Source organism: Galendromus occidentalis, unplaced genomic scaffold (genome assembly GCF_000255335.2).
Source record: "Galendromus occidentalis unplaced genomic scaffold, Mocc_1.1 scf7180000077442, whole genome shotgun sequence".
Taxonomy (NCBI): Eukaryota; Metazoa; Arthropoda; class Arachnida; order Mesostigmata; family Phytoseiidae; genus Galendromus; species Galendromus occidentalis.
The window spans coordinates 1618077-1688995 of NW_003805430.1; the positions used below are offsets into that span (position 1 = coordinate 1618077).

General features: G+C 53.4%; 2 protein-coding genes across 2 annotated transcripts in view; one reads left to right on the plus strand and one right to left on the minus strand.

The window, feature by feature from the left end:
• The first annotated feature begins 10100 nt into the window (after positions 1 to 10100).
• On the plus strand, positions 10101 to 59312 carry LOC100903702 (irregular chiasm C-roughest protein). The gene is given in 13 exon segments (XM_003743372.2): positions 10101 to 10208; positions 50229 to 50370; positions 50511 to 50840; positions 51064 to 51210; positions 51575 to 51742; positions 52169 to 52477; positions 53267 to 53439; positions 53921 to 54359; positions 54726 to 54908; positions 54911 to 54996; positions 55673 to 56058; positions 58519 to 58722; positions 59240 to 59312. Coding segments are annotated over 12 exon segments (2568 nt in total). The 5' UTR covers positions 10101 to 10208; positions 50229 to 50300.
• Positions 59313 to 65729: 6417 nt separating this feature from the next.
• Positions 65730 to 70919, minus strand: part of LOC100905094 (xenotropic and polytropic retrovirus receptor 1) — a 7516-nt gene continuing 2326 nt past the window's right edge. Inside the window, exons 5-12 of the mRNA XM_029111460.1 lie at positions 70694 to 70887; positions 70275 to 70598; positions 68556 to 68854; positions 68258 to 68441; positions 67365 to 67565; positions 66894 to 67197; positions 66575 to 66790; positions 65730 to 66479 (exon numbers count right to left, since the gene is read on the minus strand). Coding sequence (XP_028967293.1) covers positions 66410 to 66479; positions 66575 to 66790; positions 66894 to 67197; positions 67365 to 67565; positions 68258 to 68441; positions 68556 to 68854; positions 70275 to 70598; positions 70694 to 70887 — 1792 coding nt within the window. The 3' untranslated portion in view covers positions 65730 to 66409. The remainder of the gene's footprint in view (positions 66480 to 66574; positions 66791 to 66893; positions 67198 to 67364; positions 67566 to 68257; positions 68442 to 68555; positions 68855 to 70274; positions 70599 to 70693; positions 70888 to 70919) is intronic.

The following is a 70919-nucleotide window of genomic DNA, read 5'->3' on the forward strand; positions in this document are numbered from 1 at the left end:
ATCGTCCCAGCGAGCCTTGCTTTCGACTTTTATTCCACCTCTGCGTTCGTCCCAGCGTCTATTCACTCGTTGATTGCTCGCCCGCCCGCTCCCTCCATCCATACCATCAACCAGGTAGGGAGTCAAGGCGGGATCCCAGGTCTGCAAAGTACCGCGTCGACTTAATTGTCCCCGTGAAACCACACCCGACTACGGGTGTCTCTACCCGACGTTTAGTCGCCGTATCTGATTATATGTCGCCCGTCAGTACCTCGAGCACGCAAGCTTGAGCAGCGGCTGCGTCACCGTCGGCAAGAACGAGCAGATTTTCCCTCATACCCGAGATCGACATGGGAGCTTCCGAGTTCATTCGGTTCCAGTCGATTCTGATCCCTTCATGCTCCGGATCTCACCCCCGCCGAAATCCGTGTTTGACGTCGCGTCTGTATGAGTGAATTCGCTCGATGAGCGTGGCCGCGACACGGAGGGGCAGCTCCGAGCGGGAGAAAATCAAGCGAGCTCCGTGCCTTCAGACCCGAGCCCTTGAAGTTCTCTCCACTTGAGCCGGGGACAGCTCCTGCCACCTGCACCCGGGCCTAGCGTGCATGGCTTCTCGCCGAAATGCTCGGCGGATCGCATGAGCACGAGCGGACAACCGAGCGAGCGACTGACTGAGAGAAAAAGGTGATAGAGAGAGTTATGGTGGACATAAATCCCGTCCCTGCTATAACACCACCACTACCAGATCCCAACAGTGGAGACCGGAACGTGGACTCCGCTTCTCTCAAGGAGCGCCTTGCTGCGAGCGTGAGCCGGAGGGAGCGCTCAGAGGACGAGACGAAAACGGCGGTGGAGGGAGAAAGTCTTAAGAGTCACCCACTTTGTTACGTCGATTCGGCACCAGTTCGCTCGCGGGGTCGAGCCGAACTCCACGAACAGCTCCCGGGCGAGCGGAGTGTTGGGGAAGCGACGATTCCACTCAAGCGCCGACCTAGTTGCTCCCCGTAGGTCGTTAGACAAAAGGCCGAGACAAAGAAATGGTGGAACAATTTGCTGCCACCACCTTGCCTCGATTTCTATTCCGTCGAGCTCGGAAGCTGGCGAGCCCGGCCTGGCGGGCCGTGGGCCTCAGCTCGGCTGCAGGTAGAGTAATTCTGCAGGGAGCCCGCTACCGAGCTCAATAGACCTCTCAACGGCGACGTCGTTGTAGCGCAAGAGATCACACGCACTTAATCTCACTTGACGTTCGGTAATCGACGGCGCCGTGTGCCCAAATCTCTTCCCCGCCGTCGCCGGGCGTCCGCCAAGGAGCGTTCGATCATGGAAATATTCAAAACCCGATCCGAGCGAATTGTCCTACGTCTAGTGGCTCGCTCCTGTAACTCGCCCTATCCTGCAGCCATTCCCGGGTGCCGCTGTTCTTACTCCGAAAGGTGAGGGATTCGAAATCTGAATGAGCACGCATTCCTGAGAATCCTCGCCTTCGGCGTCGACGTCTTCTCGCAGTCGTTGTTGTCGTCGACGACGTCGGCGGCCGTGCTTTTCACAAAAGGTCGTCGTTCGCCTCGAGTTCCTCTCCCCGTTGACGGTGTAAAGCTCGGCTTCCAGACAGTCGTACGGTCGGCGAGCGCGGCGTAGAAGAACGACTGTGCTCGATTCCCGATATTAATGCTGACCCAGGCTCCATTGACTTCCGCGGCGAGGGCGCGCTCGAAAGACGGCGCGTATTGCCCCGTGCCTTCTTGTTTCATTCCCACCGTCGCGTTGCTCGCTCAGCCGGGCATCGGGAGCTCCCGAAGCCTTTGCCCGGCCGCGTTCCCCAAAGGAGGAATATCGGCTGTGCATCAGAACTCGAAGCTCGTCAGTTCCCTTTGGAATTCGCTGCCTTTCTGAATACTAGGATTTCACGACACATTCGTTTTGAGCACGAGCGAACCCTCCTGACATTCCAGAACTCTCGGAGTCCCCTGTAATACTCGAATGGAATACCCTCCATTCCGGGTATCTGCTGCTAGCTGATGCTTCTTTTCACCGAGCCGTCTCAATCGACGCACCATCAACGCCGGTAGACCTGTATTTCCGCGAGTATGTCCTGGCCGAATGAGACCGGTAGAGATCCAGCTAACTGTCTTCGTTCCGCCCACGTGAGCCAGTCCGCGTATGTAGTGAATTATACATTGAGCTGCTATCAGCTGCAGATCCTAAGCCCTTGTGATTATCTGTGTGTTTCTTCCCCCGTACTCATGAGACTCGACTGACTGAGCCGAGGACAATGACAACGACGACGCGACGTCGACGACGACTAGGAAGACTGACTGGTAGCGATACTATACGGATGGATCGGATAGATCACATCCGATTTGCTAACTGTTATTAAGGGACAGAATTTCTATTGACTGATCACTCGGCTCGTAATCCATCACAGTAGCCCTGTATAACATAACCTGCTTATCGTTGTCATCGGGGGCGGCGAAACGGAAAGGAGGGAGTTCTGTGGAGGAAAGATGGCTGATTACTGATCACATGTATTGGAGATTGGGGTAGCTCTGAGGGAAAGTAGAGGGCAAGCTCTCCAAAGTTCTCTGGTCGAAGTTCGACCGACCGACTGAGTGGTGGACAGCCTGCAGAATAAAGTCTTCGCTTGCCGGTGGATAACGAACAAATCGAATTGAGTGGAATTGGGACCTTGGCATCCGATGGCCGAGTGGAAGGCTCACCGATGCTCGTTGGGGAACTACTGCACTCGGTCGATGTTGTGGCAGCGCCCGACCAGATATATGTAGCGGTAGCGACGGCAAGAGCGATGGTCACAACAACAGAGGAGGAGAAGTACTACGATTTAATGAATGAAACAACCACGTAGAAAATAATGTTCCAGCCCTACAGAGCTGGATGGAACCCACAGGCATTCGTCGGTCTCTAGAGACACTGTTCTCCGAGTACACATGGACTAGAGCAATGCGTTTTCTGCCATTGCTCTCTCAGTCAGTCATTCGAGGGCAAGGGTATGGGGGAGACGAACGCAAGCAAGCAGCAAGCAACCCTGCCAGCCAGCCACCCAGCCGTTCAGACGGAAGAACAGACGGCCGTATCATACCATGGAGTTCACGGAAGCCGGTCTGGTCGGCTGAGAAACGCTCCGAGGCTCGATCAGAGAAAACTTCGTAAGCGAGTTGAGCTGATCGTTCGTGAGGGCTTTCGACTCGCCCGAGGAAGGCACGACGAGTCTAAAATTCCATAAAGGATCAAAAAGTGGCAGGCGGAGGCCAGCAGGGGGGAAATCGAGTCAAGGTCTTCCGAATTTAAGCTCTGTTTACGGTCTCGAAATTCGCAAACGCCCGTTGGACCGGTGACGCCGACCGACGGACGTGAACGAGATTCCAGGGCAGTTTGAATCCTCTATTGGGTTGCTCCTAATCTCGGAATTCCGGACCCGTTCATTCTTTTCCCTCGTGAACGTCACGGCGACTCGATCGCCTCATAGCGGTAGGGTCTCAGGAATTCTTCGGAGTAGCTCTCGTCCCGAAGAGCGAGGGAGAAACTGCTCGAACAATCCCGGCACGACAAGCGGGTACGTCGGATAGTTGACTCGGATCGTCAACGCCGCCGCTGGGAAGATAACGCATGGTGACACCGCTCCGAAGTGGAGGCTAATCTCGTCTACGCGGCGAAAAGAATCCAAGACGAAAGAAGAAACTTGCGGCACGACAACGCTGCCGCGGTGACATCGGTTAGCTATCGGGGGGAATGGAGGAAAATTATTTTGTTATCGCTGACTGCGAATCAGATAATTGACAAGTGGAACAAGCCGAAGAGAAATGGCGGGCGAGCGCTAGCGGCGGCGTCGCTGAAGTTCAGCGCACGCGAAATTCCCCATGGAAAAAGAATCGACGTCGGAGAAACGGAACTGCGGGAGCAGAAAAGAAGTCAAACGGACGCTCAGTGTCGCGAACAAATCATTCATAATGGGCCGATGCTCCGAACGACATATCGGATCTCGGTGCCGCGCGCGACCGTAACCGCATAAAATCGCCTTGTCGTGAAACAGTTTCGCAGCAGCGCCATTTCTCGCCACGGAGCCATGAAAAATCAGAATGTCGTTCTCGGAGACCTAGATGATCACGGCAAACGGCTCCGAGTCAATGTTTTCAGAGATTCGACAGACTGAGGTCGTTCACGTAACCGATTTTTTATCTACCGAGTTACGTCACGAAGGTCCTCGCCTGACTATCCAGAGAGTATTTTCTGAATCGTACGGTCATGCCACCAATAAACGGAAACGAAGCTTCTCGTTACTGCCGATTTCACGAGCAATAGCTTCTAATCACCCCGTGCTACACTGCTCAGGAAGACAGGGTCATTCCAAAGACGGGAATGTTGCTCACAACTTTTCATTTGAAATAGTTTCAAAGTGTAGCGGGACTTGACGGATTCTCCGACATAGGCTTACCCCAAGAAGACGGCGACGTTTCGGGCCTTTCCCGAAAACGAATTCGGAGCAGCAAGAAGCAATGGGAGAGTAATCAGAATCATAATCCCGAGCGTCTGTTGTATAATTTTATGAGAGTAATTTACTAACGGCAGACCCGTCGAAGAGAAGGGAAGTCTGGAAATTTTCCGAGTAGCCATTTGTTCCTCAGTCGACGTGCGCTTTCTACTTTCGGCCAACAGTCAAGTTCCATCAGACAGACCGCAGCCGCTGAAATGACCGGCGTGCGGTCGCTTCTCCGTTCGAAAATCGCCGAGACTCCTTTTCGGTGCTTGCTCCAGCATCTTATCTTAACGGAAACCGGAAACTCAGGCGATCAGAAAATCAGTCGTTGGAGTGGTGCGTAATAATCTTCATCAAGGAACCGCGTGGGGCGTGATATCGGAGGAAAGATATACTACATACATACAACCCGCTCCGGTAGCAGATGGTGACATAAGTTCTGAGTGAGCCCGAGCCACTCTCGTCGATGGAAGACGAGCCTTCCGACATCGCCGAGAGAGCGGTGCGCGCAAAAACTGGATCTTCGCTTGCACGACACACTCTTCTTGTATCACAACCTCTTCCGTGGAATCGGGAGGAAAGCTCGCACATCCCGTACACAGAGAAACGTTTATACGGCGCTCCGACTTACGCAGTCAGTCAATCACCGGGTCGATATTCGTACGCAATACCTACGCACACTCAGCACGGCTGGAACCTCGCATCCTATCGGTATCAGCTTTGGCTCCGAGGGGTCCGGAGGGTCTGCCGAATATTCAGGATCCGAGCGCCGCTCGGAGTTCGCTCATCGGTTCAATCTACGACCATGTAGGACGTAGAGTGTATGTGTTGTTGATCGTTGTTTTTTTCCCCTTCCGAGATATCCGAGGCCAGCCGTTATTCCGGGCGGTGAAATGAATGGCTCGTCTCTGAACGGCCAGTAATTCCAGCGCAGGCGCTTAGCCAAAAATATACTCACAGAACGGCAGTAGCGAGAAATTCCCCACCCGGACATGAAACAAAAGAATCAGCTTCGCCTTGCCGAGACGACAGAAGAGAGATGCGACGGCGGAAACGAAGCTTGGAAAAAAGAAATGTAATCCAGGCGGGTGGGTCGCGGATGGGCGACGGGTTGGCAAGTAGCCCTTAGTCTGAGGATCGTCGCCTTCCCGCCCAATAGCCGTGTCCCTTCGGCTCCGTTCTTTTTCCTCCTCTTCTGAGTTGCTTCTTCTCCCGGCCTGGATTGTCGGCTGGGGAAATGGAATGTGCTCTCAGCGACTTCGGCATCGTTGTCGCCGGCATTCGGCCCCGGAATCCCTCCCGTCCCTATTCCTTACTGGCAGCAGCGGACAACGACGACGTCTCTCTATCTCGCTTCCCTACAAGACCTTGAGTCCGGGTTCGGTCCTCCATCAAGCTAGAGACGCTAATAGCAGCGATGAGCCCCTCGTCAATTCCTCCCTGGATATCCTTCTCTCTCGAGTCCGTGCCCGGCAGAAGGACACTACTTGGATCCGGAGCGAAGGTCTTTAGCTCCGCGCGAGTCCGCGAGTTGGCAAGTCGACTGGTCGGAGTTCCCAAGCCTGTATCCGCCCCCGACTGACAATGCGTCCAGCCAGTCGTACTCGCGTCTACCGAGGGAGAGCGGGTCCGCTTGGATCGGATTGCTCAGATTAGTTCCCATTTTTCCTCGCTAGTCCTCGATATCTCGTGTCGTACCAACTTCATCCGGAGCGTCCCGACTGAATAGTAGTCGGTCAGCTACTCCGTCGTGGGGACGAAGCGCGGTCGTTTGTCGAGTACACGGACGAGGCAGATTCGCAGTGGAAAATCTCACTGGGACACGGGAATAGGCGAATCCACCAAAAAATTAATCAGCGATCGGGGGACCCGATCGAATAATACACCTACCCGATCAAAGCAACAACTCGTCCCAGGACGAACGATCGAATTTCTAACAGACGACAGATGGACTCGTGACGAAGAAAGAAGTCGGACGTCATCGATAGCGGGCTCGTCCTCCGACGATTCTAAGCTCGGCCGTAATCTCGTATCATCTACAAGCGATATTTGCGTATCCTTTCCGAATGATTACCGAGGAATCGCATCGAATTCCGGAGCTCTTCATCCGGCCGACATCCGATCTCCTGCACGGTGTGTCCGCTCATTCATTCATACATATATCCACCCCCGCGACCGTCGGCGTCGTCGGTCTATGCGTTCGTTCGTTCGTTCGTTCGTCCGTCGGCTGCTCGTCTGAGCAATGATTGTGAGCCTATGATGGATCAGGCCTAAGCTCGACAGGCTTGCTTGTTCGCTCGCTCGCCTCACGAGCCGACCGTCGGCTAGTCGAACGGCTGACTGACTGCCTCCTTCGCCCACCCGCCGTCGGCTCACTCACCCGCTTTTCTGCCGGTCGGCCGGCTCGCGAGCCTGTTTGCCTGTTGAGCTTAGCTGTCGTCCTCTTTCTGACGGAGCATCGTCTGCCGTTGGCCTTTGCCGAACTGACCTTTTCTATCAACAGTGCGGGAACCGCCGGCGAGTTGAGCGGCTAGCCAGCATTCTGCGCAGCTGGCCGGGAGCCTGATGGGAGAGATGGGAGCAGAAATCAAGATACGGAGATCGATGTGAGCCCCCTCCCCCTACCACCACTACCGAAATCGTTCCCTTGGAGAAGTCCGCCTCGAACGGTTCTGGTAATGCGGAAATGATCGACTCGTTCTCCCATTTGACTCGAACGATACGAAAGCTGGTCGAGGGAAGGGTTGAGGGATGCACGGATTGCGTGATTGATTGTCGGATGAGCCACGCGAGAAAAAACTTCAAATTTTTTCGGGTGCATTCCTGTGTCGGTACGAAAGTATCGGGGTCCATATCTCGCCGGGAGTCCTCTGATTTGGAGAAGCCGCCATCGGGCCATCCATGGGAGCCTTCGGATGAAATAAAAATAGCTAATAAGGAGCAACACGTGTTTCTCGAACGCAGGAATTGCTGGATTTCGAAAGATTACGTAATCGCTGCCCCCGAACAGCGGGATCCGAGGTCGCAACCGATGTTCTCGACGCCTGGTGGAACTCGGCTGGTGAGGATACGCCCGGAGCCGCGCGAGCAGCTGGCTAAGAGGAAAGGAGCGCAGAGTTTTTGTTGCTCCGCACTTGAGCGGGGGCGACGCCACCGTTGCATAAAAACTCGAAGAGCCAATTGAATTACGCTGTTGTCGTCGTCGACGACTTGGGCTCCGCCGTTCCCAACCACCGACGTCATTTAGCGCCGGGGCTTCGCGATGGAAAAACCAAAGGATGACTTAAGGAAAACCAGAGTCGTTTTTCCTTCTCGAGCCAGAAGAGGGAACAGCCTCACGAGTCAAGGCTAACTTTTGGTGTCGACAGCGACGTAGACTCTGTTGACGTTCATCTAATTTCGCTGAGGGAGACGCTCACTCGTGAACGCTCACTGCCCGCACGACAGATAGACCGACGACGAGAAAGGAGACATAAGAGGGAGGGACCGTCGTCGTTCAGTGTCGTTCGTAGTAAAAGTGCCACTAAACGAGATTACTCAGCACTCAGCACCCCACCAACTTTTTTTTCTCTTCCGAAAAGAGAGAGTACATCGAGGGCGAGTGACGATGAGAGAGCTTCCGAGTCGGGGCAGGGGAGGCGGGGGCGCCAAGTTTGTCGCTCGAACTCGACGTCGTCGACTCGCTTGTTCTCACGAAAGCTGTTTTTGTCTACTATTTTCTCCGATTTCGCTCACAGCTTCCCCTCCGGTCTATCGGGTTACCAGCAGAGGCGAACGAAAAGAGAAAAGCGCGATTTTGAGAGAACTGATGCAAGTGGCTCAGACGCAATCGCGGGGAAGACTCGGCACTTGAATTCCAACCCTGGAGACCCGTGGGCGGTGGAACATCCACCTCAGGAAACTATTCGATGGTGATCGATCACACGTGGGACCCTCTCCATTTCTCATTATCTACATCACTCGATCATGGAATCGTTCAATTAAAAAAGAGAGAGGATCGCTATGAGAAATTCGATGCGCATCTCGGGTACCGCCCGTCTCTTAACTTTCCGATTGGCAGCGGGGACCGAGGCATTTTAATGGCTTCCAGTGCGGCTACTGCTCACACCGAAGCAGCTGAAGAGGAAGCGAATTGAAGCAAGTGTCAAAAATGGTCGTAGGTAAGGCGCATAGTCCGCGAGTCAATTGACCCCCGGCGAAGACCACCGCTGATGTCGCAGAAGTCATTTCGGCTGCGCCCCATGAGGGCAACTTACGAAAACTAGTAGCGACTCAACAAGAAGGCAAGCGAATGACTAAATGGATAGACAGAACGAGAGAAGTCGAATGAGAGAGAGAGGGAAAAAAGAGGAAGCACGCGGCTGCGTCGGAGGCCACACCGACTGCGGATGATGTTGACGTTGCCGATGATGACGCCGATGCTCGAGCTGATGATGCCGCCAGGGCTCTAATTGCAGCTGTACACGTTCGTTTCTCTCATGAGGAGCAGCAACATTCGTTTCGTTCTTTCGTGTCGTTGGCGGTGTAGACATTATTAGTTGCTGTTGTGATTAGCTCCATACACGCCGGCTCCGAGAGAGCAGCTCCCGAGTCAGCCGGCGGCAGAAACGGCAGACAGCGATCTCCGTTAGCCTGGGCCGAAAGCTCCGTCCTCATTTGGCGGAATAAGGATTTTCCCGTTCGGTCCTCCAGTGGTTCGTCCGTCTTGATGTTCGAAGCTTCGTCCCGCGGCTTACTTTGCTTATCCGCTCGAGCTTGTTGGGCACTCCCGGCCGCGCCCGCAGATTGACCGGCTAAGGCGGAAGATGTAACGACTTTCAAAAAATGTCATCGACTACTTGTCCCTCCGTTGTCACTGCTGTCGTTTTCCCTCTCTGGCCACTGCACGCTGGAAGGGGCCCTGAGTCGACGGTGGGTGAAGCCGACGCGAATCTTCGGGCTAGGGGAGGCTAGACTCGACTCAGGTGTGAAGTCGATTTGCTTCCACGATGAGTGAGATAAATGAGGGTCCTCATCGCATGAGGAATGCGTTAAAGCCCAGCTCAGTCGATGGGCCGGTCCCGTTGCCCGTCAGGGCGGCCTTTATTTTTGTCAAATTAAACACACGCCTCATTAATGCTGAAGGAGTGTTGAGTTTGATGAGCAGAAAAAACGCGTGGGCTCGATCGCATGTTCGAAGAGAAAACGGCAAACTTCGATGTGAATGATTTATACTGGTGTCAAATTATTGTCAAAGTTTGTCAGTCAATTCACTGCGAGTGGAGATGCGGAGTTTTCGATCGTCGACTTCGATTCTCAGCGCTTTCACAGAAGCCCTCGACATCCGAGAGAGAATCGCGTGGGAATTTTTGGAACATCTGGGGTGTGGTTCTCATTTGTTGCTTTTCGCTTCTTCGTGTGGCATCATCATCTCCTAAAAATCTTAAAGCAAGCTCTTCGGCGATTATCAGAATCGGCAGCTGACAATTGTGTCTGCGCTTATGTTATGAACTTTTGAAATTTCCTCTCACCGCCTCTTAGCTCGAAAAGTCGGAGCTGCAATGGCTCCGAAAGCATACATCCTGAGCGTTTCTCTCATTCTTCCGCTGTCGAGCTAATGACTTTCACGTAGTGTTTCTCTATCTTTTGCAGAGCTCCATCTTCGAAGGACAAATTGAGAGGTTCCGCAATCGCGAGAAATCGGCAGGCAGGGAAATTTCCACGCTGCTGGTTCCGGCTCGACATCTTGCTTCCTGAGGTACGTGGGAAATCACTCATTGACGAAATTCAGCTCAGGAATCAGCGCTGTAGTGGAGGAATCCCATCGCAGGGGGAGCGACAAACCCGCGTGCATCCATTAGCCCGCAACTTATTTGTCGAGATAGACAATGAAATTCTTATCGCCCAATAGGTCGTTCGGAGCAATCCGCAGTAGGAAGCCGATCGATCGGACACGTATCACAGCTGTCGATCTGCGTTCTTCGTGTACTTCTTTAATTTCTTCTCTCATATGGGAGCTCGAGGTTCGATCGAGACCGGAATGAATGAGACAACAAAGAATAAGTCAGCGAAGCCGTGTCCGATCGAGCTGGTGGCGGCGTCGCGTTCTTAGCGTCCGAGAATGATTCGTATGTGCGTACTCATTTTTCTCAAGGTCCAGTCTCCTTCGGGACTCTGGCGTCCGACGGAACGGGCAGATGAGATTCTACGAGCTCAGGACCGGAATCAGGGACCCGCTGTCCGGTCTCCCGCCGACGCGCGATAGCACAGAAGTGCGTGATCAACGAACGGCATCTGTCCCACCATTCGTTTTCCAACTCCGTAGCGGGAAATCCGAAATTCAAATGTATCGTCTGAAGATGATTCAATCGGTGTCTATTGTTCGTCGACGCATTGAATTGTTGCCTGGGAGCTCATGCATTCTACCCCGCTCGACCGCAGAAGGATGAGAACGGATTCCTGAAAGGCGCCAACCAAATCTATGCAAGGTCACAATCGTAGCGAACAATTCTTTGGCGGAGCCTCGGTCGGGGAGCCGAGCGAGCGAGGTCTCATTGATGATCGGCCGGTCCATTTCGCCCCCCCTAACCCACCGACCCGATCCATGAATCTTAGGATGCGCTCGCCCGATCGCTGACTCGGCTCTCCGATCCTCTCGAGCGGCACTGCGTAGTTTGAGCGCGCGACGCGCTTGTTGCTCACGATTGTTCTCAGAGGACGAACACAAAACGAACTTCCACAATGAAAGCTCTGAAGCTTGCAGAGCGGCTCCGTCATTTCAATTTAACAGGCTACCTAGGGAGCCGTCGGACAGGCGGCTTGTCCGGATGCTTCGCGAAGTAGAGGAACGAAGTCGAGCAGCAACGATACCAAGTAGCATGGCAACTCGTCGAGCAGGAAGCCAGACGGCGGGCAGGAAGATTTCGCTCTAAAGATTCGTCAGAGTCAAGCAAGGAGAGCACAAGAATCATTCCAAACGGACGCTATGGCTGCTCTCCGGGTAACGATGCATTCCGCCTGAATCGGTCGGGATAAAGAGTTGCCTCGGCCGATGAACTCGGCCGTAGCGCTAACTAGAGCGGGCAAGCTATACATACGGATGTCCTGGCCGACCCTGAGGTATCGTTGTTCGCTATTGCTCGGGCTGAATAGGAACCCATTACTATCTGGGGATACAGCGAAGACAGCCGGGCCAGAAACTCGACCGAGACCGAGTCGGAGGACCTTTCAGTAGAAATGCTCGAAATGCATCATAATGGTTGAAATCCCCTCCTACGGAGCTGAGCTCCGGCCCCGTAGGAGCTTCCGGAAGGGATTACGCAAGACCCAGTGAGATGTTTTGGGCTCTTGGAAAACTCATTGTACCCTTCGCGTGTAGGGAACGTATCAGATGAAGAAGTTCGCGTTATCCATGGTACTAGCCTCGAGCATGTTGAAGTTAAGGGAATTATTTGCCGTCCCGACCCGGCGAGCCCCCAATGAAACCTCCGATGCTAGAGTAGCGAGACGGGTTTCGCAATCAATGTGTCGGATATCCGATGAATCGATAGGGGCATTCTATTGAAAGTTAACAGAACGTCCCCATCGTTTCTCTCCGAGGATTTCTATCCGGTCGAGAGTCCCCTCCTTTTATGAAACTTTGAGCGAATTCATTCCAGAGTGGCGCTCAAAGTTCTTCATGAACAAAGTTCTCTCTGACGTGGGCTCATCGGTCGTCCTCTGTGCTGATTGCTCTTGAAAAGTGTCTGCGAGTTACTCGGCAACTCATGAACAAGCTGGAATTCCCGGTCGACTTGCGCGTCGGCAAGTTCTGCTCCACGTCACTACCATCAATTATTATCCTCCGATCGATCAGCATCAAGCAGCTCAGAGACGATGACAACGACCGGAACTTCATGTATGCGTCAAGGATTCGATCCAGACGCGGAGCCCATGGAGGAATTGCGAAAAAAACAATTCACGACCTCAAGGCATCGAATTCCGATCTCAAGGTTACTCGGAAAATCGATTTCAACTAGGAACATTCGTTTTTAGAGATGAAAATCGCCGTTCGTCCGACCGATGAATTGATCGATTGAGCGACTGTCTGGCCGGTTGGTCGGTCGGTCGGTCAGCAGACGAAATAGCCCGAGGTGGATGAAGTCAGGAGTGAATCGAAGCTCAGAAAACTCTCTGGCTGCCAAAGATCAACAGCGTTACTCTGTTGTCATGGGGCGCGGAAGCAGGCGGTCGAGTCACTGGGCTTCTTCACGACTTGCTTGCATTAGCCTGATTGAAGCGTAACTTTACCAACTAGCCGAACGAGGGAGCGAGGAGCCACCCGCGGAGTCCTCCACTTCTCACCCGCCTTTCAGTCTATACATACCCGAGCATTCCGAACACTACGCCGCGCATCATTACTCGTTATCAGCTCAGTCGGATTAGACTTTTAGCCGAGACAATCTGAGAAAAATCCGAAAATTCTGATTGCTCAAGAGCTCTGCCGGAGGTAGTCGAAGATCCATTACGTGGCGTAGAGATAGCCGCAAATCATCGAGCGTGGGAACGATTTGATTACAACATTCACTAGACTCCCCGAAACGTCGTATTCGATATAATTCCATTTCGAATCGGGAGCGAAGTCGAGCCTGGAAGCGGAATCCGCTCCTCAACTTCTGAGGAATTCGCGACCGCCCCTTTATCCCAAACTTCTCCCGATCAGATAGGACGACCCTTGTTCCCGAGCAACTCTCAGCCAGACACCGTTCCATCTCGGGGCGCCCACGCGTTATGCCGAAAGCGTTTTAATACGGGCGCCGAAGCGTGAGAATGAAAAGTTCGAAATTCGCGGGAAAGTAAGGGTAGCGTCACCTCTGCGAGCAGGTTGCTTCTCGGGTAACGATGCGCGCGGCAATCATAGGCTTCGGGGGAATCTCGGCTAGCTATTTTCCAGATACGGCGCCGGCGACAGAGCTCTGCGGAAGAGGGAAACCTCTTACCGATTTTTTCCACGGAAACGTTGCGAGGCAGCGGTGGCTGCAGAAAGTCGAAGGGGAACGCCGCAGAGCATGGCGCGGCTTACCAGAGGGTCAGGGGATGAATATCTTTGTCTCATCTCGTGGGGTACTCCGCGCTCGGTCGGTAGCGTAAGGCGATAATTATTCTCGCGCTTAGGGCATCTCTTCCTCGCTGCTTCCTTCCTGAGTTCCGTCCTGTCGTCTCAGTCAGTCTTCCGTTTTCCCTCGGAGCGTGTAACTCAATCAGGTTGCCATCGCAGTCTGCGCGTCCGCTTTCCGCCCGCGTGCATGTCTGCTCGGTTGGCTTGCGAGGATGCGGCGTGGATCGAGCGAACCCTCTTTCGGCATCTCCCTCCCTTCCGCGTACCTTCATCTTCACACTTTTCGGTCCGCATCTCCGTCCGCTGCCTCTCTGATAACGGGAGATAGAGTACGAGGAATAAAAGATAAATAGGGCGGGAGAATCGCACGCCACCATCGCTTCCGACGAGCGGGCGAGAGCGTAGACTCGATCGACGCGGAAAATTCCATCTCCAACGGAGGAAGTTATCAAACGTTGCAAAGTGCATACTATCCATCTGTCTGAGCGGAACGAAGAAGTGAGAGCAGAACGCGACATCATCCTTCGTGACTTGAACTCACCGAAAATCCCAGATCGCGGTGCTTCCGGAATTTCCAGCATACGTGCGAACACATGATGGCTCTGTCGGTTTGCCCACACTGGAGAATTGGCGAGTTGCTCCCCATCTCCTCCAGCCCCCTTCCCCCCGCCGCAGTTTCTCTCTTTGTGTTAATCCGCTTCTTCGAGAGAAAGCTTATCCGCTCTCTAACGAGCTGTAATCCATGGGATGTAATCAGCATCAGTACAGACGAACGAGGAAGATCACCAGAGAGAAGAAACTAAGTCTCCACACAGGATTCTGGACATGAAGGGAACGAGGAGCTGAAGGATTTGCGGAACAAACTGCGGTGGGATACTGCGCGCAACGGCGGAGCAAGGACCGCGACTTGCGTGTTCCTCTCGGACGTTTCTGGGCCCGGTGCAGTGGACCCGTGAACCGTGGCCGTGAATCTGCTCGTTTCGTGGATGTTTCAGTAAATTCGAAGACGCTCCGAAGGCTGACGTCGCGTCCTCCTGCCGAGAGGTCCGTCGTAAAGCGTATCGATTCGACGAATTCGGCGACGTTGTCTACGTACAACTGCTCTGAGGGAAATCCACGGAGACGTCGTTCCATGATTCAGGAGCAGAAATGGCTCTATAGAGCGACACGAGCTCCCGCCTGTTGTCGCCGAGATCTGCATGAATTCAAAGCGAATCGTGCGGAATGCATTGCGACAAATGCACGTTCCGGACGAGCCTGTCCGACACACAGCCTTCGCACCAGGTTGTCTACCGGGTGATCGGGCTCGATCTCGCAGTCAGACGTAAACTTTCCGGTTGAGCACCGGCAAGTCACTGTCGAAGCGACAAACGTTGATATTCAACAGAGTACGAAACAGACAGGAGAGGGGAAAATATAGGTGGAGAAACGCCGCTTGAGGGCCATTGTGGCCTCGTCGTTCGCGCATCGCGGCTGTGGGGGCCGAGATGAAAAGGCCACAGCGGCGGTAGCGGTGACGCCTCGCGCATCAGACAATGAAATATCTAGAGCGAGAGTGAAACAGATATGAACTCAGAAGAAAGCTGCGTCGGCGGAAGGAATGAACTATATAGATAGAATCCACTATGAATGCCGAGGCATGCCTACGCTCGCTCGGAGGAAGAGCACACGAACCTCCAAGATTGTACGAGGTGACGAGAGGGGGAAGAGGACGACTCACCTTAAGATTGATGGAACCAAGCAGCGCTTTCGCGAACCCGGATAGCGAAGCCTTCCTCCCTGATTCGGAGCCTCTCCATGTATCATTCCGCGCGATAAGTGCCATTCATACAACATGCAGGAAAACCTCTGGAAGAAAACCGTGTTGAGAGAAGCTTTGAGATTGTTTGCCCGCTCAAAAAATCCTCAGAGCCCCCGGAGTCCAAACGAGCGAGCGTAGGGACGTAGCATTGAACGATGGAAATTATTACGAGGCGACGGACACCGGAGCGCCGATGGAGAATCGAATCACGTTCTACTTGTACAGTACCAGGAATGCGATTTCGTCGAGTTCCTTGAGGCGATACTCGGCAAGGCAGCGTTTAAGGTTAGTTTCGGCAAAATCTTGTTAGAAACGCCTCGCGAGAAATGAGTTAGTTGCGTTCTCGACGCGAACAGACCTCGAATCGCTATACAGGGCAGGGAGGGACTCGACTCATAATGTAAAGTGAACGCTGTCCGGCGGTGCAGTTGAGGCCCAGAGAACAGTTCAGCAACTAATTAGCGGAGCAACGGCCATTTTCGCAAGTGATGTGATGAAACACGTGACCGACGTCTCGCAGACTCTTGCGCAACTCCCATACCCTTTGATGTGCGCGAGATTTCGAATATGCTCCAACCGTTCGACAGATATACCTATTCTGGACTGTGAATCAATGCTTCTGAACCTTTTTCTGTCCCTGCGCTTCTTGGCGCTCGCGAAAAACTTCTTGCACCCCCAGGCCCGATAGCCGCCGAAATACAAGCCGCGCAATGGGCACTGATCATCGGCGAAAAATTGAAATTTATCCGGTGAAGCTCCACGGAAAATATGGGTGCAGTTTGATGCTGAGCATCTCAGAGATTCGAGCTCGAGAAGATGACTGCGCTCGGATTCGATTTTATTTCGTCATCAACGACGCCGACGTCCGTATCGGTTCCCAGCATGTCCCAGCTCTTTCTTGTCCCCACGATCATTCTCGCGGATCCGGACAGCGGGAGAACCAACACTCCGAGAGTTTCCTGTGCCCCCCTGAAATTTCCCATGCATCGTCGGGGGTGCTCCTGTTCCCCGATTGAGGAGCACTGCTCTCATCTAGACCTCAAGAATTTATCCTCAGCCGGTCGGATGGTAGCTTCGAGGGGCGAGAGGGACCTACCTATTTTTCCGGTCACATTCGAGAAACTTCATTCCGGCAGTGGACGAGTGTGTATGTGCTCTTGCGTTCGTGTAGACGCGTTTGAGGTCTGTAGAGAAGTCGACATATCGCATGCATGGGTATTTTTCTCCGACTTCCGTCTGAATGGAAGCTCTAAAGAATGGCGTTATAGGCCGAGTGGAAGAACAACGCTTGCAGGAAGCCGGAGAAAAATAAAAGGGGAGCTCCAGCGGCGGCTTGCTGACTCTGTCCTATGCAGAGGCTATGTTCCTCCAAGGAGCTGTTACTGTTTTATTCGTATTCACTCAGTCAGTTCACTTACCTCCGTATGAGCCGGTCGGTCAGCGGGTCGGTTGGCCGGCCGTCCGCTGGTATGGCATCCAGTTTATTTACTCCTCGTTTGCCAGTTCGCGAAAAAGCTCGCATCCCGCCGCTGTTTGGCTGGATTTTCGGCAGAACTGAACAACCCTCTACGGTCAGCAAGGCTGCTCCTCAAAGCCTATTTCGCTCGGCTCCTCTACCAGCCACAGAAACCGTCGGAGAACGGCCGGTCTTATGACGGGAAGAGAATACCAACAAAACATCTCTCACGGCTCGCTTGAGGCTTTCCCGGGGCGGCATCGGCGCGGCGCCGGCAGTAGCGGTGAGGCCGACCCTGAGGAGCAACAAAACACACGCGTGTCGAGCGGGAAACGGGGGAAGAGGGAAAAGAACAAAGTCGAACGGAGCGTGTCGCGACGGCAGAAAAAGGAGCACCACTCTCGGGAAGTTGTCTCTCAAGCTTCCAGGCAATCTCTCATTGCTGAGTGGCCAGATTCGCCAGAATCGGCTCTTCGAGATTTGTTTGAAGCCTAATGTGGGGTTCACCCTCAGGTTCCCCCTCCGCATTGATTCCCTGAATCGATGGAGTTCTCCCACATTTTCCCTCTCCGGCGAAATAATTCGCTCACGAGGTGGCTAACTCGTTGACCGACTCGGTTGTCGGTCGGATATCGACTACCATCATCGGAGAGATGATGAACCAAAACGAGAACCAAATGGACAGACACGGTAGTATTGGAACGATGTGTAGACGAAGGAAAAATAGAGGGAGACGCGGAAAAAAAAAGCCCGGCACGGAAGAAGAAAGGCAGGCAGGCAAGAAACGACTCTGTGGTCAGTCATAGTCTAGATGGTCCGGGAAACTCGGGCCAGGCCTGGATGAAAAAAGAAGGCGGACGAAAACGATACGGGGAAGAACAGCCAGGGATAGACGGACGCGCGCGGCTACTCCTTCGCGACAAATGAGCCGACGCAGAGGGAGAAAGGAAATACTGGAAAAAGAAACATGGAATAAGACCAGGAAAGGAAAGTGTAGAGAACTCCAGCGTGTTCCGATCGCCTTCCGGTGAATAGCATCGGCTTCTCGATCGCTTCGCGCTTGGCTAGCTGGCTGGCCGGGTGGCCGGCCGGCCGTTCGCCTCGCAATCGCTGGCTTGTTGGTTCGGATTGTTATGATCGATCCCTCACTCAGAGGCGCTGTACGGCGGTCTTCCGGACAGTCAGTCGATAGGAGGGTCCTCTCGATGCGTCCGCTTGAACCTCTATATCGCCGGTCGTTCCTCTCCCGCGGGAGAACATAAAGCACTTCGAGCTCCGAATCATGGGGGGAAAATGTCTTGCAGCAGTTCGAAGTTCGTTTCATTCTTGGCGTTTTTCCCCGTGGACCTTTTTCGTTATGGGAGCTCAGTATTACCTTCATCCTTTCGACTGTAGTTTGCATTCAAATCCACAACCCGTAATGGGGAACGCTTTAACTCCCCGTGGACGAATCAGAGAATAGTTCGTCTCCGATCTGGGACTAATCTCCCGCCGCGACTGGAGACCGTATTCGTCTGCGGTCAATCGCGGTGCGTGTGAGGGAACGTCGCGGAACTTTCCTCAACGGTAGGATTCGTGCAAAGCAGTCGACCGGTTTGATGCCTGACTGACTGGCTGTTTCGCTCGCTCACAGCCTGACCGGGTAGATGGGGCGAGGATCACAGATAGGAGGAATTCGAAAAAAAACGCGGAAGGAAAACCAGGGCAAGGCGAGTCGACGCGAAAGCATAGCAGTCGATCATTGCATTACGATCCTGAGAGCTTCTCGAGGGATTCCTCGACATCTCGAGGCAGCTTAAATTATTCAAAAGTCTCCCTCTCCCTCCATGATCCCCAAACTTCGCCGCTTCCCGCCGTTACTGCCAATGCCGGCGGTATCCGTTTTCGTTCCGAGCTAACTGCATGTCCTCTCTGCTTCGTCACTCCTTCACAAGTCCGAGTGACTTGTAAACGATCCATCGATGCATCAATCCATCCATCCGTTCATCTATCTATCCGCTCATACGTCCATCTATCTTCTTATTTATTATGAGAATGTTTGATGCGATTCCTGGGCTCAAACATTCGCCGAGAGCGAGCTTGGAACCCGTGCCAGCTGGCTCAGCTCAGTCGCGGTTTTAGCTTTGAAGCCTCACCGAGCGCTCCGGGAATGCTGTCGCAACGACGATGCTTGCAAACACCTTCATTTGTGCGACTTTCTCTGATCAGCCGAGGAGGGGAGGAAGGATGGGCTTAAAGGGGGCTATAATCGAGCTCTCGGGGAAGCGATTGCAGTTGAGCAAGAAGGGATCTTGGTGTTCCTTTTTCATCTGTCACATCGTTTGTCGAGGGAAGACTGTGCGGAGCTCCCGGAGAGCTATAGCTGCACTGGAAATGACGCAAATCGAACAATGGGACGCCGCCGTAGCTGTTGTCGTTCGCGTCCAGGTGCTGACTGGTTGGTTGTTCGTCGGGTTGGCAAACAGACTTTTCTTTGGGTGGCGTCGAGCAAGCAGGCGAACGGACAAAGATTGTGAAGAGTAAATGGTCGGAATGTACCATCCATCATTGAAGCAAACGCAGCATCGAACGTCCGAAGGCCCAAGCCACCTGATTCAGAGCAGAGCCCCCAGGATTCCGATCGCTAGAAGCTTCCGCCATCCGAACAGCTGATTGACCAAGCTGTCGATTGCAGCGTTCATATATTATTCCTACCTCGCCTTTTGAGCTTAGGCTTCCGAGAAATCGAAAGAGGCACCTCTTGCAGACGCAGCAGCGGTAGACATCTATTTTGACTTCCCTGTAGAGTCTCTGCGGTTGTCCCGCTCGACCGTGGCATCAGTTCCATCGCAGACTCCGTGGATCGTCTTCAATCCAGCTCACCGACATTCCCTGGACATACATTCGTCGACTGTTGCCTCTCTATCGCACATACATTTATATATCGTATACCGCGCATGTCCCACCACCCGTTTTCGACATCCTTCACCGTTCACGCGAGTGGGTGCACCGACATGCTGTCATTCCTCGAGACCAGTACCTTGACCGGTGCCACATCAAGTGGGTACCTTGACCTCCCTCAGCTGTCTGGCTGGTTCCTGATCGATGTATCGCTATTTCTCAAGTGAGCACTTCTCGTGCTTCTGCCATGCTTGACAAAACCTCCAGCAGATCTTCGCGTTCCTCGGCGGTGTCCTCTGCGCTCCCCATGGGCCCTCGTCCATCGTTTTTCAAGCTCCGCTCCCTCGCATCTTTCGCGACGTCCTTTGCGAGCTCTCTGCGAAAGCATCCCTGTGTGGCTGCTCCTTCCATGCTTACCATATTTCGCAATCCGCCTCAGCGAGCCTTCCGTTCCGTCCAAGGACCAGCTGAGCTAGATCTGTGCCGGGCTTGGTGGGGGCAGTCGCACGCCTTTTTTGATAGCTCATTCATCTTACTTGTGTTCTGACGCCGCCTGAATAGCTTCAAACCTGCGCTCGGGCTGAGGGAGGTCGCCACTTAATTACCCGGAGCAGCTCCCGCCTCAAACTCACAATCGAGGGTATCTTTCCCGTCCGCACTCGGAATCGTTCCCGGAATTTCTGGGCGTGTTAAATCCTAATCGACATGGGAGCTCCCGAGTGCAGCCGAGATCCGAACCTCCCCCTCTTCTACGACGCGAATTTCCTCTGTGTGGAGTCGTGAAATATTGTGTCTCTCGCTGATGTGAACGTGTCGCGTCCTATGGCCACTCTCAAAGGACCGGTGGGCTCAAGTTCTCGAGTCATTTTTTTTATCTCTCATCGGCGCTCTTCGAGTTGAGAGCACTCTCGGGAACAATTTTAAGCATATTAGCCATCCACGACGCGCATCGAGCCGAGCTTTTTCCGTCGCTCTTCCGGGAGTTTTTGAGCTAGTATTCCAGCTCATGCTCGTCGCCGTACGCCTCAGACAGGAGGTGTCGATTGGAGCGACGCATCATGCACGTGAGAGAGTCGCTTTCGAGCAGCTTCCGCTCGGAAGGACAACGAGGATGCACCGCGGGAAAACGAAGTCATTTCCATATCGATTGGACGGTCGTCCTCTTGCCAGCTTGTCGGCCGTGGATACGATCCAACGACGCCGACGTTCCGCTCTTTGCATACCAGCCTGCGAGTCACGGCTTCTCTCGCATCTCGAGCGGGAGCACTTCTCCTGATCTCGGTTTTTTCCTCCGTTCGTGAGGTCGTTCGTTCGTTCGTTGGAGCCTTCCTACATCGTTCCCTTCCGAGAGCGCCTGCTCCACGGTCAGGGACGTCAAAGATGTCGCTAATGAGCCCGCTACCGTCACCGAACACCGATAACGGCTTTGAAAAAAGGAGAAAAGTTCCTTTTACTCTTTTTTGCACATTCCCTCCCGAGGACTTCCCTCCAAGCACCACTAGCAACAGAAGCAGCGGCTGCTGCGAGCCATGCTCTGTCCGGATGTGCGGTGCTACCGATGGATCCAACAAGAGAACTATACGCTCCGGATTGCGTAATAATCTCTAGGAAGAAAGGTCGCTCCTTAAAAATCTACCTTTCTCCATAGAACGTTCTGAACAAGTGGAAGTAGAACGCTTCGGACATCTGAACAAGTCGTTGCTGGAGGGACTCTCAGTAAAATACAAAGCGTTGCGTCTCCTCTTTCAAATGGAGGGAAACGCAAAGAAATCCCTGACCTCGGAAGATTTTCCTGCATTCCATCGCTTGCTGCGCCAACACCGAAGGTCTTCATGTCTCTTCTCTCCCCCCCCCCAGCGTCTGACGTTGTGTCGACCCTGAACACGACTACAATGATTTTCCGAGGACTTAACGCAGAATTTACTTCTAGACCTGTTGTCTTTGTTCGCCGCCTGTCGCTCCTGAGTTCGATAATCGGCTGGTGGGTGGCTTCTTTCGGACGAGGATTTTCGCAGATTGATGGAGGAGGGGAAAAATCGCAAGAAATTTCCCCATTCTAATCCAGGTAAGGCCAATCGGGGGAAATTTCGCCAGTTTCTGGATTTCTCTTCGGAGCTCTTGACGTTCATCTCGTCGCCCCCTGATGGCTCTCCCAGACCGAGTAATTGATGCCCGGAGCACATCTCCAGAAACGTTGCTCTGTTCAAAGGTTCCAGAATCCTCTGGGGAACATCTGATCTTTGAGCGTGACCGGTGCCGGTGAGAGCGGCTATTGCTGCTGGGAGATTTTCCGACGCACTCTTCAAAAATTGTGTCTATCACCAGGAATTATTTTGTTGTGTTCCCGCTTCCTCCAATGCTGAGAAAAAGCGTTTGGGATCTGGAGTTCTCCCCCTTGGGAAGCGGAGCCCGAGGCGGACCGCCCCTTTTCTGAGCTATGCCGTTGTTTTTACCAGTCTGGCAGCTGAATTGCCGCCTTCAATGGCGAACGTCAGAAAGAGGATGAAGGACCCGAAAGAACAGTTCTCCGCCGTCGGGCTTCGTCTCCGTAGAGCTTTTGCGAACGAAACACAGAAGACGTCTAGAAGGATAGACTTTCGAGTCTCTTGACGCAGAAGCTGCTTTCTGTTGCTCATCGTTTTCCCGTCGCAAAACGTGGAAACATGAGTCGGTGCACGCAAAGTCTTTGAGAGCTGGATAATTAGAGGGAGATTCCAAAGATCCGATTCACACCCCGAAGGCGAAGAACGGAAGCACCTTTCGAAATCACAATGCCACATGGAGCATCGACGCCGCCTGCATGAACAAGTCAAAGATGACTAATTATTATCGGCGTTGTGCGGCGCGAACGCATTCACAGCGAACCCTCTGACCACGTCCCCCATTCGCAGATCGCCGAGCACCCGTCGCACATGCGATAGCGGACGGAAAGGACGTAGCGCAATCGAGTGAAGTTGTTTCCAGCCATTGCTCTGCCACCTGTCCTGCAGACACAATCGTAAACTTCGCTGCTGCGATTCTGACTGAGAGGCTCCATGTTGTTCCATACCATTCAGAGGAGCATCGGAAGAAATGAAACGCCGCCGCCGAATGGTCTTCCCGTCACAGGGCTGTTGCCGTTGTTTGCCCCTACATTTTACGGTGGTTGCAACGACTGTTGGATGGACGGAACACGCGCGCAGGCGAGAAGTGAACACGGAATCAGCCGAGACTACAAGAGATTTGGCAGGGAACTGCAAACAACTGAGTGCGCGGAACCCAGGAGCGAGGGAAATATGCGCTGCCCGTTCCGTGAAAGGCTTCAGACGACTTCCAGAACGAGTTCACCGCCATACCAGTGGGTCGTCACATCAGCAAGCTCGAATGACATTTTGGTCGCAGTGGTCATGTGACGAATCAACGGTGTTCTCCGCCGGTCGCACAGCTTGGAGAGCTCGATAGAAAGAATGGGTACATGATGCTCGGAAGACGGTTTGAAAATACGCCCTCTCGCCATTCTAGCTTCTCTCAGGAACAGAATCTCGAAATAGAACAGCGAAGACTTAATTGTTCGCTAGATGCTGTTGTCGTCGCTGCACCCGCTGTCAAGGAAGCTCCGACGGGGACCGTCGACCGAGCTCCGGGTCACGCGTTTCGAATATGGGCCGTAGCGGGTAAGGTCAAGCTCGTTCTTGGTAACAACGCCGCCGCTGTAAAAGCACGAACGCTACGGGGCGGTGAGCACAACATCGCACGGAGTCCGAACCCCTTCTGCCGTCGTCTGATGGACGCTCGAAGGAACAAGTATACGGAGCGAGCAAACGGACGAAGGTCCTTGTTTCGGAGACGACGTCCGCACATTCTCTTGAAATACCCCCGAGGCTGCTTAGCTGTGAGCAGGTTTTTGTTAAGACGACGTCCGGGAATCAAAGAGCGAGAAAAGTACGAAGAGATAAACATGGGCGGTCAGGGGTGTGAGGAACGAGGCCAGCGAGGAGCAGTGAACACGTCGACGATGAGGAACAAGTTGCTGGGGACAGGAAGGATTTCGCGAAGCAGAACAACAAGGAGGAACTTGAGGGTCGAGAGGAACGCGAAAAAACAAAACAAAAAATGAAGACAAAAAAGAGAGGAGGGGTAGAGAATGGCGACTCTTCACTCGCTTCGTTGCTCTGGCAGTGTCGAGAGTTCGTCCGTAGCAGACGATAGTCGTCGCAACCGACGACGGGAGCATCCTCCCAAGAGGAATCTAGCGTTGTATCCTTCCGACACAGAGAAGCTGAGGTTGAGAGAAAGGAAAACGAGCAAGGAAATCACATTCAACGAAGACATGTATCGCGACGCCGCGTCTCCGGTGGCGGGTCGTGGGGAAAAGCTACAACGTCAACGACAGCGACGCAACGCCGCGAACCGTTTTTTCCTTGCGGGCATTCTAGAGCTAGCTGTCGCCCCCGCTCGACGCTCAAATATTCCTGGTGCCTCAACGAGCGAACGCCGATTTCGTTCAGAGGATTCGTTGACGGTCCGACAGACTGCTCCGAAGAATACTGAACGACGGACCGAAGGCCGCATCGGAGATTCAGCGATCACTGGATTCTCCTGACCTTGCAGCTCATTATAGTCGTCCAGTGTAGCCGAACATTCGAGACGTCCCTATCTTCGCCGGGGCACATCCATCGGAGATTCCGAGTTTCGATTAGCGAGGTAAGGTTTTCCGTCTCAGAGCTCCTCACAGAGGTATGCAGAGCAAAGCGAGAGTTCGCGGAAAGACTTTCGCAACGTCGTCGTGTTTACACAGTGTTTTCTGCCGATGGTCTTCTATCGGAAGCTCGGATGATCGGAGCTACGTCGGCGTCGCGTCATTGTTACGCCATCAGAGAGATCCACAGTTTCGAATTTTTATTTGGTCGAGGACTCCGGATCGGGGTTGATTCCTGAGCGATGGGTTCGGATAGCTCCTACTTTCCCGAGGGAGAAAAACGTACGGCGACGCACCTGTCCACTCACGGTGTAGAGTGCGATTGTATAAAGAGGATAGTTCGACGCCGGAACGAGGAAACTCCGACTAAAGAGCTTTTGATGAACATGCTGCGACTGATGACGTAGCGGACGTCAGTTAGCGAACGCTTCGCCAGTCGTCAGCAGCACCAACCAGCCAGCCAACAGCTGCCTCCGATTCCTGTCATAATCACTGCCCGCTCGGTCATCTCAGCTCGGGCCTTGGGCAGTTTCCATCTTGCATATATTAGCCGGTGCCTGTGCTTCCTCCGGTCGTTCTCTCCACGCCACATGTCTCCCTCCGTTCAATGATTGCGGATCCCTCAACGTGCATGGGAGACGTTGCTCAGAATTTTGCGCTTGTCTCATCTGGAGGCTGTCCGCGAACTCTGGTTCCGTCAGCGACGCGCGCGATCTTCCCGTCGGATGCCGTCCCGACTTCTCGATAATATATTCCCGGTGTTTGTCATGTTGTCACGGTCCTGCTCCATGGCCGGACTCCACGATGCCGGTGTCAATCGAACTGTGAAAATTGCTCCTAGCGAGCAGAGACCAGCCGTAATTACCGATTGGAATTTTTTGAGTCGAAGAGTCCACCGGACTCGCCTCAGAATTTTGTCCCGACTGCAAGAACAGATACTCCATCGAGGAATTCCGTTGCTCAGAGGTCTCTTCTGGTCCGGCCGGAGCCGATTTCTCATTAGAGAAGGCGATACCGTAAGCGTAGGCTGGCAGGGTAGACGTTGGCCGAGACCGGGTCGGTCACCTAGGGCTCGGACTCAGGATTATCGGAGAGTCCCCCGCGGAAACCGCCACGCCGGTCGGCCCTTGTCGTCGCTGTGTCACTCATTCAGAGTCGCTGAGTGTTTGTGTTTTCGTGATTAGCTCGGCAACAATGCGGTCTTTGTTCATGCAATGGCAATACATACTGTTCTAGTGAACGCCCCACCGGAAACGTTCGTCCGATAGCCCTATTTTGTCAACTGATAAGATAGCCGGTGCCGTCGCCCTACGAGGGCTGTTGCCAGAGGCACAATTATTATAGGACTGGCGGACCCAGTCTCCTTGCCAGGAATGACGCGAAATGACATCGAAGGTCACGGCGAATCTCTCCCTAAATCGGCGTCTGGACAAGATATGTGTTTGTTTCCTCAACCCGATCCCTCGCGCCCTCTCCACCAACACGCAGATGTATAGAATGCCGCACCGACGCGGCTTACGTTGCTCACGCTGCGCATGGCAAACACGGTCCCCCGGCTTCAGCGGGAAGCGTAGCAGCGAACTCGACTAGACGCATTCGTGTCCCGTGATTTATTCATGTTTCCGGGACGGCGCGGATTCTGCCGCTCTGACGCTGCTTCTGAGTGAGTGCTGCCGGCTGCTCGCGGCAGCTCACGCAGATCCGGTTCCGGGGGGATTTCGCAGGGATACGACTGAATTCAGTGGCGCACTTATCTTCGCAGATAAGATCGAATTTTCTCCTCCTCTTCCCTCGAGCGAACTTCTAGAGCGAGTGCAACCGTGTTGCAGGCCCCGAGCGGTCTCGGATTCCGAGGAGGACAAGATCCAGCTGATGAATAGCTCGTACCGACCGATCATCGGAGTCAGAGGGAATCGTGTTGGCGAACCGATGGTCACTCGATCGAAACCGCCCCCCCCCCTCTCCCCTCCTGGCTATCCGACCCCGGAATTCGAGGCGGGAATGAACCGTCCACAGATTCGGCGGAGGACGAGCTCATCGAATTTCCCCTCGCACCGGAGAACTCACACATCCGACTGATGTGAGAGACCTCGCAAGACTTGACGAAATTCGTCTGGTCCACAAACGATGCTCCGAAGTTGCCGGTCAGGCTGCAGTCGGGATCTAACTGCTGCGACCTTAATGACGGGGTCGTTCTGTTGCTGCCGTCGGAGTTGAAGGAATCAAAGTTATTTTTTCGCCTGCCATTTTATTATCTGTTTCCGGCGGTTCCCACTTGTTCGGCCGCTGTCGATCGACATTTCTCCATGAAGGACGCACGCAGACAGACCGACGGATTGGCGGAATGTGGCGAAGGCGGTCGAATGAGCGAAAGCATTCCGGAGGGAATAAGAGGGCGATCGAGCTCGGGAAAACTCATCGTTTTTTTCTTATTTCCTCCACCCCGCTCAGGAGAAGTCATCGTTTTTTCCTTATTTCCTCTACCCCTCTTTTCTTCAAAGATGTCTCCGCTCTGAGATCCAGCGCTCAGACAGCGTTCCATCAAGCAGTCCAAACTGCAATCATCATCCAAAAAGTTCAACACTCCATCAGACTACATACAGCGAGCCGAACTCTGCGCAAACTTTTCAGAAGCTCTGACTACAAAAATCCTCCCGTGTTCCTCTTCCATTCAGAACCCCTCTCGATTTTGAGGCGACTGATGGGGAGCCACGAGAAACCAACGGTCCGATTCTCGCAAGACGTAGGTCTCGGGAAGAACTAGTTTTCAGATGAGGTCGGGTCGGGAACGAAGTGCGGGACCCGAGGAAGATCGATGTTCGTTAGAGCAGGCGTCGGTGAGCTAGAAACTGCGATGACGCAACCGTTCTCGATTCATGGGGCGGCCTAGACGGGAATGAGAAGCGGCGCTCTTCTATCATCTGTTGAGGAAATCGTATTGTGATTGTGAGGTCTCCTTATCTATCGACGGGATCCGATCCCTTCCCGGCAACCGCCTTCCAAGCATCGGACGGGAGGGAGAGACTTCATCGGACGTGTTGTGTTCTTATCGAGTGCATCGAGTGAAATTATACAACCCGTCGAGAATCAACCCGACTGTGAGCGCCGGCTCGCTTCCCCAGTGGCCTGCCTGCCCGCCCGCCAACTTTCAGCATCAACAACTTTTGAGACTGCGCGAGTGACGGCTCTCCGATGCTCTTCGGCTGGAACGTCGATTTCGGGTACGGAGTATTCGGCTTGGAGCAGTTCCGCATCTCCTCGGCTGATCTGCTGCGATCGCTTCCTGGGGCATCGTCTATTCGAATAGCTCGCTGAGCTTAGCCGCCAGCCCGAGCTGCATCGATCGATGGAGGAAACGAGGGAATATTGAAGCCGTAGAGCTCAGATAAAATAACGTCGTCTAGAAGAAGGATGCAGCGAGTCTGGTTAAATGTGATCGGCCAACTTTCTGTTCTCTTGTCTATGCCCGCTACTTTTGGGCCAGAGGCCGGCTCGCAAGAAATCCGGTGCCGAGCCCGTCGACCGAGCGTAGCCGGCTTAACGAGCCGCCATGGGATGAATGAGATAAGAGTGGAAGCTCTCGACACTGTTTTCTCCGTCCGGAACCACTGCTCCCTGTCGTTGAGTCGCTTGACCTGAGCAGACCGAGGGCCAGAAAGCGAAGAATTTTCCCGTCGCCAGCCTCGGGAAGGCAGTTCCAATAGGTCGGTCGACGCACAGATGGGCCGACTCTTTTTTCTGCGCGAATGGTCGGGACATTTTCCTCGAATCCCTATCCAGATCCACCTCGATATTTTCCTCGGAACTTTGCTCCGAGTCTAAGCCTGCCAAGCTGAACAATCGGAATAATGAGAACGTACGTAAGCGATATTCGAGCGCCAGAGCGCCTACTCTGGTCTTCCGTCACCGCAGCCATCCTCGTCCCTTCATTCACCTATCTAGATATATGATCACTTCATTCTATCCATAAGAGGGAAGCCGAGATTCCTCTGCGTAAATCTACTGTTTCATTCCCGGGGTGGCTCGACCCATCGCTCACGTAGAGGCTGCGGCGAGCATGCGCCCGCTCATGAAGAGACGAGAAACTTCTGCTCCGAGAATTCTCAGCTAATTCAGAAGGACTTCGATGAGAGCGGGCGGGAAAATAGAGAAGGAGCCCTCTTTCGCCAGTAAAAGGAATTTCAAAAGCTCTGGCTGAAAGAGAGCTGACTGCCGAAGTCCGTCCCTGTTCGGAGTATTGGGAGACGTCGAAACGACTTCGGAATAATCTGCGACTCCTTTTGTGACCGTTGTCAAAAAGCCTCAGCCGAAGATTCCATTCGGTGTCCCGTCGACTCGACTCGTCGTCCGACTCGTTGGCCGTTGGGTCAGATCGACCGATCAACGAACCAAACAAACCAGCTTTTGAGCGCAGCTTGCCGCGGTCGAAACAAGATGATAGCTCGATTAAAAAGAAGAGATTCGCTCCCAGGATTCCGGCCAGTTCCGATGATGATATCTCCCTCCCAGCCTCGACGAGCCTGCTGCAGTAGAAATGACAGCAGTCGTCCAAGGCAGACCCCATCTGATGAAAAGCGCTTCAGCGAGGAGAAATGGATAAACTGGAGGGAGAAGGACGTAGGCGTTCCCCTCTCCCAGTCGAGTCGGAAGAGCCATCCTCTGCAGCTCTTCCAATATTCACGAGATCGGCGACGACGACGAAGGAAAAAAATGAGCGACGCCAGGGGCCGGCGACGACGCGGAGGCGAGAAAAAGAGAAACCGGAGCGCGCGATTCGAGAGCCCTGGAGTCAAAAACAGCGGCGGAATATTGACCGGCCCACGGGAAAGATAGATATGTCGTCGAACGGATGAATAAAGAAATGAATAGATCACTTCATTGAACTCCGAGATCGAGTCTGAGAACGGTCGTCTCGAGAAAACAGAGGGAGACCTCTGTGCAATTCGATGTAATCGGGAATCGCGAGGATGGGAATATCGATCCGGTTCGCAGACGATTCCGTAGAAATTCCGGGACCGAGAGCTCATCGCCGGTGAACATCCCCGCGAGGGCTCTCCTGTCCATCGCGTCGCGCGACCTCGGAGCATTGTATTTTTTCGCCATGGGAGAGATACCTCGTGGAGAGGAACGTATCAACGAGAGGCTATTTCCTGCTCGACATCGGAGTGGAGTGAGGCGGCGGTATTGTATGCACAGGGGCTCCGGTCGTGAGCTCCAGGTCAATTAGATAAGAAGAGGAAACGGAAAAAGAACGAGCGAGCAATCTCTGTGGCTTCTTCTCACAGGGCACGAGTCAGAGTGTGTCACAATGAGCGTGCATATTTACCTCGAAGGCAACAGGCCGGCCTTTGTACATTCATTATATGCCTGTCAGTCGCCTTTTGGTGCGAATGTCCGTAAGTGAGCGGCCAGATATGTATGTATGCATTTATGTACATACAATGTAGTACATGCGTGCTCCAGCCGTGCGTGTGGAGGGCGAGTCTGCTGGGGGAGTCGGAATTCTGACGCTGAAGCCGAGTCGAGGCAGCAAATTTAGAATCGAGAGGGACAACAGGGAGCCGGTTCAGCCTAGAGAGGCTGCCCTTGCTCTTACGAAGCTTATCGCTCACTCTCGCCTCGGATGGGTCCCAGTGAGTTCCCTAGCGGTGGTTGAAGATTCCATAAATAGTAGACATCATTTCAGATCATATCCTTCCTCGTCGTTCCTTCTGAACCCCACCGGTCGGTCGGTCAGTCAGTCAGGAGCCCGAGGGACCGCCTCGGAATGCTTGACGCAGAGCAAATCTGACAATGTGACAAACAGCAGGAGCGCACTTTTCGTCTGAGAGCTTGAAGGCCAAGCGGATACCTCACCTGTCCCGCTTTCCATTGACGTCTCGCTCCACACAATAGGGCTCCCGATCTGAATCGAATTTCATTGACGAGACAAACGCGAGAGAGACTGTCCCGTGGCAAACGGAAATGAGGCGGAGGGGGAAACCGAAAGAGTGAAGGTGTCGCGAGGAAGTTCCGGAGAAAACGCTCCACCGGTACGAGGAGACACTGCGGAGATCATTAAGGGAGCGGCACGAGAGTACGAATCCTCAAAGTTCTCAGTAGAGATCGCACCCTCAAATGTTTGACTGTTCCCATAGCCCCGAGTCTGTTGAACGCAATCTTAAGATCCTTCCACTCTTTTTTCCCGCTTCCTCAGCAAGACCATCGGCGGCGAGAGGACGAAGCGTACGGGAGGCTGATGAAACGGGCGTGTTCATTCAAAGCTGGGACGAGGGGGAATAGCGCCGGGGATGCAAGTCGAGAATCGGGACTCGGAACCGACGCCAGTTCGGGAACGAGAGGGAAAGCAGCAACGAAAAGCACAGCTGCAGCAGCAGACGCGTCTTCTTTCGCTGCAATTTGGCGATTGCTTCTTCTCTACTCTGGGCTTTTCCGTGGCTGCCGGATCCTTGGCTTTCGACTTCACTCGGACGCGGGGAGACGGAAGTGGTAGTCGTAGCGGCAGCACCACGACCAGGGGCGGTGGCAAGCAGCACCAACATCCGAAGATTTATCTAAACTCACAAAGTCTGCCGAGAACGAATTCGAGGGAGCAAGCCTTTTATTTTTCAAACGCCACTTTGGAGGCGAGACTTTTGCTTACACTCGACGAACGAACGACGCCCTGGGACCGGCGACCGTCACGAGAGCGGGCGGAATCGGCACGCGCTCATCGGTCCCGCACAGCAGCGCGCTTGTTCAGACCCTCGATGGCGGGAACAGGGAAGCGAGGAATATTGATTCGTCCTCGGTGAATGGGGGAAAAAGAGAATCAAAACCGGCTCGATAGAGGGCTCTCTCCGGTCGGTATTTGTCCGTGGCCCGGCTCACTTTGTTTTGATTGTCCATTTTCCTCTTTCCCGAGCAGAGATAAGCTGCTCTCGCTCCTGTTTTTTTCCACATCCATGTCAGAATTCTGGCGTTAAGCATTCATGATGATGCATCGCGAGAGCCTCCGATATGAGGAGCATTTACAGGGAACTGCGGAGATTCCAGCAAACTCTGCCGGTTCAAGCGTTCCCTGGAAATTCTACGGGAGGCGGCTCCTATATCGGGCAGGGAGAAGATGCAGCCTCTTCCAGAGCGTGTTTCGGTGGGCGTCGGTGGTTGTTACCGGTGGTTGCTTCTGCAGCGACGCCCCGAGATGGAGGGAAAATCAAATCTGGCGTGCGGCCGTTCTTCTGGACGGATTCATAGAGACTCACGTAGAGAAGCACACGAGAGACTACGAATAGACAGCGACGTAGTTCGAGCCGACTGGCGAGAGACGAAACCTCGAAGAGCATCGGCGAGCAGGTCTGAAGACAGAAAACCATCTACACCAGAATAGGCCCTTACTGCAGCCCCTCTGGGCTCTTACAATGATTGCGTTTTTGAGTTTTGAACAGATTGGATCGGAACGCGAGCCACAGGAAAGGAACAGAGGAAAAGGCGGGCGAGCAAATAACATGCAGAAGGGCCAGACCCTCGCTCGCTTCGCACCCCTTCCGTGCTCACAACCGGCATGCGTTTTTGTATGTATGCTGTTTCGGAAATTCGTCTCTAATTTCGTCCGAGTCGTAGTAATGATAACAAGAATTCGCGTCCCCTCCGCTCCCTCGGTCTTTCCCGCCGCCATCTATTTCTTCTCGGCTCCTCCTACCCGAACCTCTTCCTGCGCGTGGAATCCGCCGTCTCCAGATTTCCTAACGTCCTGCTTTCTTCTTTCATTGGAGCCCATGTCCCCCCTCCAATCCGGTCCTTTTGTCTTTCTCTCCTCTGGGAACAAATCCCTCCCCCCCCACAATCTTTCTTCTCCCAAACAATGTTCGTTCCACTTCTCGCGAACTGCGTGCAGGGATCCGCTGGAAGGTCAGACATTGATCCGTTCGACTATCGATCGACCTGAGGCTGACTAGCTGATTGCTTAATGGGCACGGCTTCCATGGATAGGCTTGACTCAGGCGGGTTTGAATGGCAAAGAGTTGAATAGATGTTCGCGTCCTTCTGGCTTGTTCATTGCTTCTACGTGCCCCGGGAAGAGACTTTAACACGCTGGCAAAATCAAAGGAGAGGTGGATAAGTTTTTATTCTCGCTCTGAGAGGACAGCCAGGAGAGTTCGTCCTCCATCGACAACGACACACACCTCCTCAATGAGGGACCTTCACTCCACACCCTTGAATGATCGAAATTCGAGCCCTTCTGTGTCTGTCTTTCTGTCCTTCCGTCCGTCCGTCCGACCCCCTTTCCTCCGCCGCGTCGCCATCGTGTCGCACGCATCGCTGAATTTCGAGATTGATTTCCAAACGACTTTGTTTAACAATACAACGTCTAGTTTTTTGAGCAACAATCGTTTATCACAAGCGCAATTGCTGTCTCTCGCGGGACCGAGAGGGGGGCCACGATGTTCGCGAGGAGAATGAAGCGAAACTCAGCTGGAAACGACGAAATGAAACTTCTCGTTGAACGATCAGCCGGGGTCTCTCTGGTTGTTCGCCGCGATAATAATGTCTCGGTAAGGGCCTCGTCGGAACGAAATCTCGGAAATTCGGGTCGTCGACGAGATATTCCCTGAAAGAAAACGGAACGGAGTTGTTCTTGCTCATCTGGATTTCGCCGTACTCTGTGTGGTGGGAATTATACGTACGGACCCACCCACCCGTATGTACAGTGAGGCGCTGGTACTCGTTGACTGCGACGATTTGTTTTATTTACTGCTCCTTGTCTCCGACACGATCGTACGATTCGGCCATGTCCACCAGCGTGACCGGGTGGCTTGCCTCCCTCCAGTCGTCGATGAGCTTCGCTAACTCAGGAAGTCGGATCGGTGTACGGTGTTCGACACTCTCTGCGGCTCGTCGTCGGGTGTGACTTGGGTTTTCGAGTACGTGTTCCTCTCCCACGCATCTGTTTGTTTTCCGCCGTCTGCTAAGCCACAGTGTTAAGACGGCCGACGCGAGCAAACTTTTCGTCACTGTTGTGCATTCACACAGGCTTAGCAGTTGATGCCTGCCTGTCTGCCTGCCTGCCCGCCTGCCCGCGCGTCCGCCTTCCTTTCCGCCTGCGAGCTTCCTGGCCTGCAAGGGTTACAGACTTCGGCGCTCGCGATTCAAGACAGGAGTGAAGGCCTGTGAAGAATAAAAGGACCGGAGCGATAGGAAGAGAATCGGTTTGCTCCTCACGTAAAGAGAAAAACGGATTTGTTCAGGACTACAACAGACCGAACTCGACCAGAACCGAAGCGGGGGCATTCTCGCCACACGGCCTTCGCGGCACTTTTCGAGACCCACTTAGAAACTGGCAGAAAACGAATTGCTGGTGAATTGAACAGTCACACGACTCGATTCGGGGATTTCTTCGGATGTTGATATCGAACGGCTCCTCCAGCCCACCAGACGACTTTCGACTTCGGGGATGGGCGACCGGCGGACCGACCGACAAACTTCGCCTACAACGGAGCAACGGTTGGGATAGACAGCTGCGGTCTATAGCATTGCCGTCATTGTTCCGTCGGCTGACCATGCGCCCAACTGACGAGGGCCGCAAACTACTCGAGTACGTCGGCGGCGTGCCGCAAGAGGAACAGACAAGTTTACTACGCCGCAGAAACTCGCTCCAGGCTCTCAGCTTGTTGCTTTCCCTATAAGAATTCAGTCAGTCCTTTACAGTCTGCTGCTATCTTGACTACTAGTCTCACGGTCAGTCCGATCTCGGTCCAGGCACCTGCGACCGGACCATGTGCCCTCATTACGTTTTTCCTTCCTTTAGACGACTCTCTACCGAACACGTCGTTGGCAGCCTGTTTCGATAGCGACTCGTCACTCATGTAGCAGGTCCCTCACCGAATTCCTTCCTGGGGCGGACGGACGGACGGACGGACGGACCGACAAACAGACCCTCAGACGGCCCAGACCAGCGTCCGATCTGTGCTGACCTCGGGATTCTCCGGCTGTCGCCGCCGCCGCCGCCGCAACCATCGTCGTCGTTGTCGTCACCGTCGGACCGGAGCTCACGTTCCAGCTCCACAAACGACGAGCTCTTTCGGTTTTGGGGTTGGTTCCTCTTCTTGGCTCGTCGTAGTCGCTTGCGGGCTAGGACGAACCAAACGAGATTAGAGATGAAACGCTCCACGTAGAGACTGCGATGACGAAGAAGACGGGAGAGGGAAAAGACGACGAAGAGCAAAGAGCGGAAGAGGTTCGTTGGGGGTTGCGACTAGCATGTCATGCACGGGCGACTCGACCGAGTGGTTGAACACATCAATCGCCATGCCATCTTCTCTTCGTCGGAGGGAGCGAGCGAGCGACTCATCCGATCGCTACCTTCGGCTGATTCTATGTTTCGGAATGCTCCATATGCCTCCGGTGGTGCTTTCTCAAACAGAGTTCCAACATACACAGAGGAAAGAAAACGAAGACAAACGAACGATCCGGATGGGGAGTAAAGGGTCCGAGCGGCTCGGCGCAGAAGCGAAAAGGGGCCACGAGAAGGGGAGCAGGTCGGAACGAGACGCGGAGAACAGGCATCCGGGGCATAGGGTCAGGGAGTCGCGGAGAGAAGTGTAGTGGGCGAACAACGTTTAATGAAGCCAATAGCAAAGATTGAGCCAGGAAGGCCAACCTAAATGTTGGCCTTTGAGATTGGCCCTCGCCGCCGCTGTTACTGCAGCTGCCTCCCGCCTCCTGCTACCACTCGCAATGTAATTAAAACAAAGCCGACTCGCTATCAGGTTTCCTCCGTTTCCTTTGCACTCCTTATCCGTGAATGGGAGCTCCGGAGGAAGCTTGTTTTGATATGCAATCAAAAGTCGTCTTTCCGATTACGGGATCCTCGAGCGGACGAGCCGAGGTCAATCACGACTATTCTCCGGGACCTTCTGGCTCCGATCGTTAGCGAAAGCGATCATCGATTTCGTCGTGTCGTGGAGGATACTCAGTCAGCTGGTTTCCATCGCATTCCCGCACCTCCGCGACCGGATGGGATTCGGTGTCGCAGAGAAGTTCTCACGGTTCCGTCCTTGTTCCCAGGGTTGACCCGAGCTCGGACCGGGTGTCACTGAGCGTGAGGCATTCACCAGCAGCTGATACAGGTGAGTGCGGGGCTGAGGGAAATAAAAAACTGTTCCCATGGCACACAGAATACATACATACTCGATCGTAATCGCCCACCGTTCGATAGCATATCTGGTCTGGGGGAACGCCTCTCCGTTGCCGTTGTGCATTTTGCTGCGACGTCGGGTCGGCAGAACAAGGGCGTACCGCCGCCGCATGCTAACGAGCTTGTGATCCAGCTCCATGACATTCCTGCCTCGAATACCTGCCTGAAAATACCTCAAAAGAGGTAGCGGAGCGACAGGTGCGCCATGGAGTTATCGGTGATCCTTCCGGTTGGTAACCTATGAGCGACCGCGGCCTAAGCAGCCGCGTGGACCTCTCGAGTCCCTTCCAAGAGGTAAACGACCTCTGGTCAAATCTTAAGCTAATTAGTCGGGGCCTGAGGTCCTTCCGGTGCAGCTGATTGGGTCCTTGATCGCACCGTCTCCCTTCCGGTTTTGTCACGTAAACAGTGTAATGAAAACATTCGTATCACAAGCGTCAACGGTCCGTTCAATCGAGGAACTCCTGTGTGGTGACCGCACAACTCCGGGAGGCTTCGTGTAGCGGGAAACGACCGAGAGGTCGTGATGTTCGAAAGGACATCGAAGTCAACAGAGAGAAGAGCAGGCCGAATGAAAAAGTCCATGAATGAAGGAAAATCGTAGGCAGCCTTTCGCGGATCAGTAGGCGTTGTCGTCGCCGCCGCCGCCCTTGAGGTACAGGTCGGGAGTAAACGAGGACCAGCGGGTGTCCATCTTGTGCCAAACGCACAATCCCGAGCCAAAACCCTCTTTCCATATAAACGAAAACTTTCTGCTTGTGACAGTCCTTGGGCTCTGCCTCGCCATCGCTGCCGCTACTTGCAAGCGAGGCCTCTACCCACTTGTCCGAAAAGCCAGCCGAGGAGACGCAGTTAGCAATGGTCAGTCGGTCGGTCGCCCCGCTCACTCAGTCGTTACTCCCGTCTCCAAAATGCCGAACATTCCCCCTCTCGGCTTTGATGTCCGTGGAATTCATCCACGGACTCACGATTAGCGAAAGGCTGCATTTCATCTAGGATTCCGGACGGTCGACTCTGCCGAATGGAACGATCTCGCTATTTTCTGTATTCCAGATTTCCGGCGGTGCGTAGCTCAAGGGAAAAATGCAGCCGGCCGCCCAGCTGTCAGACAGGCTATAAGGCTCGGTGTCTGGCGGACGGCCTCGGCAAGAACCCTGAGATCGCATCTGAGCTAACGCCCGGAAACTCGTGGCTCTCGCTTGAGCTATAGCCCCTCCACTTGCTCGACCGGTATAGGCTGTGAAAACGTTGCCGATAGCTATATTCCGTGGAGCGGACAAGAGGCTGTATACGTCTCGCTGTAAATGCCATTTGCGAGGCGAGCTGGACGTCGACCGGCGCAGAGGTCTCCCGGTTTTCTCGAGCTCTCACGTGACCCTACCGAACGTTCACCGAAGGGAAGCGGATGCCTCCAATTCTATTCGGGAGCGGTCATGCAGCACTGAAGTATCAACAAACAGAGACAGACTCGCCCTTTCCGCGTTTCCTCTCTTCCTTACTGTAGGGCCTCGGCTTTCTTCCCGCGGTGTTCTTCGCTCGGTGTCGTTCGTTCTAATCTCGCGGCTCTCCATCCGTAGCTCATGGTTGCCAATTCGCTCTCTGTGAACGAAGGGGGACGGGATGCCCTGCCCGTGGAGTCCTTTCTCATTTCGTGACCTCCTTTGTTCTGGTTGAAGTCAGCATTTTGCCCCGTCGCCCACTCCCTTCACCCAGTGGTTGCCACGTACGCCTTCCGATTACGTATATCAATCCTGTAACTGTTGATCCACTCTCTATTTCGTTCCTCGAAACAGTCGATTCGAATCTCGGTTTCAAAGCGCGAGCCATCAACTGCGCGTGTTCGTTTGCAACGCCGTCGGAAGCCATGCTCATTGAATTAAAATCGACCGTGCGAGCAAATGCGAGTGTGTGTGCGAGTAAGATCGTGTAATCTCTTCACGCAGTCGAATAGCGGCTCCACAGTTGTTCTGCCCGCAGAAGTCTGTCGCCTTTGCCGACGGTCGGCTACAACGCCGCGAGATCGCGTTTTATTTGTTTCTTACTCCTGAATCGAGTTTTCATTCCCTCCATCAGATCGGAACTCTTGTCGCATCGATTCTCGACGGGGAGAGAGCTCATCTTGCTGTAAACGCTCTCGAATGACGACACTCTACCAGCTCCTCGATTCCCCTCCGCAGCTGGACGATGAATTTTATTTATCTTTTGGTCGTCAAGCCCTCGGAAGTCCGATGGAGGGCTCGACTAAATGTTCCTAGCCATTCAGTGGCCCTCTCTTGCTCATTGGAGTTCCATATACCTTACATAAGTATATGCGGAGCTCTCGATTCCAAAAGGAGCTGGAACGTGATTAGCAGGAGCGTGTCGGTATCTTCTTCCGACACATGTTCCTGACGGAGGGAACAAGACGTTCCTTCTGCTTTAAGCTCGCAAAGACCCCGCGTCGGAATCCTGGTAATTTTCAACGTAATACGCTCTCTCGAATCGGGGTCCGACTGAGTATCAAGATCTCACGACGATAATGAATTCAAGAAAAATGTAATCGCCGCCGGGTCATGGAAGACCTGGGGAACGTGGCGCGAAGAGAAAGCTCCATGGTCCCGGGAGATTCCGTCGGCTTTGGCTTCCTGTGCTTTGGATATCAGACCGTGGACGTAATTGATGTCAAGTTGTACGGCAGCTCTTCTGCGCGCAACCACTAGGGGAGAGAGAAAGAGCGGCGTTGAGATGTCTCGCGTCGCGGCGATTTTTTTCTCGAAGATCATCGAGTACCTTCTGTTTCGAGAGCTTGAGCCGCAGAGATGCACCGACGACGGGCCTTCGGAGTCAGTAGGTCCAGGTCCGAGCGGCGCGACGTCGTGATACCTCGTTCTCGGTTTTCGAAGAACTTTGCGTCGAAAGCAAAGCTCTCCGTGACGCAACACGATTGCATTCGAAATAGAATATGGGTTGTCTCCCGACAGTGGTGCGGAAAAAAGTACGCAGACTCACATTGAAGACGGAACAGGATCAGGCGTTTCGCAGTATTGCAGGACACATCGCGTCGCAAGATATTCTGCGTCGAAGGTCGAAGCGGCCGGTTCTCGAACACGAATTGCGCACCCGAAGTGCACGCAAGTCAAGCTTTAGTTTCGGTGTTCGTTCTCAGAGACCCCGTCAGACAGATGTGATCGATCAGAAGGTGCCATCGACATCATTTCTCTTCTGACCGAGAGCAGCGGCATGGAAAAATGGAGAACGAAACGCAGGAAATGGCCGCGCGAGCCGACTGAAGTGAACTGAGCATGTAGTTTGATGTAGATTCGGATGTGATTTTCCTGCGGAATGCAGCAGTCTGTCGCGAGCCATTATCCGGGTCGGAGATTGTCGCTCGTACCATTGATATTCCTCCGTCCAAATATTTTTCCAAACTCGAAGGATTATTCGAGCGGACCGTGTCCATTCAGTAGGGGGACAGCGTGGACTCCCGGGAAGACCCCACCCGTGGCAGCGCCAGCGCCCATCCGCTTCGAGGCTCTGCCGAAGACTATCGTCCTTGTCTCCTGTGCGGCAGCAGCGTATCAACACGTGGAGAGGGCACGCGACCCTCTCTCTAGGAGAACACATTCCTTGCGTAGGAGAACCACTTGGCTAGAATCAGGCCACACGATAACTGGGCCGGAGCCGGCCGTTGAGGTTCGCCGATGAATCCTTGAAATGCTGAACTCGTAGTGTATCGTTGGTGTACTCGTGGAGAATCGCTTCGCCACCGTCACGGAATAACGTTTGTTGAACGTGAAGTGTGCCAAAAGCTTCGTGGATTACCTCGATGTATGTGCTGAGAACCCATGCCGGATCTGATGGTGAGTCCGGCGAGTCTCGTCGATCGGGCTGAGACCGAAACGCGAAGGTTGGCCTTTCTCTTCCCGCCCGAGTCGTGTCAACCTCTCGATCGAATCAGAGACCGTGGGGAAGATGAGGTCGCGAGTAGGGGATCCCGGAACGACCCGGGAGTCCTTAGAGAGAGAGAGGGGGCCCTCGCGTTCGGACCGTCCAGAGTCAAGCACGAATGAGATAAATATCCTCCCGGGAAACTCCATTCATCGTGCGCTCTCCGACCGGATCGGAGCGATTGGGTTCCGAGGGGAACTTTCGCGATCAGAAACCACGGCAACCGCCAAATATGCGGAATCGGATTCGGCAGAAGTTCGCCGTCGTTATCGAGGAGACAGGGGAGGAGGTCGCTCGGCGCTTCGTTTCCCTTGACGCGATCGTCGACCTTTGGATATGATCTGATCTTGTTTCCCGAAGGGCGGAGGCACCGAGTGGGGCGCGTGGACGCCTGCCCCTGCGATGTGAGGTCCGGTAACTCCATTCCCTCGCACTAGAGGGCTCGCATGAATGAAGAAGTGGAGGGAGGATTCCTTCTTGATTGTCCATGAGAGGATCATTTAGCTAAATGAGTCATCCGAACAATGTAGAATGAATGCGATCCTCATTATCATCGCCACCGGCATCCAATTCCTCGCAGGAAACCTAAGAAGCTGCTCCAAACCGCATTCCTGCGACGACAGAAGCGCTCCCTATTGTTTTTTTTGCGACAGATTCGCACTTCTGCGTGAATGGAGAGCGCCAGCCGCCGGCCTGAACTCCGTCGGCCTTGGAATGTCAAGAGTGCCATAGCATGCTTCCGAGAAGCTCGGCGGCTAAGCCGAACTGCTCATGCGGGCGAACTCCCACAAGCTGCTTGTCGGCTGATGCCGTTTCCACAATAGGTGTCTTGAGACCGAGCGTTTTGTTTGCCAATTCTACCAAGTTACAGGCTGCCTACTTGCCCGCTTGCCCGATCCTCTCCCGTCGAGAGAGAATGGAGCCAATTAAGCAGGAACAAGATGACAGCGCAAGGGTGGACATCGCATTCCTTGTCCGAGGCCAAGCAGTCTGCGGATCGGCTGCCAGATTTCGTGGACGAAGGAATCCAGAGGACTCCGATGGCAGAAGCCACTTGCCGGGGACCACTCCCGTCCTCGGAGAGCTACGGGAACGATTCCCCCGATTTCCCCCGACCGTGGTGATTGCGAGTGCGTCTGAAAGAGGAGCTGCGGGCAGGAATCCCGCGCGCTTTGTCGACGTTGAAACCCCGGGCTTGAATCGGCCGTTCCTTTCGAAATATGATCTGTCATGAGCCAAGATGAGGGATACCGGCCATGATTCTCCCTTGTGAGCTATTGAGCGCACCGAATCTTCGGGTCTGTATTCTGAAAGATCGACCAGGATCCTCGGGCTCCAGTCGGGGTTCGGCGATGGAGGACGATTCGGTGAGGCGCCCCATACCGATCCTGCGACGGGGACGAAGAGCATGGATGAACCTTCCTCTGGAGGGACGCGGTCTCTTGACTGCGTCCCGAAAACATCTGAGGCGCGAAGCTCGACTTCTGACTCCATGTCGGCAGCGCGCCGTGTCTCCGGACCGCAATCCCTGGACATGTACGTCGACTGGCCCTGCTCTGCGGTGTAAGGCTGTTCTCGAGTAGATCCACGGAGGAGAGGTTTCAGGTTGATTGTTCGTGATAGATACATAGAATTTTTCGCTGGAGCTGAGCGAGCAGGAAACACCGTCCGTAACGGGAGAACTCGGCTCCGGGATTCGGCCTTGCAGTGAGACGCACCGAATATTCGTAGCAACGAAAGAGCCGGCCGAGCCGAGTTATAAATCAAATCGTCTATCCCCGAGTTCAGTCTTGCGACGGGCCTGCCAGAGAGATGGCTATAAAGCTGGATAAAAAGGCTCCCGCTCACAGTCGGACGCGCGAGCGGGCTCGCGAACAGTCAGAGAGCGAGCGGAAAGGTATAAAGACAAGGTGATCTCGCTCATTTTTGGCGACCAGAAACCATGGGGTCCAGACTACGCGGATGGCTGAGAGACGGCATCGACAAGGCGCCGCTGGGTCTCAATGGAGGATTGCTCATTTTGTCTTGGTAGCAGCTAGCGAGAGAGCTCCGAGGAAGAAAAAGAAAGACCGACCGGCCGGCCTGCAAGCATGGCAGAAAAAAAAGAAGGAGAGAGCGTCTGCCCCAACGGCAACTGCGACCACCATACCCACCATAACTCCTTAGCAGACGCAGCACGCCTAGCAGGAAAAGGATGTTCGTTCTCATTGTTGCCAAATGTGCTTCTTCCCTCTTTTGACTGAACCTCTCTAAAGAACGTGTCGCGTCGCCGCCACTCTCCTCCGCCCGTGCGCTCTGAATGAGGATTGTCGGCATCCCGAAAGCGCCGCCATCACAACCGCAGACTCAACAGCCGAGTCCGAACAGGATCGAAACCCCAGTCGACAGCTCGCCAGGGAGTCGGAGCGCTGGGACTAGAGAACGGACGCGATCAGCGGGCGAATACACGCCGGGTCGGCAGACAGGAAGCGCATGCTGGCCGGCATCCAGCAATACCGGGAACATACGCGAGAGACTGAGCCGGTCGACCGGTCGGACGTTCGGGCTGGCGTACGTCTGACGTCTGTTGTTATTGCCTGCTGTCGGATGAAGGTACGAGAGGCGCTCAGCCATCAATGCTCAGCAATCCTCGATCTTTCTCTCAGTCGATCCTCTGCTGCCGCGAGACTCGAAGTTCACTGCATCATCCGAATAGGCGGCAACTCTGCTCCGTTAGTCCATTCGTACCGCTGAATCTCATTTCGGTTTTGCTAGAGCGTCTAATGAAGCTTAATGAATGGGTAGGTGGAGGCACCCGGCGAACTGAGGGATGAATTGAAAGCGGAGCAGAACTTCAATCCAGCTAGGGAGATTTACAGACTAATGCGATTTCTGGAGGAAGGGATCGTGTACAGGGCAGTAGGTGCTCTCCGACCCGCAAAGATATGGGATTCATGCGAGCGTAAGGCTTCATGAGCTTATTCGTCTATGATCGATTGGAGTGCGGAATGTCGACCGGGAAACGAGACGACAAGAGTCCGATCGATTCCTCAGACCCGAGACACATGGCTGCATGCATGGCCGAAATCTTCCCTCTCACCGTCTCCCTCGCGGGTCCATAGGAATATAGGTTTCAGGCACAATTCAGAACCGCGATGAATCCCGGGTATGACGATGGTCGGTACCAGCATATTTCACCTGATGGAATCCTGATTGGGGTCCTAGCGCGATTCGGCAGAACAAGCGTCGTCGAATCGCCGGTTCGACGCAGGCAATCGCGAAATCCGTCAAAATCTAGCAGCGGTTTCGCAAGGCCAATTTCCAGCTGGGGCTCGTGCCCGATCATCCGGGAAGGTCGGACTCGATATGTGGGGTTTATCTCTCGAGAGAAGTTCGGGTAGAGCGATTCGATCGAGAAGATACGGCGAGCCGCCTGGAAAAAAACGCTGGGCCACGCGAATTGCACTCCTGTTTCACAATTAGACGACGAGAATGGAGCAGAAGACAATGAGCGTACTCGGGAATATCCGAATGGATAACAGCTGAAACAAAAGCTTCTCTCTCCTTGCGAGGCAGCGGAATCAGCGAATGGAGTTCGACGTCCGAATAAAAGGGGCCGCAATGAGAAACCGACAGCGGACCTTGTGCGTTGCCGATGGAGCGGATCCTTGGCTCGTTAGCTCGCAGACTCGACAAAGACTCCTTAGGAATGGGAAAAGTTTCTTTTCAGAAGAAAAGAAAGCTCTTTCTCATCTTTGAAGAATGTTTCTGCCGCTCGTATTTTTTCTCCACCTTCCCTCCCGGCTCGTCCTTTCTCCAAGTCCCTTAGCGGCGGTCTCGTCTACCCGGCTGACTGGGGAGTCGTTTTCGCGACTGCCGACTCTTAAGGTTTCCGACGAGGGGGATCTCGATCGAGCATAGTCGAGTCCGGACGATTTGACGCGGACGACAGTTTCCTGTCCTCTGTCAGACGGCTCATCTCAACCGTCAGGCTTCTTGTTCAAACTGACTGACTGACTGCCTCTCAGTTCGTCTCCCGACGTGTGTCACAACATATTTACTGATGGAGCTCGTTAAAATGCTGCCTGCGTGCGTCCTTTGGCTTGTTTGCTTCACTAATTACGACAATCGGCGCCGCTTCGTTGGCGAAACTTACGCCGCTGCTCAAGTGCCATCATCAGCAAGCGTCTACGTACCCATTTTCTTCGAGCGACTCCCTCCACTCAGCAAGTGACTGCTCCGATTTCCAGCGATAGTTCGCCGGAGCTTCACTTCGTCCCCGGACGTACGCGAGGATACATATGTATGTCCCTTTCGTACACACATCGAGTCATTCCAACACTCGCGGTTGGCGCTGTATGACGTCCTTAGACGCGCACTGACACCAACTCCGTCACTCTCCCGGAGCTAGATGAAGGAGACTGGTCCTGTCATCCGAGATCCTTTCCCATTATCGCGGCGGCTGTACAAGAATTAGCTAGTACGTCACCGAATCGCCCATGATCGAATGCTCGTGTCCCTCTCGCCCTTGCGCTAGCTCGCTCCTCCGTTCCACTCGGCAGCGGGTCGGGAATGTCTAGGTGATGCGGGAAAAGACGGAAGAGCATTTGACGAATAGAGGTTTGGCGGATGCGTTTGTCGGCGGTGCGTTGCAACTGTTGAGAGGAAGATCTGCCTTGGCCTACCGTCACCTGTCATAGGAAAAATCGACCAAGTCTTCCGGATCCGAGAGCGTTGGCGCGTGAAGCTAGACCGTACCCAGTTGCTACCGTTGCCATTGCGCTAGCTCGCTCGTTCGTTCGCTAGGTCTTCGTACGGTCGGTCTCCTCAGTCGTCCGGTGCGTCTTTTGCCTGTTCGTCCGCTTGCTGGCTTACCGGCTGGCTGGCTTGCGGCCCAGGCAACGGGAGTCGGCGGCGAGATAGCCCACAAATAGCAAGAAGCAGCCCATTCCGTGTCCGATCCGAGCAGCCAAGCAAGAACGGCCAGTGCACCTGGAACGGCGAACATGACAGCAATCTACGGGAATGGGATCCCTCGGCGGAACGGCGGGTTAGAACACCACCACCGCGACCAGCAAGCAAGCCAAGAATCTTTGTGAGCGAGCTCGCTATCGACCCTCCGCCTAACGGGACGAGCTCTCGGTATATGGACTAAAACAGCTCCCCAAAAATCAACTCAGGGCTTCTTTTCGTTCTCCTCCACCATGCGTCTAATGCGTCCCCTGCACTCGTCCCAGCGTCGTCGTCCCTCAAGCGCTCGTCTCCGATGACGTCATTGTCATCAAGCGATGCCGAGACGGGAAAAGCGCTCCATGCCCCGCGTTTCCATGAGCTCCGTTTTTCTCGAGCCCTCGAGACGGCGTCGCGTCGGTGTCGCGGCCTCGGCTGGAGCCTGACGTTCAGAAGTCTTCTCAACAGTCCTCTGCAGGCGTACCGGCCCGGCGTGTGGTGCGAGACCGCTTAGGCGTTTGTGCGTGTTGCGCAAATTCCAGGGGACAAGATTGAGGATAGCTCGATTGGTCCTCGGGGCAGGCGTCACTTCTTGCCGACGCTCCCTGCGGCGGCTGGCCCGTTTTTTCTAGATTCTTGCTCGGCCCGTCCCTCTTTGCTAGCTCAGCAAAGAGAAGAATGTCTTCGAGTTGATGCGTCCCGCGAGGATGCGTCCGTCGGGACTTGTGGTTCCTCTGCTAGCTTCCTCGTGGATACGGCAAGTAAGCGGACACACGGCTGCGTACGGCGGGAAGAGGCGTGAGATGGAGGCTGGTGGATGAGAAGCTGGAGGAAAGTAGCCCCAAGGATCCAACCATCCAGGAATGAGGTGAAGCTGAGCTGGAGGGAATATCAGGCGAGATTAGCTCTCGAACGCCCGCTCCTCGCCCGGTTTCGCCGGTTCTTCCGATGGGGTCCCGGGTCTGTGGCGGCGGCAGATGCTTCCGAGCGCAGGTGTGTTTTGGTCGCACGCGTATCCCTTCCCGTCACAACTGTCTCAGGAGAGCTGGAATGCGTAGAATGCGTCACGCGGTTACGAGCGTGAAGTCACTCGGCAGAACCCTCGCTGCCATGTTTGTCTACCGAGCGACCAAGCGGAGAACAGACGAGAGGAGGAGCGATGCGGGGCAGCGAGAAGGGACGTCTTCTCCCACTAGAAGACGAGCACAAGCACTCGAAGATAAAGCGGCTGCAACGAGGCAGTCGTCAGCGAGTGCAGAAGTAACCCCGGTCTGGCCGCTCGAGCACCGCCGAGTAGTGGATGAAAAATGAGAAACTTTAAGCCAACCGTCAAGGGAGCACCGTCAGAAAACGCACGAGTAGTAGCTCCTTCGAACCAACGTGCTTTATTCCTCCTCGCAAAGTGGGACTCGCTCGTTCTTGCCCCTTGTCCATTCATCCTTTCAATCACTCGTCGTCTCTCCTGGTCACGCGTGCGCATTTCCTCGCTCTCCCTGCAACACTCATTTCGTCGCCCTGACGACGAATGCTCAGAAAGGAACTTTTGTCTGAACAGGACAACCCAAATTGAGTTCGCTGGCGTGAAGATGTTTATTCTCTGGGGATCGAGAGCATCTGGATGGTCAGTCCACGAGTCGGTTTCTACTTACGGATATACCGAATCGCGATTCTGGGGGCAGGAACCAGCTCACCAGGAGGTCACGTCGGACGACAACGAGCGATGGGATTCGATGCAGACGTGTCGTGTAGAATTTCATTCATTACTGTTATTACACCGTAGCCGGAAAATATCTTCATGGATCAAGTTGCTCCGGTATCAAAGCTTTGGTCGTCGAATGGCTGGCTCGCGGCAACATTGGACCGACCGAAGGATTCTCGTTGTTTTTGTCTTTTCATCTCGGCCGGGGCTGACGTCGACAGCGACAGCTAGAGCGTGTTTCGTGTGTCATACATTGTTCTCTAATGTCGTCTAACTCGCAGGCAGCTCGCTGGAAAATGGCTGGCAGCGAATAAAGATAGTTCCGTTGCCCTTTGTCTTTCCACCGAGGCGTCGCAAGAGTTCGTGACGCAGAATGTGGAAACATGGAAATAGCTGTGGGCAGAAGGAGTTCGCGTTGAAAGACGGCTGGGGGAGCGGGACGCGGGGAAGGAACTGATTCTGCCGCTGATGCCTGAGCGGCTCAACGACGACAGACAAGCACAGCCTCCTTCAGTTACTAAATTCCCCGACGCGCATTCATCCGCTCATCCATCTGAACATCCATCCTTTTATTCATCCAGTCAGGATGTTCCTACACAACGTTGCCTCATCCAACATCCATCCATTCGAGCGTGCTTCTGTACGCACGTTCGAGCGTATGCTCCTGCGACCGCCCGTCCGCTTTTCTGCGTGCTCGTCTTGTCGTGCGTCTGTCATCCGGTGTGCAAACAGAAAACCCCGCCCGCTTGTTTCCCCACCGCACGAGATCGACGACGCAGCTCCGCCGTCGTCAAGGTCTGTTCTTTGTTGGGACCGATATTGTCGTTCCGAGTTCGGAAAGATCGGATCAACAGTCAGATGAATTTTCGCTTTTTCCAGCGGAATTCCGTGCTTTATTCCCGGCGTCTCTTTCGAACTCTGACTTCGGTCCTGGGATTCTGCGATCGAGTCGTCGACTTTTATTCGACCGATCCGAATTCGCTGTCTCCTGAACGCGTCTCTAGTCCGGTCGCGACCGTGATCGTTCCTGTGGAAGTGGAGCTCTGCAGGAATGACTTCGCCCCCGAAAGAGCTCCGATGCTATCTGGAGGGGCGCGTAGGACAAGGAGTGGAGGAAGATACTGCGGGCGTTCCCGATCGGATTAATCAGGTCTGGCAGAGGGGAAGAGTAACTGCAGAGAACGCAACAACAACAATAACAAGAACAGAGAGCCGAAAAGGGAATTCCGTACCGGCATCGATTGGGTCGCTCTCGAGAGAGAGCATCGCACCGGACGAACTCCGAACTCTCGCTGGACAGGGCTCGATGTGCATGGCTCAGCGGTCCGCTTCGGCGACCCGCTACCTCTTGACCGCCCCTTGTCCTCGTTCGGTATTTCGTGCAAGCACCGGCGAAATTCGAAAGTCGAGCACGGAAATCGATTATGAATTTCGGATTCCTATATTGCTAGTGTCCGGAGCTTCCGCTCTCGGAAAAGTCTGACGGAAAGCAAAGAATACAGTTTTTCGTCCCGGGTTCCCTTCCGACAACACGGGAGCAATCTCAAGCTGCGGGTAGAAGTCTGAACAAATCGCTTTCGCACGAAATTGTACATGACAGCTCTTCGGAGCGAGAATGGCAAAAAATGCAAGGGGGTTTCAGATGAAAAATCACGACCAGGAGTCGAGGGGCAAGAATCTCGACTCGCGACACGCGAAAACGGCGAAAACGTTCCATTCCGAGACTACTGATGAGGAAGCACGCAGAGTTCGGACACCACGAAACTTATAGTGCTTTTGCCAACAGCCAGGAGAGATTTGTCAGCAGTCGCTCCTTGCTCCAATTTCCCAACTCCTTTATGTCCGCCTGTTCTGCTTGTCTTCCCAACTCCTTCCCCGGAACCCCCGCTCCACTTCCTGGTCTCCCTCCGCGTCCTTCGGACCAGAACCGAAACCAGATGAAGAGTTCTGCGAGAACTCAACTGCAAGGACCCCGAACATGTCCTGTGACGCGATCTGCTCTCTCCACAATAATTAAACTAATTATCTCTATTTCTACTCGCTCTGCGGGAATCGTTCCGATCGTGATATTCAAAGTTTTCGCGCATCGAATGCTGCGTTGCCTGGCGGAGTGAACTATCTCCCGGACTGGCGTACACTGACCGACATTTCCTCCTGAGCTCCTTCCCAAGTGCTTTTCCGTCCCGATGGGTTTGATCACGAGCTAAGATTTTGCCTTTTTGGACCTGGGAAATCATTCGTGGTTCTTGGGTCGATTGGCCGTTGTTATCTAGCAGTTTCCGTACAACGAAGAGTTCATGTGCGCGAATCATTTCCAGCCGCTGCTCGAGTGCGCGCAGTCGCGGCAATTCGACGAGTGAGCGAACGACCGCGAATAGGGCCCGAAGGCAAACCGGTTTGTTTTGTCAACGTGACAGGCAAGCGAAACGCCCAACCGAATTCTAAAGTAACCCCGGGCCCCTTCCCCCTGCTCTCCCCGATGTGATGCGCGGGCGTCCCCGCCTCCAGGGCCACGAACCGCGCAGGAGGACAGCAGAGCAAGGGTTGGCTTGATCTTGCCACCGACGAGCGAGCTCATTCGGCCGGCAGTCAATTCCTAACATAGCGATGCGCGAGTAGCGCTGCTTCCGGTTCTGCTTTGCCATCAAGGCGTTAATGACGACTCGATGGCGATTTCGACAGAGGCTTTCGAGCTCGGCAGTCAACATGAGCCGCCAACGAGAGAGCCCCGGTGTCTCGCAAATCCTTCGAGGAAGCCCATCCCTGTCGAGCACCTCCTATTTCACGTCGTTCCATTACGATACCAAATCGCAGGGTACGAATGGAGGTCGAGCCACGAATGCCGCGTCGTATTTCGGCGTTGCCGCTTGTCGTATCGCGGAATCGTTGGAGATATTCTGCTCGACGGTAGTTCCCGTACTCGCCGAAGCGAAGAATTCCCGTTATGCATCGGTTCGATACAAAAACGCAACTGCGGCGAGCTGGTCTGAGTGACGGCAGGTCCGCTGGGTGTTGGACGGCTCCGTAGACTTTCTCCTCGAACATCGGTTCCTCGCGCTGTCGTTCATCTTCAGCTCGCGTCCGTCCGTCGTTCGTTCGTTCGACTTCACCGCTGGCAGTCTAAAAATACGTCTACCTACAGCGAGCGCGCACGCCCGCTCGACTGGCTGACGGAGCGCCCAACCGAACGAATGAGTGAGCAAGCTCCCCTGGAGGATTCCCGTCTGCTCCGCTCGTTCTCACTCGGAGTTCAGGCTCCATCGCGTCTTTCATTTGTTTCCATTGCGGTCGACATAATTTCATGGAACTACAAAAAGCCGGAGCTTCTGCCTTGTCGCAAATACTCCGCGGCTTCGGAGGCTTCTGGAGAAGAGCTCGAAAATTCAAGCGCTCCCATTGTTATAAAGGGGGACGTCGTAGAGACGGGGGGATTAGAGCTCCTACGGAAATGAGATCGGAAAAGGAGCTTGACAAAAATTCCTGCGAACTTCTGCTTAACGTTCCGTTGATCACGTGATTCGGAAGTGGACGTTCGTCTGAAAGTTCGGGAACCGCGAGCGCTCTCTAAGCTCCGAGTATTTCAAGCAAGAGTGAGTCGGAAGCGAGCTCGGACTCGGGAGCGAGTTGGACACACTTCGGGGACGTCTGGGAGCTGTAGGAGTTTGGAGATGCGAGGCGGCTCGTCTTGCCCGTACAAAACTTGAACTGTTCCAGATTGCTTCGCGAGTGTAGCTCCTCTTTCCAGGAGCCCGACCGCGCGTCGCGCTCCAGGAGAAGCTCCAATTTGTTTTGTGTCTCGACTTTTAGTCATTACTCTTATTAGGTACCGGCGAGAGATACGGAGTCCTCTCGCATTCTTCGCCCCCTCCTCGCGAGTTGCAGAAGTAGCTCGTTCGGCTCTGCGGCTGGTGCCATAGACGGACCGAAAACCGGAACGGATGGGCCCTCAGACGAGAGGCTCGTGCGGGAGACTGCTGGCAGGGGACAGCGAGCGAAATAGACGGAAAGAAGAGGAGTTCTCCTAGAAGAGGGAAAAGAATTCGAATGAGACAGGCAGTCACCCTAACGTTCCGTGTCAAGCTGTTTTGCGAGCATAAAGGCTTCGTTTCTTAATCTTGTCCTTGGTCCGTTACAGACTCTTTGCGATGATTCCTGAGTGACTTCCTGCATCTTGCTGGGAGCTGCGATACATCTTACGAACATCAGCATGTCAAGCCACGCGACAGCGTATCGCTTGATGATCTACCTCGCTCTGATCACAGCAGCTTTTTCGCAACGTGAGTATCGCGTCGCAGATTCCCGGCATAGCATCGGTTTCCCGGAGGGAAATGCCGAAGGGAACCTGCGCCTTCCAGGAATTCCGGCTTGAGGCTTCTTTTTCCCTATTTACGAAGTATCCGAATACGAATTCATTCAGGCACACAAGAACCGGTCCGACGTCAGCAACAGTTCGCAATACATCCGACGGCCCGGACCGCGATAGTCGGCGACACGGTCGTTTTACCATGCCGAGTAACCGACAAGGTGGGAGTTCTCCAGTGGACGAAGGACGGTTTCGGTTTGGGGACCAACCGTAACCTGAGCGGCTTCCCGAGATATCAGATGATAGGAACGGACGACGAAGGAGATTATTCGCTACAAATCAGCTCAGTGGCCCTTGAGGACGACGCGGAGTTCCAATGCCAGGTTGGAGCCGTTGAGGGCATAAAGGGCATTCGCTCACACAAAGCTCAGTTTACCGTTTATGGTGAGGAAACAAGGAATCGACGTACCTATACTCTTGAATCGAAGAATATAGTCTTTCGCCGTCTGCCTGGAGTAGAGAATCGTCTCCCGCGAAGGGTACGAGCAGTCTTTGCTTCAAGGGAACTTTCTAGTCGCGAAGACCTTGACAGCTAGATCTAGGTCCTACTCTGTCGGGCGGGTCCTGCCCGGACGGAAAGATGGATCACTAAAACGCACTGTTTCAGCTCCTCCAAATCCGCCCAAAATCCTCCAAGGAGCTAACATCTCTCTGCGCGCCGGCGAGACCGTCAGTTTAAAATGCGAGTCTTTAGGAGGGAAACCAGCCGCTGACATGTACTGGATTGATGGAGACGGAAACACCGTAACGTCAGGTAGGCTCTCCTTGGATTTTCCGACTCAATATCCCTAACGCGTGGAAGGAACAATGGAATATTAGCGCTTTGTTGAGAAACGCTCGGAGGAACATTGAAGACGTGGAAAAATGGAATGGTTTCGGTCTGACCTCAATAGATCCTGATGTGATGGCGATAAATAGAAGAGATCAGGGAAAACTGGGGGAAAAAAACTGAGAGGAACGCAAGCAGTGGCTCTGAGTGCGAGCCCTCAAGAGGTCTCTAGTTCAGACTCAGAGCCCTCAGACTTGGACCGGTGCACAAGAAATCCAGAAGAGGTATTTAAGGTTCGGTTCCAACTGGTTCCAATCTAAAAATGAAATTTCTTCTCCCACTCTTCTAGGAGTGACCTCGAAGAGATCTCCTGCGAAGGACAACAAAAGAGAGAATTCTGAGCTGACGTGGTCCTTTGTGGCCCGCAAAGAGTTGGACCAGCGAAGGCTCACCTGCAAGGCGGAGAATCGTGCTCTCAAACAACCGCTTCTCAGCTCGATCCTTGTTCAGGTTCAATGTGAGTTCCGAACGACCAAGAAATCAGGAGAGAAAACGACGGGAAAAGGGGAAATCGTAAACAATGGAACTTCGGGACATTTCCCTCCATCCCATTGAAAAGGAGAGCAGATTCCATGGTCCCGATTTGTTGCTGACTATACTGGTTCTCGGTGAAGGTTCCCCAGTCGGGCTAAAGCTGTTGGCATGGCTGCGGCGGCATCGGCGTGAAAAGGAGCAAAAGTATGACTTCCTGTCCTTCGGGATCAGGCTCCCACGCCCATCGCCGTCGCCGGCCGCTTCCGCGGCTCATAAACCAAAATCTCATGGAACAAAGTAGCCGGGCGATGGAGGAAGAGGAGGAGCAGAAGTCTTTCTGAGTGGATCCTGGCTCACGGAACGACGTCTAAAGTTTTCTCTCTTTTTCTCTCTGATATATCGTTTCCAGATGCTCCCGAGATCACGCTGACGCCGAGCAGAAAAGAGATCCATGAGTTCGACACGGTCCGATTCGAGTGTAAAGTTTCCGCGAATCCCCCACCCGCCGCCGTGAATTGGTACCGGAACGACGAGCCCATGAAGGTCGACGAAACTCAAAATTACGTCGAATTGAGCAAACTCACTCGCAAAGACAACGGTGATGTGATATCATGCGAAGCCCACAATTCGGTCGGACTGAGCCGGGCCAACGTCACTGTAAACGTCATTTACAAGCCCCAGTTCAAAGCAAACGATAAGCCTGTCATGGCTCAAATCGGTGAGTATTAGCTACGAACGACTACATACGTATGAATGCGTCGACACATGCGACGTGCCCCTACGGCTGGATCGTGTCTGTAGGTGTGTCGCTTTTGCGTGTCATTTTCGATGCGCCCGCCCGCTCGCTCGTTATACAAAATAAATACTCGCATGCATGTACGTCAACTGAGCCAGCTCAGATACGGCCGCTGACAACGAGCACCGATACCAGAGCGACGGAGTCGACAACCGACGACAATGGAGACTGAAAACAGGAGAAGAGGAGATATTCAGCCGATGGCAGTTCGCGTGTACGGCGTTCGAAGCGAGTGCGTTGGAAAAGTGCCGTCGTCGTCGCCGCCGCCGCTGCTTCTGCTGCTCCCCCGTATTTAGTAGATAAGGCAGCGAAAGAGGTCTCAGAAGCTAGCGGGCGGATGAGCGCCGTGACGAGCGGAAGCGGGGAGAAATTTTCAATATTTCATTCACTCGAGCAGCTGTTGGCGCGCCTCACCCTTTCCTTCGTGGTGATGGTAAGGAAAGTGAGCGCGCCGCCGCTAGTGTGAATGAATGTAGTTCGTGGTTGATTAATGGCACTTAAAGAAAAAGAAAAGCTGCTTTAGTGGCTTGCTGGGGAAAAACTCGAGAAAGGCCTGAGTCGACCGGAACGTTCGGAGCCGATCCAGGCTCAGTCAAAAGAGAGCGCCGAACCGAGCAGATTGCGAAAGAGATCTGCGCTGGAGAGCCGCGACGACGACTCTCGCGGAAAAAAACGGGAGAAACTGCGCTAAAGTTGATATCGTATTTTCAGGCACCGAAGTGGCGATCAGCTGCGATGTTGATAGCAATCCGAAGCCGGAAATCATGTGGACGCGCGGAGGATCCTCAACGGTGCTTGGAAGACAGCAAGTGTATGTCATAAGGGAAATGACGTCCGCGGATGTGGGAGTCTACACCTGTCGAGCTTCGGTTCAAGGATTCCCTGTAAGTGGCGATGCATCGAATGCGTTCATCCACGTCCCCCTTATTCTTAGACCAGAAGGAAAGACTCAATTTTTAGATGTTGGTACTCATGTAGTTCTTGAATGGGTTTTAACTTCTTCGACCGCTGCCCCCCGCTGAGAATCTTCTTTCTATCGGTGGAAACTTCGATTTCCTGATTCCATGCCCCTTCCGAGCTTATTTATGAGCATCGGTCCGTGTCTTCGCTTCTGGCGTCCGGCAGGAAAAACCCGAGTATTAGGTAAACGCTGACGTCACCGACGGCGGTTGCGCTTAGGTTAGCTCGGCTTAAAGAGCTTTGAGGCTGTTTCTGACACCGGCGGCAGCGATGGCAACAAGGTCACCGGCGTTGCCAACGAGAAGGCGGCGAAAACGACGTCGACGACGTCGACCTAGCCAGCGACCGTGGCCAATTGTTATGCGCGACACCCCCGCTGATCGACTTGTCTTCTTCTTGTTCCAGGATATCACCCACGACTACCATGTCTACATCAAGGGAGCGCCGAAGGTCGAATCACCCGCCCTGCAATACGCCACTGAAGGAGCCGAGGCGAGGGTCCATTGTCTCATTCAGGCCGTTCCTCCGGCGACGAAGGTGCAATGGTTTAAGGACGGCATGCTCATCGACACCGAGAAAATTCGGGGTTACAGCATATCGCGGGAGAGCCTTCCGAGCGGTGAAAACAACGTGCTCGTCATCGAAAGGGCCTCGGCGAGCGATTTCGGCGAATATAACTGCTCGGTGTCGAACGTGTACGGCGAGCACTCGCTCGTCATAACGTTGCTCCGTGACAGCATAGCAACGACAATGTTAATGTTCGGGGCGGCGATCGTTGCGGTTTTCGTCGTTCTATTCGCGGTGCTCATGACGGTGTGCCTCAAGAAGAGGTCCCCGCCCGAAGGTGAGTTCGATTCGACTTTCTCTATTTGACGTCGACGGCAAATAATCCCTCAAGCCCACTTTAGAGCAAGAATTCCACCGATGGGATAGATAACGTTAATCGATTATACTCGCGGGCTACCGATCAACTTTTATTGCCTCGGGGCTCAAATTAGACTCCTCGAGTGAAGGAGCTCCGAGAGGCTTCGTGGGAGTCGTGCGGTGGCATCGACGCAAATCTCCCCAATGGTAGCGATCTCACGCTGCAGGAGCGTCCCTCCGTCGCGGAGTTCGAAATCTCCATAGCTAATCGTTCATGCGTTTCTCTCTTCCCTCCGGCTCTTCAACTCGGCATCTGCGTTCAAACTCGTCACCGCTCCGATTTCAGACTTCAAAGAGACCATGCCGAATAAACCGCTATCGAACGGCGGCGCGTTGATGTCCGACAAGGATAATAGCTCGTCTGGAGGTGAATCCGATATCAAGGTTGAAATTAGGACGGCGTCGTCACTCTCGAACACCGAGAACATCTCACCGCAGCACACCGCCATGGACAACTCGTGGGACAGCGGGGTCCCCCAGACACCACGACACTCCCACCGTACAAACGGCTCAACGACTACGCTCCGGCTCCCTATCAAAGCATTCCGGTCAAACCCGTAAGTGGACGACATCTCCGACAACGGTGGCGCCGGCCGCTGGAGGATCATTAGGCTCCTTCCAACCATCTAACCAGTCCAGCGAGCGTCCCCATCCGCCGCAAACATGGCTTCCTTTCCTCATGCCCAACTTCCCTCAGCCGGCGTGCCTTCCTCGAGCCTCCTCATTGAGTGGTCTGTCTGGCGATAATTGTCCAGAGCCGTCTCCAGTTCCCCACTCAGAGGCTTCGTCTCCCAGCTCCTCTCCCATCTCCTCCTCTATCGTCGTTCCGATGGTTCTCCCTCTGGCACGGGTGACTCCCGCCCCCACTCCCCTCATAACTAGTCGTTTATCGCATCCTGCCACCTACTGTCATACGTGTCGTCGCTCCTCGTGAGGCTCTCGGTCTCTTATCGGTTCTTATCTCCACCCCGTTCATCTTTGTTTGTTGGTCACGAGGCAGCAGGAGCGGATAACAAGGAAGCGAACAACAACAACGACGGCTAACAACGACAGACGCTCGGTCGTGTTTCCCCCCCCCCCCTCCTTCCCCCTTCCCTTTCCCGATCCCGTCCATTATCATCATTGATGAGTTCTTTGTGTGTGTGGCTGGCTGGCCGTCTGTGTGCGTGTCTGGTTTCGAATAGCGGGACGTTTCTAGACAAAAAACCCACCGATCCTCCCCATCTTCCTCAGGAGTGCCAACAGCATAACCATACGCAGTCGTCGCCGCCCCCGCATCTGCCGAGCGGGCCGCATATCCAGCTGGCTCAACAACAACAGCCTCCGCTGAACACTTACGGATTAAAACCTCCTCCTCCCCCTCCTGTGGCCGATTACATGAGCACGAATAGCGATTACGGTGCCATGGTCCCGTTGCAATCGTTACCGCCTCTGTCGCCGGTGCATAATGGCATGTCTCCTGTGCATCACCATCATCCGGGGGGAATAGGTGTCGTCGGAGGGGGAGGACAGTTGCAACTTCACCACATGCCGGTGATGACCAACAACTCGTTATACGCGACGGGCGGTTTGAGCGCCGCGCTGATGCTGCCTCAATATGCACCCGATCCCAACCATGCGTGAGTAAGATAACTTTTCTAACTGCTTGAGAGGAGCTCGTTCGGATCGAGTTTGATCGGACGAAGGAGCTCGACCAATGAGACAGGTGGTCCGGCAGGCGGGCGGAGATGCTTGCCTTTGCCGAAGCGAACATAGTCCGAATCCGATTAGCGTAGGCATAAGTCCAGCGCCTGTCTCTTTCCCGCGGAAGATCCACTCGATTATTATCTGACGGACACTTCGTAGAAGCACGTCTCGTATACTATTTTCCTACGCGTTGAGACTGCCGGAATTGAACGCTGAGGCGTTCCCCAGTGTCCGGAGGAGGAGCGCCCGCTCCGATCGGGAAGCGATTCCTTGTGATCTCCTAGTCGGGGAATTCCCTCCGGAAACTCAGCGAGCATTCCGCGACTCTCACGGCGCCCTCAGTCTCGGCCTCGGGAGACTTCGTGGCTCGCTCGCGAATCCGATGCGAGTACACATGGCGACTCTCGAACGGAAGACTCCACCGGGGTGCTCCTCCGTGAAGTCGCGGATATGTCGACCAGGGCAATTACTTTTGCTTCCACTCTGACCACCGAGATTACGCGACCTTCAGTGAACTCGTGTCGAGTCGACTCGGAGCGGCTCGCGATCCGATGAAGTATGAATTAAGCGTGGTGACTCGACACTTTTCCCGACACGGGTTCTTGGTGTTCCCCCATCGTTAGCTTCCGAGGAGGGGTTCATCTTTCCACGAACTCTGTGGGTAATTTCGTGGATTGCCGAACGCTCCACGAATCCCATTCAGGGAGGTGGGCGGAGATGAACACCGTTGTGGTCGCCGGGAAAATCGGTCTTTTCCCGCCCGGGAAAGATGTCTCGTCCGAGCTTTATTCGAATTCCAGATCGAAATCAGACCGAACATTTTTTTTCCCGCGCCAACATTTCATCGAGAGGAACGGTGTCGCACATGCGTGCGCTGGGCCACCAGCGTCGCTTCCGAGGCGCTCACGGAGAGCGCAAGGTGCGGGAACGCTGGAGTCGCCTGAGGTTTCTGATTGCTGGAAAGCTCGCCTCAAGACAAAAATTTCTGTCGCTGCCCATGAGTTTCAATGCGCGACGGAACCCTGTTCTGCGAAATCATCCGGAACGAGCACCGCTGTCCTCTAATGCGGCGCGCTGCTCGGCCGAGGTAACGAGAATCAGCGGCCAGTCCGCTGCAAACTATTAATTGAGATGAAAATTCCTCGAGGAATTTCGAGGCCGAGCCTCGACGTCGGAGAACTTCCTGGCTCGGCGAGCCATCCGATGTCAATTAAGGCGATGTCGTTTTTGTTCCTCAAGAAGTCAAATGTCTCTCCTTGTGTTTTTTCTCTTCGTTTCGGTAATGAGAGCGCTGAGCTCCCACGTTGTCCGAGTTAGTCCGTCGGACATCCAGCTTGCGGGACGACCAAAAAGATGGAAGCATCACGACTCCGGGAGTAATCTCCGGTGATGAGTGAGATCATTCTGACGTTTTGCGACGTTTCCTCTGACAGCGTGCTACCGACGTCGATTCGGCTCAAGGAATTCCTGCCCGTTTCCGGTTCGCTCTTGCAAAACTCCGAGTCATGCTTTGTTGCGCTACCTAATTTTCATCAGGCTGTTCCAACGCCGACGTTTTGGTTTTTCTTTCGGAGAGAATCCTCGTCCGGAGAGCGGGCTCGTCGCGTTTCGAAGACTTCCGGATGATCTTCCGCCGTAGGGTAGATTGCGAAAACGGAGCCAGGCGGGCCAGGATCCTTTCTCCGAGCATTCCGTTCTCAGTATGCGAATCAATAGTCATCTGACGAGAGAGTCTCAGCTCTGTTCTGGGCCGAATCGTTCATAAATCGCTCGCAGCAAACACGACTCCTTAAGCGGATTTGCAGAATTATGCGAAGGCCGGACCCGTCGGGTGAGAACACCTGCTTTCGAAACAGCGAAGCGTTGGGTGATATTCTAATTTGCTTTCAAAATTAGTTTAGCTCACGCGTGCGGACTGTATAGCCGGGCTGGGCCTCCAACAAATGCTTCGGCTCGCTTACTCGGACGGAGTAATCCGTGCAAATTGTTCCGTACGTTCAGCAGCGGCTACGAGGTCATTATTCGAAAATCGCTCGGCTCAGTCTGGTCTGTCTGATCACTATCCTCGAGATATTCCATAGAAGCGGGCGACAAGTTCCAAGCCGGCTATAATCCAATTTGTTCGCGGAGACAACTAGCACGGAAGATCCTTATTGGATATCGTAGATAGATAGCGTGTCGATCGTTCGCCTGCGCCCTTCGCCGCCGTATCGAATCCTTCTACATGGCACGTCGATGTAGGACAAAGGCTCACGGCACAAGCGGCTAGCATGAGCGAGCGACGGGCCAACGAGTCGAACAGAGACTGAATGTCGTCTTTCTGCAGCTCGGCCTCGTAGAGAGCGATAGGGAGGGTGACGGGTAGGCAGCGAAGCGGTTGGCAAGCGAATAAGTGGGGCTTCCTGAAATAATTACAGGTCTTTGTCGCTGAGCGAGTGCGGAAGTCTGCCGCGACCGTGCAGTCAAATGCGTATGGCTACAGCACATCCGCAGAATCAGCCCGCAACTGCGTACATTTCGTCCACGTTGCCGTATCGCAAGCCCTTGCAACAGGAGCAACAGGCGAACCCGCCGCTGAGTCCTGTTGCGCAGAGGAGGTTTGTATTCGTTTGATCGTGCATTTTTGCCAGAGTCTTTAGCTGCCACGGCAGCCCCGTCTTGCGGGTCTGTCGCTCGTACATCCAGACAGAAGCTTTCGGAGCTCGGTGAAGAGTTCCGGTGAACTTTGATGCCGAGCAAATATCACCGGAGCACTCTCGGTGATCGAAGAACGATTCGCATGAGGTGTGGGTTTGAGAGCGCTGTCATGATAATGAACGCGGGGATCTTCCGCGTGGGATTGAACGCCTTCAATTTGGCGAAGTTCTCCCTCATCCGTATCGGAAATATTCGAGCCGTCGTACATAATATCTGTCTCAGGAAGTCGTCCTCGGGCCGGCAGATCTGCAGCTGTCTCATGAATCCAAAATCTCGATTTGAACCTTGACATCCATCTCGGTCGTGGCAAAAATCGCGACCCCGCGAGGATTATGGCTCCGGGAGCGCTAAGGGTGCAAAGCTCAACGGTATTGGGAGGAGATAAGGATTCTAACGCTGGGAAATTTCGATTTTCAGATATATCACGGCGAGCCCTGCCGGACGAAATGTCTCTCAATTCAAGTCTGCTCAATTGGCAACCCATGTTTGATATATCGCCCTCTAAATGCCATATAGGAGGATCGTCATAGGTCGTTTCTTTGCCCTGAATTCCTCTCCGTTCCCGATCACCGCGCTATCACCGTCCGACGAGATCTTGGGCTCGACATTCGAACGCATCCTCTGACGTCCAGCAGTCAAGAGGAAGATTATATCGTTTTCTAGCGGAGGGAGGGATTCGACAACGCGGGATAAGGAGGAGCAGGTGTCTGGCTCGGAACAGAGCGGTCATTTTCGGAATTTCCATCGATCATGACGTAATGCCATTTTGAGAATAGCCACATGTAAAAAGAAGAGATTACGCCGTCGCCACGGAGAGACTTACTTGAATGAGAGGTTTGAAAAGCTGGAAACAGCCCGCCAGGTTTCCCGCTCTCCGATTGGACGGACGATGAATCGTCCACGGTCGCATCGGGCGGGGAAATGCCGGCTGATCTATTGTGTCAAGTCTGTGATTTAGGAGTGCAATTTCGTGTATGTACCGTATCGTATCAACACCAGGCTCCAGTGACTGAACGGAGGTGCAGACTGCAAATGACATTGACGAACAGTTGGACAGAATCCTCTGTGCTCGCTCGCTCGCTCAATCTGTAAAGTTCTCGGAAAGGTTTCGACTCTCCGGATCCCACTGAATACACGGCTAGTTTCGAAAACAGCTGTACCCAGCCGAACATCTCGTGGTGGTGCAATCGGGAACTGCCGTGCGCTTTCCGCCCGTTCATGACAAGCCGAGGAGTTTCGAGCGAAGTCGTTGGTCCGCATGCCCGCCGGTCGAATGGGTCATCTGAAGGGTTTTGGGACCCCGCCATACCATCCATTCACTGTTGTAAGATAAATGTATATATCGTTCCCCTAGGTAAACTAACAACAAACGGATTTCACGATAGACTCTATTGAATGAAGATCGAATGCGAGACTCTGTGCGGGTCGATACAGACCGAGACGCGAACTTCGAGACGAGTTTTCCGTCTTCGCATTATGAAACTGTAAATAGTACTTGACATCTTCGGAGGACTGAACAATAAAATAGACGCTTTTGAAGGAAACCTCTGGTCGTGATCCTCGTCCACGGGACAAACATCCCCCCACTCCGAAATTTCAGATCATGTCATCGCTTGGAAAGAAAAAAATGCGCCGTGGGAGACGCTCAATATTCTTTTTGGAGCGAAGGGGGCGCCAAACAAAAAAGCTAGAATCACTGCCTGAGCACTTTCAGGAATGTCTGCGTTGTTTCACGTTCCGAGCGACGAGCTACGCAGTCGTTCAAACAGAAATCCCCCGACCACCGCATTATTAGAGTCTGCGGCGGATCGCCATCTTTCGAATTTTCATTAACGAAGAGTTCCGCCAGAGTGCATTCATGAGAGACGCGAACGATCACACAGAGTTCCATCCAGCTGCGTTCTTTCCTCTAGAGAGGGATATTCACGTCTCGAGTAGTCCGCACGCTCCCGTAAGTACTCCCGACCGTTCCGATGACTGGTACGAACGAATCAATGATTCGGGCGGACAGGAGAGTATCTCGCCTTCGAACAGGATTTAAGAGTGCCTGCGCTTATCGTGCCATCAGCCGCAGCTTCCAGAGTGGAAAATAATTCCTCGGCGGAAAGGTTTTGATGGACTTTTTCAGCGAAGCACAAACACCCACCGTATTCTCCGTGATAAGAACAGGCTCTGTGATGGATATTCTCACGCAATCCGAGCAAACAACGTAGATTACTCGAAACCCCGGCCCTCCTACTGTGTTGAGTGTGAGAAGAGCGACTGTCAGCGAAATACTCGTATGGAAAATGATTCTAACAGCAAAAGAGTTCCACGCGTTCGTAGCGACTCGGGTGGAGACACAGCAACCAACGCACGCGTTTTGCGCGCTTCAAACACATCCTGCAGCCGACGCTACCGGTGACGTTCGTTCGATGCCTTGGAAAAACAAGCGCAGCTCCGTCCATCATGGGTCTCAGAGATTGGTCGGACGTCGAAGTAATTGTAGAATGGTTGGTGTACAGAGTGTGTGAGGAAGAGAATGAATTATTCCTACCGACCAAATCAGTCTCAACGATCATACAAGAAAAGCGCAACATGAGGCGTAAGCGAGCGGCGAGCGATTCGGACTTCGATTTCGGGCGTCCTACCAAAAGACGACGGAAGCGGACGCGGAAGGATTCAAGCCGCAATTCCGACTCTCACTTCGTGTTCAACATCGAAGGACCCGTGACGCTTGTGTTCGGAGAGGGGAGGATGCCTGAGATTGTGTAAGTCTCCGCTAGGAGAGCGCTACGAGATCACCCGACGATTTCCCGCTCGAGTCGCCACGAAATCGAACCCAGTCAATTATTATTGGACAATTTCTATTTTAATCTGCGCGTATGAATCAGGCGAGCGATCCTATACCTATGGGGAACCAAGCCGGACATTGATGTGTTCCTCAGTATGATTTACTCCACAGGAAATCTTCAGAGGCCGCTCACTCCGACGAGAAGCCCATAATCGTGGTAGAGAGCGATGCCGATGGAGCCAGAAGGTGCGTGCGGCGCGGCTAATTGTGTACTCTCGGAGCCGATGATGAGCACTCCCCCTGTTCTTTGGCTGCCGGGTTGCCCCCGAATATCGGCTGGCATGCGTAGACCTTAGTTAGACTCTCACGAGCCCGAGGATGGGCTCAGGAGCGGTTTCCCCGAAAGCAGGATCGGCTTGATGGCGAACCTATTCCCTGCCGCGGCTGCCCAGAGAGGACTCCCATAGAATAATCCGAAACCGTCCTATTACACAACTGTTTGTGTCTCAGGAGCTTCCCACTGACGAAACGCCGACGGCGGCAATGGACACCACCATCGTCCGATGAGGACTTCTTCTTCGCGCATGAAACTGAAACATGCATGAACATACCGATATCTGGACCAGACAAAACTTGTGCTGAAGGTCTGCCGGGGAAGGATGGAACACCCACGAATATAGGTCTGCACATGCAGCGTCGACGTATCCTCTCTAATATGGTCCGATCGAACAAGACCACGGATCTGAGGCTGTCTTGAAGTCATTAGTGTCTCTACTCTAGCAGTTTTCACAGAAAGTCCTCGATATTTTTCCACGAGCATCATACCCAATCCTCCGAGTTTGGTACTGAGGGGGAGCGCTCGATTGACACCTCGTGTTATATTTGAAGATCCCGGCTTTCCGATTGACCTTTCCTGTTCTTATCCATGTAATTATTCGCATTATTAATAGCTCTGTGAGGTTTCCGAGAGATTCGAAGAGCCGCCAACGCATACACAAGGAATTGTCAGGCATGTTGGTATTCTATGTGTCTCCGTCGACCAGGTTTTAGTCTAACTTAAGTCGAACTTGAATAAATTTAAGCATTTGGTACGATAATATAGTGTGATTCTGAGGCTAAGCTGGTTGACGATCCTGATCATAATTTTGAAATTCTTCAGCGCATTCGGCATGTCAAATGAAGGCCGTATGGCTTGGACAGGTCGCATCGACAAGATGGGCTTCACTGGTTGCCTGGAGAGCCCTGATTTCTCTCTTGGAGATTGGAAAACGATCTCGACTCCATCCCGAGCATGCTTCGCGGCGTCCTTAGCCTATCTCTTACCCGATGGGAGGGGCTGCCGAACTCAAATGCTTAAAAATCACTGATCCAGATCGAGGTCCGCTCACAGAGATTGGATATCGGAAAAGTCCAATCTGGCCATGGAAGGTAGTACGACATCTGCATGGCGGCGGCCGTATGATCAGAAGAGGAGTTCTTGAACCAAAAATGTATGGGCAAATCCTCCGAAACACGGTCGGAAGGATTCTATCGCTCCCCATATGGCGGTCGATTGTGGATCTGTGGTGGTGTTGCCGGGAGATAGCCCGCAAGGGGTGATGAGCGAATCGAGATCATTTTTTAGGATAGAGCATGTTCCCAATTTAGGCCGGGGGGCGAATCTTGTGCATGAGACAAACGTGACGGAAGCCTTCTTCGGAATACTCACGCGACATTCGGTAATCTATAGATGCGTCCCTCGACGGGCATGAAGCAGCCTTCGTATTTTCTCCGCCGGACGGAGGCAGGCCGATCATCGACTCCGAGCGCAACTAATCATTCGTATCTCAAATTCCTGGGGGTTGATTTTGTCGAAGGATGAACGACTCCCTTCCCCCTGTTCATTAGGGCAAGAAGGGGGCTTGGATCCGGGTAGTGAGAGAATTCGAGTTTTTCCCCCGCGTTCTCAGGTCTTCGTCTCCGGTTGGTCCAGCCAGATCACAGGCAGCTTCGTTTTCGAAATTTTATCTTAACTCTCATGAAGAATATTCACGGTCCAGATAGAGAGTACCGGACTCTCGCGGGAGTAGATGCTTCTCCCGCAAATAGATTGGAACTCGCATGGATGCTGATGAATGATGCGAGGTCGTCGGCGGCCGCATTTGTGAGTTTTGCGCGCTGTCCGGGAGAATTGTCCCGAGCTTCAGATTAGAACTCCTTTCGAGTATTCGTCCTGAACTCGTTCTCCGCCAACATCATCCCTCAACGGGCACGGGGCGAGTCTCAAAGAAAAGGTAGCGAGATTCTCTGGAGACTTCTCCCATCGCATCCCGCGATGCAGGTAGACGGGATCCCATGATTGACAAGTGCGGCAGGTCGAGAGCCGGCTCAATCAGAACCCTTGACAATCCAAATGGCCGGTTTCGAAACTTCCACAGCTGAAGCAGACGGATGACAGCTTGCCATTCTTTGGGTGGCTGTCATGGCATTAATCTGTGGTTGACGCTATGGAGGTCTATGGGAGTCCAGAGCGTCGTATGATAAGGATGCCGACTTCCCGAGCTCAAGGCTTAGGCTCATCCGGTCCTCCTATCCGGTGGTATTTCCTTGTCCGGGAAGCCGCTCAGTAGATTGGATTTGGAAGTAACGAAGGAGCTGGCGTTCCGAGACACTTGTGATCAAGAGACGACGACATCCGGGGAAGATCGCTCTGAGACCCCTGAGACGTTCCGCGGGAGAATAGGGATGCCATCATCTATTTTCAGCTCATGAAACTCTATATGATCTCGAAGATCCGACCAAGATATCGGGGGTGGAACCCATCGAAACACAAAATACAATCTGATGGGAGATCTCATTATCCCCATGTCGGGTTGGAAGTCCGTAGTTCCGACCTAGATTCCACCGCTCGGAACTTGACCGAGGAGTCCTTCGCTCAAACCAGGACCCCCCAGCGAAAACGCCAGCAAATCATCCCGGATAAGACCCAGTCCCCCGGAAAGTTGCCAAGGAGAAGTGCACTCGAAGTACCTCACACGGCGAAACTCGTCAGGCTTGTCGAATCAACGTAGAATCGCGAAGGTTGCCCCAAGCATCTCCTCGTCTGCGTCAAACCTCTGAGTGCTCACCATTAGGTCCCGCAATCATGATTTACTGCATTGGAGCTCTGTTCCATCTTGTGTGATGGACAGTCTCAAGCGGCGGCCCGACACGGAAAAGAAATAGAGTCAACACTCACGGCGGTTGAGGCGAGAAGGAAGTCGTTGGTGCTCTCCCGAGGAGCCTCAGTGCAGAGTGCTTCCATGATATGCATGCAATGAAGCACACCGAGATGATTCGGGACACGGATCTTTTCGATGTCCCGACAGTCACAAACTCGCGAGAGCGCCGAGTTCGGATCGCACGGTTCGCTTGGGGATCGCCCGAAGTGTAATGGGTTGCTGTGATGAGCAGAGCTCGAATGAATTCCCAGGGAAACTCTGGAGGGAACAACAAACACTCTCATTGTCGCTAGCGTTGTCGACGACATCCCCCTAACGAAGTCCTCTTTCGGATGCGCTCGAGGATTTCTGAATCTGAAGCATTGAGCAAAGGATTCCGAGTGGGACGAATTAGTTTCGAACAATCCGCTTGTGCTCGATCCCGATCCGACCTGATTCTGCTGGGTCAAAGAATTTCGTACAGATGCGTCTCGGGACTTCGGATGTGGGATTCATTCAAATTTCCCCAGAGAATTCAGAGAGGGTATACAGAAGTTCTCTCGAGGCGAGTAGACTAAATAACCCTCTCTCGAGCCCGTCATGACATCGGTTTCCGTCCGCAACAGGAATCAAGCCTCGACTTTCGTTCGGACTGATGAATGAGCAATGAGCACAGGGGGCCGCCTTCGGTGCGAAAATATCCATTTTCGTGAGTGTCTGTCTCTTTATTAGCGATTCGCTGTATCACATTCGACTGAAATACTATATGAATATATATCTATGTACCGTTTAATCTATATAGGCCCTCTGTTTGTAAATCCGCTATTTGCCTCTCCTATAACATCCGTCAGTCGAAAGCCAGAACACTGTGCCTCGGCAGCTTTGGTATCAGCGTAAAGCTTGTTCGGGAACATTGACCAATGTCGAACAACAACTCGATTTTACACCCGACCGGAGTTTCCTCGCGGTGGTCTCTCCTAATTGCACTTCATCATAAGAAAGTGAATGATTCTTCATTCGAACGGAAGGAGACATCAAGGGTCGCTCAGCCCGAGAAGCTTCCGAATAGTTCAATGAACACGCTCGGCCAATGAAAAAAGAAACACTCAGCCGATATCCTGATACCTTAGAGTAAATATAAGGTCATACCGGGAATAGAACAGCTCTCCGGGTATTGAGTACTTTGCCGCACTGATTGCACCTGAACTTCCGAGAGCATCGTCGCCATCACATTAATTGTACCCGCGATCTTCGAAGTGAAACAATAGATTCCTGAGAGAATCTCGAACCAAGGACAATCGTAACATGCGGAAAAAGATTGAACGAGATACTCAGAAGGGAACTTCGATAGCTAGAATTCGAAACTGATTGGAGCGAGTGTCGCTCTGCATTTGTACTAAATGAACACGGGATTCGTCACGGGCGTATCTCAACCATGGACTATCGAGTCGACCTTCCTCGCGCCCAGTGAGTGGGACCCTGAAGTTAGGGAAGATGCGCAGAGATTGTCTAGGTTGGATTCTGTCGGAGTCGAGACGCACGGCCGTGCATGACTCGATCTCCAACTCGATGGAGATGGTTCTTTACAAGGTTTCACAAGATGACAGATGAGATGAAATCGGCTTTAGGGTCCGATCAACAGTCCGTGTGACCATCAGAGTCCTCCAGCAACAGTCGGGTCTCTGCCGCGTTTCCTTTGTTTTTCCTGGAATTGATCGCGACGTTATGATTCCATGCCTTTGAAACCTTCGCCTTGTCTTGACATGGGAGTTACCTCCATACGAAGCCCTTTGTGCTTACTTGTTCTTCTTCTTGGTTTTCCCCGAAGGATTGCCTCTGTTAATGACCCCGTTCGGCTCGTCCATCATGCGTATAAGCATTTCGGGATTCACTCCCCCGGACGAGCCCCTCTCGAAACTGTCCAAGGGGGCAACACTGATGTCACGGACAGCTCTGAATTTACCGCAATTGTTCAGATGCTCATTTTCCAAACGGAAGAAATTCCAAACGAAACGTCTGAAATTAGAAGCTCCAAGTTTAGTATTCCCGATTCCGCCGCAGTTTCTTAGTATCGGAGCTCGCACTGCGAAATACTCTACGTGGATATGTCGGAACTTACCTGAAAACCTCTAGAGGTGAGAGAATCGTCAGCATGAGATCTGCGTGTATCAATCCCAATTCGGTGAGTGACAGAGAGAGGGTCCAACCGAACCTCAAGAGTAGATCTGCTACGATCGCAACGTAATAATACCATACGCTCGAGTAGACGATCTCCTCGCGAAGAAAGCGGTTCTCCCCTGCGTTGGCGTCGAACAGACCCCAATCCATCCGAATGTCCCACGTATATGTGTAGCACGAAGAAACAATCATCGATATGACCCACAAGTAGAAAAATGGATTCGAGCCCAAATTATCGTACTCGGCTGGAGAAAAAAGCATCGATGAAATTATTTCGATAGAACCTTGCCCAGGACCCGTCGAATTCCCCCTCGCGAAAGTCAAATATAAGGTCTGGGATGATTAGGAGAATTATGCCCGCGAGCTCCACGAGGTCTTTCTGAGAATTCCTGGCGTTTGCAGATATACTCACATTTGTAAAGATTGAATAATGTAGAGAATGTTATCGTGAAAAACGTAGTTGAGTATTTCCCCGCGTTGACTAAATGGGGGAACGCTTCCTTAGTATCCCGATATCGTCGCAGACACTGCGCGAAACGAAACCACGCCGGTAGACAGGACAGCATGGGTCTCAAGATGATGTTCGCAGGACTTTTCATGCATTTGAACGCATCTGAATCGAGAGAACCCTGTTAGACTCGCTTCAATAGAGACACTACTCCGGAAACACGCCATGCCGATGTTGCAATGCTCCCAATCTCCGGGGAACCTCTTCAGAAATCATAACGGCCTATACATAGCCTCTCAGCTCAACATCCACTTGCAGCATAAGCGATCAGATCGAAGGAGTACACTCGGATATAACCGCGAAAACAAATAGCGGTGTGCGGAAAATTTCGATGTAAATCCTGGATGTAAGGAGACTATGGGAAACCAAAAATTCCGGAGCTCTTCCGATGTCAGGTAGTTTGGAGAACAATTCTCGCAGCATTTTTACGAGCCCGTTAAAGCGTCAGTGCTTCAAAAACCCAAACGGAAACGGAACATTTTCGGAAAAAAATCCATGCAGTGCAATGCTCCTGACAGGTGGGAACATTTCCGAGCAGCTAGACTGTAGCAAGTCCTGTGGCGTCAAATCTTCTCCACGATGCAATTACCGCTCGGAAGAAGGTTGCGAAGCTCAACCGCCATTGAGCTCGGATCTCAAGATAGCCTTTCACCTGAAGCCACCTCATCGCCTGAGCTTTGAATTCATCGACGGAAATAGCGCGGAACGCCGATGGGACGCGATCTCGGCGTTATGAATAAGGTCATCAATTTTCGAGGAACGATTGGCTTTGAGGAAATCCGAGGCGGTGTTCGTACCTTCTTCGAGCGAGATCAGTGAAGGCACTTCTTTACCCGTGTTCTCCATCCAGTTGAAGTCCGTTGCGAAAAAACACACGAAGTACTGCGCATCAGTGAAGATCGGAACGAGGGAGTTCAATTGATCAGCCAGCCAGAAATCGGCGAAGTTCACGTAAAAAAACGGAGCGGCGAATATCCGACCCTGCAAAAATGATCGCAATTTTCGTTCTGCTCGACACTGTCTCCATGCACCAATTTCGCCTCGTATGCAGTCGATGAAACGGTAGACTTGCTGCGTCGGCTGAGTGAAACTTACCAGAACTCTTAGTAGCCAGAATCTGGCATTGTGACGCAACGTCTGAGTGGGATTCAGGAGAAAAATCAACATGAACAATACGAGTGCCAATGGGTTGGCATACGTTGGAATACCTAGCGACTGTGAGTATAAGAACGCAAGAACCGAGACAGTCCATAATACGCCGAAAATGGCAGCCATTTCCATGAGATGTTGTTCGCTCAGATGGTTCCGCGGATCGAGTTCGAAAATGAGAACGTGGTTCACCCCCGAGGTCCTCCAGCCGTAGACATTGATGCCGATCAGGAAGAGGAAGATCACTGCAATAAGATCGAGATATTGTTACAGAAAGCCTCCCTTTACTCGGCTTTAGATTTGGTGGAGTCGCTGTAACGCGCCTTTCTCGATAACATCGTGCCATGTCGAATTCTCGGCTATCTCTCCATAGAGCCCGCCACCATGAGCTCAGATCCGGCTAGCTCCCGAATCGCAAACGGGTGGCCATATTCGGCGGGCTCTCGCCCGCCGAGCCTTGATTCCGACTGACCGACACCTCTCATCCGTCATCAGCTATTTCTCGATTCCGCTCTGGTTTCTCAGCTCAATCTGTGCCTTCCCTAAACACGATTCCTATGTTTCGGGCTCGCTTGCATAGACGATGGGGAGTTCCAGGTGGAGACAGGGGACCGCTTTGCTTTTTTCCATCAGCTCAGCCTCAGCGACTCTGATCCACGGAAATATTCCGGGAATATTTCGTTTTGCTCTCTGAATCACAAGATTCGTCAACGTTTCCATCTCTCCGATAGCTCGCGAAAAAAAGTGAGCGATGTATTCGCGAGCAGATACTCGTCCGCTCATCTGTAAAGCGCTCAACCAATATCTACAGCCTCCCACCAACGAGGGAGGAAACTCGTTACGGCTTTGAAACGAAGCGATTTGTGAGCGCGTTCCAGACCGATCTTTCTCACTCAAGGAGAGACTTTCAGATGCTCAAAGCGGGCGAACGGCGGACGGACGGACGGACGGACTCTATCGAGCCAGAGCGACCGCAAAAGTTTCCACGAGCGAACAGCAATGAGCTCGTGCTTGTCAAAACACTTTAGCGAGAACAGCGTCGAAGAGATCTCCAGAGAGAACCTATACGTCCAGCGTGCGGGGCAGGCGAATCATACCGACTTCATATTCGAGCTTGGCATCGAGATAATATCGCGGTTCCGAACTCTCCGAGCATGGATAGCTTGGGGCCTCAGAAGTGACTCCAAGTGGGAGGAAGAGATACCGACGTATTGCGCAGTACAATAATTCCTCAGCTCAATCGGCGTTCGGAGAAAACCGCCTTCTCCGTCTGTCAAGTCGATGTGTAAAGAGCAGCACTTGATTTATGACGGAACTCGAGCTGACGATTAAAGTGGGACCTGTTCGGAACAACGACTCGTTGGGGACGGCTGACAAGGATACGAAGAGAGACTCATCTGAATCACAAGGCCATTGTCAACGAAGCCACTTGAGTCAGATTGGCCTGATGGCCCAACATTTGAACAGACGGAACAGAACGCCTCGCTGTTCGAAACCCAGCGCGATCGTGAGGCCGTGGCTACGGCTAACTATCAGTGGCTGCCGAAACTTCCCCGAGAATTCGTCCCCGCTCGACTTGTTCGACTCTAGATGGAGCATTCTGTATCGAGATTGGCTGACGGACTGGGGATGTCCTGAGATAGAGAATCATACGCTCTGACGTACCAACGAGAAAGCTCCCTCTGTACAGCCTGAAGACAACCCTCCAGTCATTCCGAGTCTGAGTGTAAACTGCCGACAGCGCGACCGCGATCATGAGGATGAGGCACGCGCCGAGAAAGAACCCCACTTTGAAGGTGATCCAAGGAGATTGTTGATCGTTGAGTGGGGGTACTCGCAATCGTTTCATGGCTTTCTGTCGATCGCCTCCTTCTAGCTGACTCGTTACGAGAGTTTCGACCTCCTGAATGATCTTGTCGATGTCTTTGTTCGTGTAGAATGTGGCCGTCTCGACGTAGGTCTGACGCCATTGTGCACCGGAATTCGTTCCTGGAAATACACAGATGACTTCTCATCTATTTGCGCTGAGGGTGAATGAGAGACAAGAAAATTCCTGAAAGTAAGATCGGGACGACCGTACTCACCTAACAGCTTATCGTGTTTCTTCAGTATCTTTCTGAATCCTGTGAAGTTGAGATTCTGATAGTTTTGGAGGAGTATCAGCGAGAGATAAAACTCTGAGAAGGCGAGCTTCAAGTCGTGAAGTTTCCGAGTGTGCGATTTGACTTCCTTGGCTTTCCGATCGAAGGGAGCGGCCAGCGTCGTTAGCGCCACGCTTCTGCAAGGATGAAGACGGTTCGAACGATGGAG